The sequence below is a fragment of the Mobula hypostoma genome, chromosome X1 (assembly GCF_963921235.1).
Source record: "Mobula hypostoma chromosome X1, sMobHyp1.1, whole genome shotgun sequence".
NCBI lineage: Eukaryota > Metazoa > Chordata > Chondrichthyes > Myliobatiformes > Myliobatidae > Mobula > Mobula hypostoma.
This window is the reverse complement of record NC_086128.1, coordinates 60,826,879-60,898,967: the sequence shown is the minus strand read 5'-3', so window position 1 is coordinate 60,898,967 and position 72,089 is coordinate 60,826,879. Positions and strand designations below refer to the sequence as shown.

General features: G+C 43.1%; 1 protein-coding gene across 1 annotated transcript; it reads left to right on the top strand.

The window, feature by feature from the left end:
* Positions 1-11,940: 11,940 nt before the first annotated feature.
* Positions 11,941-46,676, top strand: LOC134340610 (transformer-2 protein homolog alpha-like). Its single transcript, XM_063038052.1, has 8 exons — positions 11,941-12,098; positions 27,679-27,830; positions 32,750-32,921; positions 35,087-35,275; positions 41,820-41,935; positions 42,033-42,098; positions 44,346-44,407; positions 44,488-46,676. Exons 1-8 carry the CDS (start codon positions 12,063-12,065, stop codon positions 44,496-44,498), a joined length of 804 nt encoding a protein of 267 aa, XP_062894122.1. The 5' UTR covers positions 11,941-12,062; the 3' UTR covers positions 44,499-46,676.
* Positions 46,677-72,089: the final 25,413 nt, after the last annotated feature.

Sequence of the window (72,089 nt, the reverse complement as noted above, 5' to 3'; positions counted from 1 at the left end):
AGTGAGAAGGAGTTGGTTGAGAATTGTAGCCAACCATGGATTCGCACTCTGCCACTAGGCCAGACACTCCATTCCCAATCCCATTCTCAGCCACGCCGGACTCCCCCAGACACAGCAAAACCGCCAGATCACTCAGTCGGCCCAAAAGCACATGACCAAAATGTAAACGACAGGCTCCAGTCACACACAGATTAGTGGAAGTAGTTTATTTAAAAGAAGAAGAAGAAGTAGTTTTGTGAACTGTCTGCAGGACGTCGCTGGGGCCATCTTGACAGCGACCAACTTGTGCTTCCTGCCTTTTATCTTCCTAATCTCCTGATGTACCTGCAATATTAACTTACAGTGATCCATGTACAAGGACACCCAGTACCCTCCAAACACTAACACTTGTCAATCTCCCAGCAACTCCACTTTCCCATTTTTTCTGTGAAAGAGGATGATCTCACATTTTTCCACATTATGTTTGATCTAATGGGTCTTTCTCCACTCATTTAACATGTCAATAAACCTCGAAGTCTCCTTGTATCCTCTGCACAGTTCTCAACGTCACTCACCTTTGCCCCATCAGAAACTTGGAAATACTAGTATTGATCATTGAGAGAGATAGTGAACAGCTAGACCCCAGTAACAATCCCTATGGCTTCCCACTAATCATAGCCTCAAAGCTGAAAGCAATCTTTATTTTTACATACTCTCAATTTTCAATCCACTGCTCTATATAACCTCTCTCCACGTGGTCTAATTTTTTCAAGGTCAAGTTCAGGTTTGATTGTCATTCAACCATACATGAGTACAGCCAAACAAAACAGATCACTCTGGGGCCAAGGTGCGAAGGTGGTTGCCACGGTATCGTTGCAGTTAGCACAACGCAGTTCCAGCTCGGGACCTTCCAGAGTTCGCCGTTCAACTCTGGCGCCATTCTGTAAGGTGTCTCTGTACATCGTCCCCGTGGAATGTGTGGGTTTTCCCCGGGTCCTCCCGTTTCCTCCCACAGTCGAAAGATGTACCAGGTAGGTTAATTGGTGATTGTAAATTGTCCCATTATTACTAAGGTAGGGTTAATAGGGTTTGTTGAGGGTTACTGGGACGGTGCAGCTCGAAAGACCCAATGAAGGAGGAGGTAAATAACTAAATAAATAAATCACTGTCCCATTGGTTATACACAGCACAATGCACATATAGCACATACAAGAAAACAAACACATATAAGATATCAGTAAAATACAGTCACACACAAAAATATATAGTCCACGTCCCTGAGTCCATGAACGTTGCAGCAGTCTGCAGTCAAACACGATACAGCTTGTCTTCTGCTGAGCAAACACCTGGGGGCAGCAGTGAGTCCAGCATGGATTCCATGCCACACCAGCTCCTGCGCTCTGGTGGAGCACCAGACTCCGACATCTCCCCCTGGGCTGCTACAAACAGGCAACACTGCAGTTTAGGGCCTGGCCCTCACTACGACCAAGTCCACACCACTCCCCCGCCCCCGCCGTCCACCAATAAATCAGTGAATCAGACTTGCAGCATTCACATTAACAATGTCCAACAGGGTCTTGTGATCACAAGAAAAGCAACTAAGATGATCACTCACTGGTAGATGGCACACCTCCTTTGCACACTGACTTCCCCACCATAGGGTTCCTCTTGTCCTCACCTACCACCCCACCAGCCTCCATGTCCAGCACATAATTCTCCAAAACTTCCGTCACCTCCAACGGGATCCCACCACCAAGCACATCTTTCCTCCTCCCCCCCCCCCGCCACACTTTCTGCTTTCCGCAGGGATCGCTCCCTATGAGACTGCCTTGTCCATTCGTCCCACCCCACTGATCCTTGCAAGCGGAACAAGTGCTACACCTGCCCCTACACCTCCTCCATCACTACCATCCAGGGCCCCAAACAGTCCTTCCAGCTGAGGGGACACTTCACCAGTGAGTCCGTTGGGGTCACCTACTGGATCCAGTGCTCCCAGTGCTGACTCCTGAATATTGGTGAGACCTGATGTAGATTTGGAGACAACTCCGCTGAACACCTATGCTCCAAGCAGAATCTCCCAGTGGCCACCCATTTCAATTACACTTCCCATTCCCACTCTGATCAATCTATGGCATCCTCCACTGTCGCAATGAGGCCACACTCAGGTTGGAGGAACAACACCTTATATTCCGTCCGGGTAGCCTCCAACCTGATGGCATGAACATTGACTTCTCCATCTTATAGTGATTGCTCCTCTCCTTCACCATTCCCCATTCCCATTTCCCTCTTTCACCTTATCTCCTTACCTGCCCATCACCTCCCTCTGGTGCTCCTCCCCCTTCTCTTTCTTCCATGGCCTTCGGTCCTCTCCTATCAGATTCCCCCTTCTCTGGCCCTTTCTCTCTTTCATCAATCAACTTCTCAGCTCTTTACTTCACCCCCACCCCCTCTTACGGTTTCACTTATCACCTACCATGGGGCATATGGGGTGTCAGGGAGGGGTAGCACCTTTGGTGGGGGAACATGTCACGTCCTTTTCAAGGCGGTTAGTCCACCTTTGGTCCCCACCTGGCACTCAGCTCTCACCTGTGGCTCCCCGTAGCTGTTTGCATGCGACAGCGGCCACACCCCGGGCAACGGCTTCGACAAGCCGGCTAAACCAGGTGAGGGTAGCCGACGGGTCTCAAACCCTCATTATGATAGGGAGTTGTCTATCTCAGCATGTGAAGACAGACTCCGGCGGATTGAGCGGATGAGTCCTATGGAAGGTCCAACGGTCAAGAAGGCGGTCTCTGCAAGCGTCGTGGAACGTGTAGAGCAGGACAAGACACAGAAGACGTCCTGGTCATCCACTGTGCCTACTCCCATCTCCAGCCGTCTCAATTCTGTCTTGCCACTGGATCCAGATGGGAATTGGGAAGAGAGAGTGAGGCTGACGCTGTGCAACTCTCCCTCACTTAAATCCAAACCACGCGCTAGTCTCGACACCATCATTATGGTGTCGAGGTCCTCATCGACGTCAACGATGGACGAACAACAACCATCTTGTACTTCTTCCTCCCTCCCCCCGCCCCCAACCTTCTTACTGTGACTTTACATCTTTTTTTCTCCAGTCTTGATGGGTCTCAGGCCGAAATGTCGACCATTTACTCTTTCCCACTGATGCTGCCTGGCCTACTGAGTTCTTCCAGCATTTTGAGTGTGTTGCTAGGAATTCCAGCATCTGCAGATTTTCTCTTGCTTGGTTATATATTGTTTGATTAAGCATTCTAGTTCGTTTAAATAATTCATTACGGGTTATATGTAAAAATAAGTGAGTTGCATACGTCATCACACTACAGTGTGATAGGTGTGCGCCTGGCTTAAAGTAAACTAAAAGTTCAAAGTTCAAAGTGAATGTTATTCTCAAAGTACATATATGTCACTACATACAATCCTACGATTCATTTTCTTGTGGGCGTTCAACCAGACTGCAGAAGACAGCAAACAGTGCAAAAGCAAAAAGAAGAAACAATAATATAAATAAATAAGCAATAAATATCTGGGCAAGTAAGGTTGAGTGAAGTTAAGCCCTTGAATGGAAAATCCCACAAAATGTAATGGATACAGTCCAGTCCATCACAGGTAAAGCCCTCCCCACAAATGAGTACATCTACACAAATTGTCGTCATAAGGAAGCACCTTCCATCATAAGGGACCCCCACCACCCAGGCCATGCTCTCTTCTCACTGCTGCCCTCAGGAAGAAAGTACAGGAGCCTCAGGACTCACACCACCAGGTTCAGGAACAGTTATTACCTCTCAACCATCAGGAAGGAGGTACAGGAGCCTCAGGTCCCACACCACCAGGTTCAGGAACAGTTATTACCCCTCAACCATCAGGAAGGAGGTACAGGAGCCTCAGGACTCACACCACCAGGTTCAGGAACAGTTATTACCCCTCAACCATCAGGAAGGAGGTACAGGAGCCTCAGGACTCACACCACCAGGTTCAGGAACAGTTATTACCCCTCAACCATCAGGAAGGAGACACAGGAGCCTCAAGACTCACACCACCAGGTTCAGGAACAGTTATTACCCCTCAACCATAAGGAAAGAGGTACAGGAGCCTCAGGACCCACACCACCAGGTTCAGGGACAGATATTACCCCCTCAAACATCAGGAAGGAGGTACAGGAGCCTCAGGACCCACACCACCAGGTTCAGGAACAGTTATTACCCCCTCAACCATCAGGAAGGAGGTACAGGAGCCTCAGGACCCACAACACCAGGTTCAGGGACAGATATTACCCCCTCAACCATCAGGAAGGAGGTACAGGAGCCTCAGGACCCACACCACCAGGTTCGGGAACAGTTATTACCCTTCAACCATCAGGAAGGAGGTACTGGAGCCTCAGGACCCACACCACCAGGTTCGGGAACAGTTATTACCCCTCAACCATCAGGAAGGAGGTACAGGAGCCTCAGGTCCCACACCATCAGGTTCAGGGACAGTTATTACCCCTCAACCATCAGGAAGGAGGTACAGGAGCCTCAGGTCCCACACCACCAGGTTCAGGAATAGTTATTACCCCTCAACCATCAGCAAGGAGGTACAGGAGCCTCAGGACCCACACCACCAGGTTCAGGAACAGTTATTGCTCCTCATCCAGAGGGGATAACTTCACTTGCCCCATCATTGAAATGTTCCCACAACCAAGGGACTCCCTTCCAAGGACTCTTCATCTCATGTTCTCAATATTTCTTGCTTGTTTATTATTACTATTATTTCATTATTTTTGTCCTTGCACAATTTGTTGTCTTCTGCATTCTGGTTCAACAGTCAAGTTGGTGCGGTCTTTTATTGACTGTCTTATGGTTATTATTCTATAGATTTATTAAGTATGCCCATAAGAAAATGAATCGTTTTTGGTGATATATATGTACTTTGATAATAAATATACTGAAACATTAAATACACAACACAGTGGTATGAAGAAGCATCACAAACTGGAGTCTTCCTTGGTCGCAGTGGATGACCATGACGTCTTCTGTGCCTCGTCACGCCCTTTGCTCTCCAAGGAGCGTTACAGAACCACCTTCCTGGCCATTGGATCTCACTGTAGATCTCATCCGCCCAGTCCATGGGAGCTGACTTCACATGCTAGGCCAAGTGTCACTGGGGTGTAAGGCCCACCAGCTACCCTCACCTGGTTCAGCCCACCTGTCGAAGCGGTGTACTGGGGTGTGGCCCCTGTCGCGTGCAGACAGCTACTTGGAGCCACAGGTGAGAACAGAGTGTCCGGTGGGGACCAAAGGTGAGTGAGCTGCCCCAGAATGGACATGACAAGCCCCTTCTCCAGAGGTGCTACCCCTCCCTGGACACTATGGTAGAATCAATGAAAGACTGCACCAACTATTTCACCCCCCCCCCATCATCTTCCTGCTTACTGCCCTTTTTAGCAACATGCAAAGCCCCTTTCTTTTAATTAATACTGTCTTCCGTTTCTTCTGGTCACGACAGGACTGCTTTTCCCACTGGGGTTTTATAGAATGTATAGAATATACACTCTGTGGCCACTTTATGAAGCACCTCCTGTCCCTATTAAAGTGGCAACTGAGTGCATGTTTGTAGTCTTCTGCTGCTGTATCCCATTAACTTCAAGGTTTGATGTGTTGTGCATTCAGAGATGCTCTCCTGCATAACACTGTTGTAACGCGTGGTTATTCGAGTTTCTGTCAACTTTCTGTTATCTTGAACCAATCTGGCCATTCCCCTCTGACCTCGCTCATTAACAAGGTGTTTTCACCCACAGAACTGTCGCTCACTGGATTTGTTTTTTTTGTTTTTGCATCATTTGCTGTAAACTCTAGAGGCTGTGTGAAAATCCCAGGAGGTCATCAGTTTCTGAGATACTCAAACCACCCTGTCTGGCACCAACAATCATTCTACGGTCAAAGTCAATTAGATCACATTTCTTCCCCCATTCTGATGTTTGATCTGAACAACAACTGAACCTTTTGACCTTGTCTGCATACTTTACGCATTGAGTTGCTGCCACATGATTGGCTGATTAGATATTTACATTAACAAGCAGGTGTAAGCGGCATCTGCGAAAGGAGAGCATGAAAAACCGGAAGACCCAACACTAACCACAGCGCCACTTACCTGTTCCCACACTGCTACAGAACATGTGGATCCCAGAACAGCTTCAAAAGTCATCTGAGGACCCACCAATAGACAACCCCTTAGGAGAACATCATACTTAACTCCAAGTGATCGCTCTACTCCTACTGCAGGTGTAACTAATAAAATGGCCACTCAATGCATAATTGTGGAATGAATAATTGCTGGGGGGTGTATGGGGTGTCCAGGAAGTGTAGCATCTTTGGTGAAGGGGCTTGCTGTCTCTATTCTGGGACAGCTCCTTCACCTTTGGTCCCCACTGTACACTCAGCTCTCACCTGTGGCTCCAAGTAGCTGTTTGCATGTGACAGTGGCCACACTCTGGTACAATACTTCAACAGGTGGGCAACACCAGATGAGGGTAGCAGGTGGGCCTCGTACCCCGGTGAGACAGGGACGTGCCTGTCCTGGCTTGTGAAGTCAGCTCCGGTGGACTGTGCGGAGGAGATCTGGAGTGAGATCCAACGGCCAGGAAGGTGGCACTGTAACGCTCCGTGGAGAGCAAAGGGCATGACAAGGCACTGACAACATCATGGTCATCCACTGCAACCAAGAAAGATTCCAGTTTGTAATGCTTGTTCGTACCAGTGGATCCAGACTTCTGAAGTTGAGAGAGTGGAACTGTCCCAGTGCAACAGCTTTTCCACTTTAAAAACTCTCACACACAAGTTTCCTGTCGTTGTTGGACAGAACAGACAACCACCATAGTTGCTGTAAAATATGTATTAATTATTCAAATTTTAATTAATGCTTCTGTGCTATCATACTTTTTAATATAGTTTCCTAATTTATTGTAGACAACTCACAGTTCCAACTATATACTGAAAGATTAGCAAGATTAGCTTTATCTGTCACGTGTATTGAAACTTACAGTGAAATGCATCATTTACGTCAATGACCAATACATTCCGAGGATGTGCTGTGGGGGCAGCCCACAAGTGTTTTCTCCTTCTGGTTAAGAAAAATTCCCTCCCTCTCCCCTCTTCTATAACCCACTTTGGCCTCTTACCTCTTCTCACCTGCCTATTACCTCCCCTTGGGTCCCCCCCTCCTTCTCTCTCTCCTACGGTTCATTCTCCACTCCTATCAAATTCCATCCTCTCTAGCCCTTTACCTTTTCCACTCCACCCGCCTTCACTTATCACCTTCCAGCCTGTCCTCCTTCCCTTCCCCCACCTTTTTATTCCCACATCTCCCCCCTTCCTTTCCAATCCTGAAGAAGGGTCTCAGTCCAAAAGGTTGACTGTTTACTTATTTCCACAGATGCTGCCTGATCTGCTGAGTTCCTCCAGCATTTTGTGTGCGTTGTTTAAAATAGCCTGCAGTCCTAGTTGGTTCATTAGTGCACTGATCTAGGAAATTACCTCTCACGATCTAGGAAATTATCTCTCATGATCTAGGAGTGTTCTTCTCCATATTATTGCTAATTTGACCACTCTGCCATGGGTCAAAGCCCTCCATAGCTGTTGTATTACCCTTATTACATGCACCTCTCACCCTGCTGGATCACCTTCAGAGGAGATAAGCCGTAAATTCCCTGAGATTAATGGGATACAATAGTGCAGTGTTGACATAAGAGGAGCAATATTCTAAAGCACTAGATTAATGATCTACCCAATGTGAGTTCTAATGCAACCAAGGAAACTGGGTCATTTGTCCAGTCCAGATGAAGTGTTTTGGCCAAAAATGTTGACTGTTTATTCCCCTCCATAGATGCTGCCTGACTTGTTGAGTTCCTCCAGCATTTGGTGTATGTTGCTCTGGATTTCCAGCATCCTCAGAACCTCATATTTTTGATAATTTGTTCGTTATGCGCCGTGTTGTAGGACATGGGCAATCACGGTCTTTCCATGACCATGATGGTTCTTGGCAAATTTTTCTACAGAAGTGGTTTGTCATCGCCTTCTTCTGGGGCAGTGTCTTTACAAGATGGGTGACCCCAGCCATTATCAATACTCTTCACAGATTGTCTGCCTGGCGTCAGTGGTCACATAACCAGGACTTGTGATCTGCACCGACTGCTCGTACGACCATCCACCACCTGCTCCCACGGCTTCATGTGACCCTGATCGGTTGCGGGGGGGGGGGGAAGCAGGTGCTACACCTTGCCCAAGGGTGACCCACAGGCTAGTGGAGGGAAGGAGCACCTCACACCTCCTTTGGTAGAGACGCATCTCCACCCCACCACCCACAATAATTTGTATTTGGTTTAAAAATAACTGAATTTTAAATATTGGTAACAATGACCACGATTTTGTTAAAAATAATCCGGATATGAACTATCAGTAAATGACCATGACACTGAAAATTTTATTGATGCTGTCTGAAAAATAGGATCTGTTCTTGTTATAACATATTCCATTTGAAGGACACAATGATTTAAAATAATGTGGATGCTGGAAATTTGAAATAAAAACACAAAAAGTACTAAAAATAATTAATAAGCCATGCAACATCTTTGAAGATGAAAATATTTAATGTCATTGGCCTGATGGACATACAATAAGATCCTCGGTATAAAACAAGGTGGCCATTTTATTAGGTATACCTGTACACCAGCTCGTTAATGCAAACATCTAATCAACTAATCATATGTCAGCAACTCAATGTATAAAAGCATGTAGAAGTGGTCAAGAGGTTCAGTTGTTGTTCAGACCAAACATCAGAATGGGGAAGAAATGTGATCTAAGTGACTTTGACTGTGGAATGATTGTTGGTGACAGATGGGGTGATTTGAGTATCTCAGAAACGGCTGAATTCTTGGGATTTTCATGCAACACAGTCTCTAGAGTTTACAGACAATGGCGTAAAAAACAAAAAAAGAAAAATCTGGTAAGTAAGTGGCAATTCTGTGGGTGAAAATGCCTTGTTAATGAGAGGGGTCAGAGGAAAATGACCAGACTGGTTCAAACTGACATAAGCTGATAGTATCTGAAATAGCCACACATTACAACAGTGGTGTGCAGACGAGCATCTCTGAACGCACAACATGTCGAATCTTGAAGTGGATAGGCCACAGCAGCGGAAGACCACCTACAGAAATATGCTCAGTGGCTGTTTTATTGGGTACCTAATAAAGTGGCACTGAGTGTGTATCTCCTAATAGATTCTTCCTACTGCCTGTAAGGAGTTTGTACGTTCTCCCTGTGACCGTGTGGGTTTCCTCCGGGTGCTCCGGTTTCCTCCCACATTCTGGAGACGTACCGGTTAGTAGGTTAATTAGTCATTGTGAAGTGGTCCCATAATTTGGCTAAGGTTAGATTGGGGATTGGTGGGTGGCACGTCTCGAAGGGCCGGAGGGGCCTGTTCTCTGTTGTATCTAAATAAGTAAATGATGGTTGTGAATCTTTGCAATTTGCACTACCCTGGACCCGCATCAATTTGCCTACCACACCAACAGGTCAACAGAGGACGCCATCTCCATGGCACTTCACTCTGCCGTGGACAGCCCACCTGGACACCTGGACCCCACCTGGACAGCCCCAACTCTCACGTCAGAATGCTGTTCACTGACTTTAGTTCGGCATTCAATACTGTGATCCCCTCCAAGCTGATCGCCAAACTTCGCCAGCTTGGTATCAGTTCATCCCTCTGCAATTGGACCTTGGACTTTCTGACTAACAGACCCCAATCAGTTAAGTTAGACAACCTCTCCTCCTCCACTCTCACCCTGAACACCGGCGTGTCTCAAGGCTGTGTGCTGAGCCCTCTTCTGTACTCCCTTTTCACCTATGACTGCGTTCCTGTACATGGTTCTAACTCCATAATCGAGTTTGCAGACAACACCATGGTGGTTGGTCTGATCAGAGGGGACGACGAGACGGCCTACAGGGACGAGGTCCAGCACCTGGCCACATGGTGTGCCAACAACAATCTGGCCCTTAACACCCAGAAGACCAAGGAGATCATTATGGACTTCAGGCATGCTAGGAGCCACACTCACGTCCCCATCTCCATCAATGGAACTGTAGTGGAGCGGGTATCAAGCTTCAAATTCCTTGGTGTCCACATTTCCGAGGATCTCACCTGGCCCCTGAACTCCTCCATCCTGGTCAAAAAGGCACAACAGAGCCTTTATTTCCCGTGGAGCATGAAGAAAGCTCACCTCTGTCTCAGGATACCGACGGACTTTTACCACTGTACCATTGAGAGCATACTCACCAACTGCATCTCAGTGTGAAATGGCAATTGTCCTGTATTGGACCGCAAAGCACTCCAGCGTGTGGTGAAAACTGCCCAGTGGATTATCGGCACCCAATTGCCCACCATTGAGAACATCTACCATAAACGCTGCCTGGGCAGGGTGAAAAGCATTATCAAGGATGCATCTCACCCTAACCATGGACTTTTTACTCTCCTCCCATCCGGTAGGCGCTACAGGAGCCTCCGCTCCCGCACCAGCAGGCACAGGAAGAGCTTCTTCCCTGAGGCTGTGACCCTGCTGAACCTCACATCACAGGGCTAAGCAGTATTGCACCCATATTGTACTGTCTCAGTACTTTTATATTTGTGTGCTGTGGCACTTACTTTTTATTCGCAGTTATTTTGTAAATAACACTATTCTTTGCATTTCTGGTCAGATGCTAAATGCATTTCATTGGCTTTGTATCTGTACTCGGCACAATGACAATAAAGTTGAATCTAATCTAATTTGATAACAAAGAGGCCATTAGAGGCTGAATCATGAAATTTGTCGTTATGCTGCAGCAGGTACATTGCTGTAAATTACAGTAACTATGTGTGTATATATATTATTGTTTTTGATGGTGATGCAGCCAGTTACAATGCTCTCCACAGTACATCTGTAGAGGTTTGCTGAAGTCTTTGGTGACATAGCAAATCTCCTCAAACTCCGAATGAAATATAGCCACTGTCATGCCTTCTTTGTAACTACATCGATATGTTGGGCTCAGAGATATTGACACTCAGGAACTTGAAATTGCTCACCCTTTCCATTTCTGATCCCTTGATGAGGACTGGTGTGTGTGCCCTTGTTTCACCCTTTCTGAAGTCCACAATCAATTCTTTGGTCTGACTGTCGTTAAGTGCAAGGTTGTTGTTGCTGCGACACCACTCATCTAGCTGATCTATCTTTGCTTCTGTATGCCTTCTTGTCACCATCAGAAACTATGCCAACAATAGTTGTTAGCAGACAGGGTTTGTCCTGATGAAGGATCAGGGCCTGAAACAATGACTGTTCCTCTGCAGATGCTGCCTGACTTGCTGAGTTTCTCCAGCGTTTTGTGTGTGTAGTGTGACTATTTTTATGTGGAACCTTGTTTTAAAAAGAAAACTGCGAGTGTCATGCTTAAAACAATCCTTTTACATCTCATCTCCACAACATAAGCTTCAGTGCTTTCCTGCCGACCTGCTGAGCTCCTCCAGCATTTTGTGTGTGTGTTGCTCTGGATTTTCGGCATCTGCAGGATCTCGTGTTTTTGCTTTCATACTCATTGTTTATCTAATTTTCCTTCAAATTCCATGAGATAATCCGTTTCCTTTACAGCTGCCAACAACATCCTCCTAATTGGATGTTTTGACCTGAAGTTACCACTCTTGTCATTGAAATCAGAACATTCGGGATTCCTACCGGTCTCCCTAACTTGACACTGAGGTAAGTCCTCCCTCTTCCAAATAGGGACGGGATCACAGGGAGACGTTGAGAGAATTCCAAAAGCCCATTGGTCACCGCTCACGTCAATCGGCGTCGTTGCCTCTCGTCACTGCTACTAGCAGGAGCGGTTGACAAAACGTATAAAAGGGACCCCGGTTGTTAGGGCGCCATTTTGTCAGCTGTCGGCTGCGGGGAGTTGTGCGTTAAAGTTTAATTTTATTTCCGTTGCACATATATATTTAAAAGTCAATATTTTATTTAATCCCGTTTTTGATTTCCGTTGTGTTTGTTTTATTTTGTTAAAATGAGTGACACGGAGGACTTGACTGACGAGGAAAAGGTGAGTAGAAATTCCGCACAGAGGAACCTGAGGGTCGCAGAGGCACCGGGGCCTGACAACTTCTGGCTTTTACTTATTCCTTGGGAATCAATAAATACTTCATTTGCTCCATCTGATTAGTGCCAGGGAGAGCATGGGTTGATAGGGGCAACCCAGAAGCGTGAACAAATACTACTTCCCTCGTGTTCCCTTGATTTGGATTTGTTTAGTAATCCATTTTTCAAATATGTAAATAAAGCTTTGCCCAGTCCCTTCCCCGCAAATGTTTTGTTTGTAGCCTCTGGTAAAAGTTAAACGGTAGGTTTGTTTATTACGGGCAGCCATCTTTGCATAGTGTCTTAAAATTTCATTTCACCCGCTAGCATTTGCATTTGTTTCACATTTTTTTAAAGAGCGGTCTTTTGCAATAGACTGTTTTTGGATAATATAAATTTCGTTGCAGCTCAGCATTAGAATTGCCAATGTATAGCGAGAATCTGTTTTGCACTTCAAAACTAGTTTATTATTTGCTGGAGATTGCTTGTAATAGTCGCAGGTCATATGCAAATAGAATTAAAAAATAGTTAAGCATTAGATATTTTTTCAGCATTTCATGCATTTTAAAAGAAAAAGTGGAGGTGACAATGGAAATACAAACGTATATACTTCAGTGTATTTGAAAACAAAATCTCTTTCATGGGCAAAGCTTGACAAATGCCATTCATTTTAGGTGGATAGATGAGGGAAACGTTTTTGGTGCGAAAGGTCCCGAGTGTTACTCATTGGCATTTGTTTGTTGGTCTCAATTGGAGTGGTTGTTCAAGTTTTGTGTACCTCATGGCTCATTGTGAGCTATGCGGATTTTAAACAAGGGTATTTAGCCACTGCCCTTTCTGTGCGTTTTGCAAAAGAATTTGGCAGAACAAGATTGAGTTTTGTTAATAAGGTCTTTGTCTTGTAGCTGCGGAGTCCTTGCTTGATTGAGATCTTTGGTCTTGTCAGTATGTTCTCTAACTGAATGACTTCCTCTAGCTTTCTTCTGTATCTTGTCCGAAATCAGGGGTTCCCAACCTGGGGTCCACGGACCCCTGAGAACATAGAGTACAGCACAGGAACAGGCCATTCGGCCCACAACGTTGTGCTGAGCCAGTTTAAAAAGTAAAAAAAACACCCAAACACTAATCCCACCTCCTACACCTTGCCCATATCCCTCCATCTTCCTCACATCCATATGCCTATCCAAATGTCTCTTAAAGATCTCTAATGAATTGCCTAACACAGTACCAGGCAGCACATTCCAGGCATGCACAACTCAGTTTAAAAAAAACTTACCCCTCACATCCCCCTTGAACCTACCCCCTCTCACCTTCAATGCATGCCCTCTGGTATTAGACGTTTCTACCCTGGGAAACAGATACTCTCTGTCCACTCTATCTATGCCTCTCATAATCTTATTGTAAACGTAAATTTGCTGGATCAAATAACTACAGCACAAAAAGATTGTTACCTATCTTTTCACCAGTTTATTTCTTCTATCTCAGCTGGTGAGTGAACTTGGTCCCGACATCAGGGGAGAAGCGTTCTCATCTCTTCGGTGGTTCAACAAGTTCACTGCCTGATGTCAGAATTGCTACAAGTTATAAGGCCACCGATACAAAAGAACACTCAGGTTGATGCAAAAGAACAATAAGTTCAATAGACATCCCAGCTACTCAAATAGAGCAAAGCTTAATAACTTAGATAAAAGACTCCACTGAAATTTAAATTTTAATTGATGAAGGAATATCCTGTCTTGAGCTCCATCAGCAACCGCCTTTTGTCAAAACCAGAAGGTGTGAAAAGTCAGGGGACGTCTTTTGTGGAAAACTTAACAACTTTATCATTATAACCTTATCATATCTCCCTTCAGCCTCCAAAGAAAGCAACCCAAGTTTGTCCAGCTTGTTATGACAGCACATGCCCTTTAAACCAGGCAGCATCCTGGTAACTCTCTTCTCCACCTTCTTCAAAGCCACAACATCCTTCCTATAGTGGGGTGACCAGAACTGTTTGCAATACTCCGGATGTGGCCGAACCAGAGTTTTATAAAGTTGTAATGTACCTCCTGACTTTTCAACTCAATGCCTTGACTAATAAAAGCAAGGATCCCATAAGCTGCCTTAACCACCCAATCAACTTGTGTAGCCACTTTCAAGGAGCTGTGAACTTGGACCCCCCACCCCCCAAGATCTCTGCTCAGCAACACTGTTAAGGATTTTGCCCTCAACGGTGTACCGTCTCCTTGTATTTGCCATGGTGCAGCACCTCACATTTATCTTAATGGTATTGGTTCATGGCATAGAAAAGATTGGGAACCCCTGTTCTAAATGCTTTATTGCGAAGACTAGTCAATTGTTAGGGAAATTTTTACTGGAAAATTGCTAGTGTAGGCAGGTGATAGATTGGGGGCTGGGTATTAGTTGGCTCATATGTGGGGAAAAAAATTAAAGGAAAGTGAACAGAGAAGTAAAATTAACCCATCACTCAGTAGGTGAGGTGGTATCCAATGTTAAAAGGCCCCAACACTGTTATTTTTTAATCTGGATTATTAGAAAGATTTTATCAATCCACCAGTAGCGTGCTTTACAGGCGACCCAGGTTCATTTCCTGCTGCCTATAAGGAGTTTTTGTATGTTTTCTTTGTGACTGCATAGGTTTCCTCCGGGTGCTCTGGTTTCTTCCCACGGTCCACCGGTTTGTAGAATTGTAAAGTTGTCCTGTGATTAGGCCAGGGTTAAATTGGAGGGTGGGGGTTTGCTGGGCAGCGTGTCTTGGACAGCCTGTTCTGCGCTGTATCTCATTTTAAAAAAAACACTTTGTTAGTGATTGCAGGAATGACTCATGCTTCCTTTTCGCAATTTAAGTTGTTGAGTTGTGTGAGGAATTGCGCAGCCAAATTTTCGTTGATGGAATAGCTGGAGCTGTGGTTTTGTAAGCTGTTTATATCCAGAATCAAAGTATTGATTCTTCAAGAGATCAACTAATCTTTCGCTTGGGTGTGGGAGTGAGGGAATTAAAATTTGTCCAGTGGTTCATAAACTAGGCAAAATATTCCATTGTTATTTCAATATGACAGATATTTCCTACTGCTAAGATACCAACAAGAATATTATGCACCTTGCATCTACTTGCAAAATGATAACTAGTGTCCATTTAAAAAGTTTGGAAGAAAGCTACTGACAGCTTTTTGATACTTCGCTGTAAGTATCAAGCATCTGGTGTGGGTTGAATAGAAATTTCCTCCCATTGGGAAGATAGAAGCCACAGTTTAGTTCCTTTGTATCAATAAATTCCCATCGCTCTCCCTGGAACCAGGCTGCTTGTAGTTTCAATGTTATCTTTCCACCAAATTTGAGTTCACATTTATATCATCTGTTTCCACTTTGAGTTTGTATACAATTCTGATCTTCTGAAACTATCTACCATGTCTTTGAATTTCCTTGGGAGTTGCCTATTCCTATTAATTCATGGCTGCGTTCCATCGTTCTTTTTTCTGTAAACTGATACAATAGTCTGCTGTTTTTGTCCTAGCCTACTGTCTTGTTTATTCATCCATCCCTGCACTTGCCGACCTATACTTGCTTATTGTCAAGCAGTGCCTTGGTTTTAAAGTTCTTGCACTTAGTTTCAGGTGTGGCACCTCTAGATCTTGATTACTGTGAGCTTTATCTGTCTCCCAATTTTGACTCCATGCTTGCTTGTGGCTTATATAGGCTTTGGAATTTCCTCTTTTTATCTCTCTAACTTTCTCTTATTATGGAGTCATAGAAAATTATAGCACAGAAACAGGCCCTGTTAACGCTGAATCATTTATCTGCCTAGTCCCATCGACCTGTACCTGGATCATAGCCCTCCATACCGCTGCCATCCATGTTCCAATCTAAACTTCTCTTAAACGTTGGAATCAAGCTCGCATGCGCACTTGCACTGGCAGCTCGTTCCACACTGAGTGAAGAGGTTTCCTGGCATGTTCCCCTTAAACATTTCACCTTTTGCCCTTAACCCATGACCTCTAGTTGTACTCTCGCCCTACCTCAATGGAAAAAGCATGTTTGCATTTACCCTATCTAAACCCCTTATAATCTTGTATACCTCTATCAAGTCTCTCTTCAACCTTCTACGTTCCAAATAATAGTCATAACCTTTTCAATCTTTCCTTAAACTCAGGTCCTCCAGGCCCGGCAACATCTGTATAAATTTTCTATGTACTCTTTCAACCTCATTTACATCTTTCCTCTAGATCAGTGACTAAAACCGCAAACAATATTCCAAATTAGGCCTCACCAATGTCTCGTATGACTTCAGCATTACATCCCATCTCCTGTACTCAATACTTTCATTTATATGCCAAAAGTTTTCTTTCTCTGACTATCTACCGGTTATTGGCATTCTCTAAAATTGTTTTACCAATTTTTGTCTTCTGTCTTAATATCTTTGTCACTGTAAGATTTTATCTGTATATATTCCTGTGAAATACTTTGTTCTTTTTACTGCATAAGTACATTAAAAATGCAAGTTGAAATCTTGTGTTACAGCTCCCTTTGTCTCCTTTAGATATAACGTATGTTATCATTTACTTTAAACATGTACTATCCCTTTCTGATCAGATTTCTGTATCCTATTGCCCTTAATTCAGTCACACCACTCTCGGCCAAGTCAGAAGACTGTTTCAAATAACACGCAAAGTGCTGGAGGAACTCAGCAGGTCAGACAGGAATAAAGGGTTGACATTTTGGGCCGAGACCCTTCATCAGGATTGTTTCCAAGACCTTCTTGAAACTTGTGCAAAATTAGTGCCGAGGCAGTTTCTGTCTTAATATTGTGACTTTCAGAAGTGAAGTTATTGTCTTTGCTGTTATGTCTTTCACCTAAAGTCACTAAAAAAGAAATTGTCAGCAATTGATTGTGGGGTCATGTTCACAGATTGACTACCAGTGTTTCCCATCATTACAGATGATGGGTGGTAAAGGTTGTCTAAAGTTAGAACAGGATATTAATCAACTGAAAACCTGACCAATGGCAGATGGAATTTAGAAGTTAAACCAGGGCTGTACCTAGTGAAAGGCAGGATCTTGGAGGTGTTGAATAGAGATCTTGGGGGTCCAGCTTCATAAGACAATAAGATATAGGAGCAGAATGAGGCCATTCAGCCCTTTGAGTGCTCCATCAGTCCATCATGGCTGATTTATTTTCCTTGTCAACCCCATTCTTATGCCTTCTCCCTGTGGCCTTTGGTGCCCTGTCTAATCAAGAGCCTATCAACTTTAGCTTTAAATATACCCAGTGATTTGGCCTCCACAACCATCCATGGCAATGAATTCCACAGACTCACCATCCTCTGGATAAAGACATTCTTCCTCATCTGATTTCTAAAGATATACTTGTATTCAGAAGCAGTGCTCTCTGGTCTTAGAATCCCCCACTATAGGGAACATTCTTGCCACATCCACTGTATCTAGGCCTTTCGACATTCAAAATTCAAAGTACATTTATTATCAAAGCATGTATGCAGTATACAATTCTGAGATTTGTCTTCTCACAGACAGCCACGAAACAAAGAAACACCATGGAACCTGTTCAAAGAAAACATCAAACACCCAACGTGGAAAAAAAGAACAAATCGAGCAACAGCAAAAAACGAGCGAAATACAATTTCAACATCAAACCACAAAGTCATTAAAACTGTTTAGGTCAGTTCAATTTAGCGCTGTGTCATTCATTGACTGCAGGTTACAGAAGCAGTCCGCCCTGATCAAAAGTGAAAAAAGGAATACCCAAAAACCAAGAACACATCATAACATGAACTACAGACTCTAATCGACAAACCGCATCGATGAAACCTTACCCAAGATTCCAGCACCCTCTTTCAGCAGTATGGAGTGAATGGAGAGAGAGAGAGACCAGCCAAACATGGGTCCAATCCTCTGTGAGGTTTGAGGTTTCACTGAGGTGAAATCCTCTTCCCCCCCCCCCATTCTTCTAAAATCCAGCGGGTACAAGCCCAGAGCAATCAAACGTTCCTCATTTATTAAACCTTTCATTTCTGGGATCTTGTGAACCTCTGGAATTTCCCCAATGCCGGTGCATCCTTTCTTAGATAAGGAATTCAAAAGTATTGACAATGGTACATAGTTCCATTAAGTGGCAGCACAGGTAGACAGTGCCGAAGAAGGTTTGACTTTGGCTGAAGTCAAGAATTGGAATGCCATGTTGCATTTTGTATAAAACATTATCTGGGCTGTACTTGGAATATTGTGTGCAGTTTTGGTGCTATACCACAGGAAAAATGTGATTAATCTAAAGGGGGTGCAGAAAAGATTCACAAGGATGTTGCCAGGATTGGGGGGCTTGAGTTGTAAGCAGAGATTCAATGGATTGTTTCTCCTAGAGCAAAGTAGGCTGAGAGGTAACAAATAAAATCATGAGAGGCACTGGTATGGTAGGTTGTAAGTGTGTGTTCCCATGATGAGGGGGGTATAAAACTAGAGGGCACAGATTTAAGCTGAGAGGAAGGTTTATAGAGATCTGAGGTGTCACTTTTTCTCGCAGTGGTTGGTATCTGGAATAGAGTGCCAGAAGCGGTGGAAGCAGCAATGTTGTAAGAGGCATTTGGAAGCTATAGGAATGAACAAGGTAGAGACGGATGTGAAATTAATACAGGCAAGTGGGATTAGTATAGATTCACATGAAGGTTGGTAATAGTCATCAATAGTGACTTGTTGTTTAAAGTATTTATTTGGCTGTGAAGCACTAAGGGTTGCCCAAAAATAAGGAAAATGCTACGTTAAATCGCACACTTATCCTGTCCAAATGCTCCTTTGTAAGCAAGATAGGCTGATTTGCTATTCAGGCTGTAGAAATTATTCTATAATGACTTGGTTCATCAAATATAGCTGTGCATTTGTAGATTGGTTATTTCATAAATGAAGATTGAGAACCCCTCTAATTCTACTGGCACCCCCCAGTCTAACCTAGAAGCTAATTATAGAACTCAATCTAGGATTGGTAAGGAGAGCAAAGATGTTGGATTAAACTATTTTGCCTGTTTAGCTCAGAACTGGGTTAACTAAGTAAAGGATTGGGAAGCCAGGTTTAAAGCAGTTGTTGCCTAAGCATAAATTGACAACTTCTCGCCATCTGAAAATGAAATACATTTTCTTTTTAAAAGTTCAGCTTTACATCTTGTCCATGTGGAATTATATTTGAAGATGCAATGGATTCTGATTAATTGGGAAACATTGGAACTAGTACATTTTGGTTCAAATAAGTGGCTGCTCTAATTAGCTGAAGTTTCATGGAAATGGTTAAAAAGGTATACAAAAAAGACAAATTATTTAACTGAGTAACAGATTATGTATTGAAATGAAATGCAGAACAAATTAATCCTAACCTTCTTATTAAACCCGCCGATAAGGGGGGTGCTGTTGTAGTCTGGCGTACTGACCTCTACCTTGCCGAGGCACAGCGACAACTCGCGGATACCTCCTCTTATTTACCCCTCAATCGTGACCCCACTAAGGAGCACCAGGCCATTGTCTCCCACACCATCACCGACTTTATCCGCTCAGGGGATCTCCCATCCACTGCTACCAACCTTATAGTTCCCACACCCCGCACTTCCCGTTTCTGCCTCCTACCTAAGATCCACAAACCTGCCTGTCCTGGCCGACCTATTGTCTCAGCTTGCTCCTGCCCCACTGAACTCATTTCTGCATACCTCGACACTGTTTTATCGCCCCTTGTTCAATCCCTTCCGACCTATGTTCGTGACACTTCTCACGCTCTTAAACTTCTCGATGATTTTAAGTTCCCTGGCCCCCACCGCTTTATTTTCACCATGGATGTCCAGTCCTTATATACTTCCATCCCCCATCAGGAAGATCTCAAAGCTCTCCACTTCTTTTTGGATTCCAGACCTAATCAGTTCCCCTCTACCACCACTCTGCTCCGTCTAGCGGAATTAGTCCTTACTCTTAATAATTTCTCCTTTGGCTCCTCCCACTTCCTCCAAACTAAAGGTGTAGCCATGGGCACCTGTATGGGTCCTAGCTATGCCTGCCTTTTTGTTGGGTTTGTGGAACAATCTACGTTCCGTGCCTATTCTGGTATCTGTCCCCCACTTTTCCTTCGCTACATCGATGACTGCATTGGCGCTGCTTCCTGCACACATGCAGAACTTGTTGACTTTATTAACTTTGCCTCCAACTTTCACCCTGCCCTCAAGTTTACCTGGTCCATTTCCGACACCTCCCTCCCCTTTCTAGATCTTTCTGTCTCTATCTCTGGAGACAGCTTATCCACTGATGTCTACTATAAGCCTACTGACTCTCACAGCTATCTGGACTATTCCTCTTCTCACCCTGTCTCTTGCAAAAACCCCATCCCCTTCTCGCAATTCCTCCGTCTCCGCCGCATCTGCTCTCAGGATGAGGCTTTTCATTCTAGGACGAGGGAGATGTCTTCCTTTTTTAAAGAAAGGGGCTTCCCTTCCTCCACTATCAACTCTGCTCTTAAATGCATCTCCCCCATTTCACGTACATCTGCTCTCACTCCATCCTCCCGCCACCCCACTAGGAATAGGGTTCCCCTGGTCCTCACCTACCACCCCACCAGCCTCCGGGTCCACCATATTATTCTCCGTAACTTCCGCCACCTCCAGTGGGATCCCACCACTAAGCACATCTTTCCCTCCCCCCATCTCTCTGCATTCCGCAGGGATTGCTCCCTACACAACTCCCTTGTCCATTCGTCCCCCCCATCCCTCCCCACTGATCTCCCTCCTGGCACTTATCCGTGTAAGCAGAACAAGTGCTACACATGCCCTTACACTTCCTCCCTTACCACCATTCAGGGCCCCAAACAGTCCTTCCAGGTGAGGCATCACTTCACCTGTGAGTCGACTGGGGTGATGTACTGCGTCCGGTGCTCCCGATGTGGCCTTTTATATATTGGCGAGACCCGACGCAGACTGGGAGACCGCTTTGCTGAACATCTACGCTCTGTCCGCCAGAGAAAGCAGGATCTCCCAGTGGCCACACATTTTAATTCCACATCCCATTCCCATTCTGACATGTCTATCCACGGCCTCCTCTACTGTAAAGATGAAGCCACACTCAGGTTGGAGGAACAACACCTTATATTCCGTCTGGGTAGCCTCCAACCTGATGGCATGAACATCGACTTCTCTAACTTCCGCTAAGGCCCCACCTCCCCCTCGTACCCCATCTATTACTCATTTTTATGCACACATTCTTTCTCTCACTCTCCTTTTTCTCCCTCTGTCCCTCTGAATATACCTCTTACCCATCCTCTGGGTCCCCCCCCCCCGCCGTCTTTCTTCCCGGACCTCCTGTCCCATGATCCTCTCGTATCCCCTTTTGCCTATCACCTGTCCAGCTCTTGGCTCCATCCCTCCCCCTCCTGTCTTCTCCTATCATTTTGGATCTCCCCCTCCCCCTCCAACTTTCAAATCCCTTACTCACTCTTCCTTCAGTTAGTCCTGACGAAGGGTCTTGGCCTGAAACGTCGACTGCACCTCTTCCTACAGATGCTGCTTGGCCTGCTGCATTCACCAGCAACTTTGATGTGTGTTGCTTGAATTTCCAGCATCTGCAGAATTCCTGTTTGCAGAATAAATTAGAACACTAGCAATACTACTACATACTAAAAATGTAGTTTCTAATAGTTATTGACAGAGGAATGCACGGTGTACTACTGTGTTCTTTTGATTGTAAATGAACAAAATTAGCAGCAGACTCCTAATATGATTGCCTTCATATAATTGTATCCTCCAAATCTCCATTTTCATTGTAACCTTCAAGATCATTGTTGATATGTTCAAACTCTTTGTAGTTTCTAACTTGTTGAAGTAGTGAAATAGTTTTATTTTCACTCCTGGCCATTTCTAGCATCTCCAAGCCTGAACACTTGAAGCCACAGTGAGCAAAACAGTTCTGAATTGTCCTGCTGCTTATTTCTCATCTCAGTGACAAAAATCACTGCTTTTTGAACACAGACACGTGCAACTGAGGCTATTTAAAAGCTGGTCACTCTAAGCAAGGTGTAGTGTTTAGCGGCCACATGTGACTGATGCTTGTTAGAAACCGGCAACGATCTCCTGTCTAATTAAGCGGCCTGGTGTCCTAAATAAATGAAGGGAATCCCAGCTATTTTCTCGATTAGTTTTTGTTCTTTAAGAGCTGTCTCAAATAAGTGGCTGCCCTGATTAACCGATGGCCCAATTAACTGAAATCCACCATTTTGTTGGGTAAGGTGTTCTGACATTTTCTTCTTGGAAGTACTAGAATCCCAGGTTTATTGCCTATTGCCCATTCTTTAGATCAGGGGTTCCCAACCTGGGGTCCACAGACTCCTTGGTTAATGGTAGAGGTCCATGGCATAAAAAAGGTTGGCAACTCCTGCTTAGATGCTTAATGATTAGATGGAGTGGTGTGTGTGGTAAAAATGAGCTTTCTTCAAGTCTTTCTTTTGAATCCAGTTATGGCTCATCTACCTCCCATACCTGTTCAGCGGGAAGATTTTTTTTACTGCTGAGTAAGGAAATTACTCCTTGGTTATAAATGATGAAGTGACCCCTTCTGCAGAGACTGCTTGACCCTACAGCCAAAGGAAACAGCAAGTATCCTATCAGCCCCTCTCAGAATTTTGTATATTTGAATGAGACCTCTTGTCTAAATCCTGGTTAATATAGACCAATCTTGTCTCTTCATTGATTCCTGAGACTTGTCCAATCTGGTGAAGCTGCACATGGTAAGTATATCTTTTGAGTCTGCAAACCAGAACTTCTCCCATTGTTCCAGGTCTGGCCTTGCCAATATCTGTACAGCTACAGCAAGACTTTGGGCTTTATAGGAAAGAAGATCAGAGTACAATGTTTTTTTTTGTCTTCGTAATTACTGCTTGTCCCTGTATATTAACTTTGTGTTTCATAAATCAGGACATCAAGATTCATCTGTATGCCTTGTACTTCTGAGTTGTCAATGTTCAAAGTACATTCTTTTTAAAGATTGACCATCTGAAAATGAGATTTAATTGAAATGCTATTCATTACTTTCAGAACTATTTTAAACATGGCTTACATAAATATTTTAACATGATTCTAACTTTTTAAGTGAAATTGATTGAAATGTATTAATCATCACAGATTACCATTATCCTCAAGTTAATAACCTCATGTATTTCACTAAAATGTAGTAGTCATTTCCACAAAGGCTGATGTGAGGTACTGGAAAATAAACAATGAAAACTGGACCAGTTAAAATAATCACCTTGCTTTGGTACAGATAATTTCAAAGCCCCTGGATTTTCTTATGTATTCAATTTAATACAGGCATATTATTTTAGATTTTACTTCTGGGTTGAATAATTGAAACAATCAAAAAGTATCAGTACAGTGGAATTGGAAGAGCTGCTGCTGCCTCTGCTCCAGCGATCTGGGTTTGATCCTGACCTAAGGTGGTGTCTGTGTGGAGTTTGCATATTTTGTGTGTGTGGGGCTTTATCCAGGTGTTCTAGATTCTTTTGATGTGCCAAAGTGCGGGTTAGTAGATTGATTAGCTGTTGTAAAATTAAGTAGAATCTGAGGGTTGTCAAGGGGGTGGTTGGAAAATAAAATGGAATTAGTATTGGATTAATGGAAATGTGTGTTTGATGCTTAGTACAGGCACAGTAGGCTGAAGGTCCTGTTTCAGTGCTGTATGACACTGCAGAAAATGTTGGATGCTGCAACTGTGAAGAAAATGGAAGCATGCAGCAGGTCAAGAAGCATCCAAGTGCAAAGTTTTCCAGTTTTGACAGTTTTAAACCTGAAGTATTAACTCTTTTTCTCTTTTCACAAATGCCGTGCGACTTGCCGAGTTTTTCTGGCATTTTGTTTCAGAGAATACAAGTTTCCAAGAGATAATCTAACTGTTGATACCAATTTTCTGAAGCCCACATTGAATATTAAGAATTTATATAATGTTGAGATACACTGATATGTTCTCTAATGGTGGGAAATCTTCAAAGAAAATCTTCCTAAAATAAACTCCGTATTTTTGACGGAACAATCTGGTATTTGCTACCCTAGATGTTAAATCACCAAATTATCGTTTTGAAATGCATTCTACCAATGTTCTGATTGCTTTATATAATTTCTTGTCACTTATGATAGAAGTTAGACTTTATACTTGATCATTAAATTTAAAATCACTCCATGTATGTATTTAGTAAGTGAGGTTAAAGGCAGTTCTTTATTACACTAACATGTTAACTGCTTGCTGATTATAAAGCTAATGTCCAAGACTGCCATAAGTTATTAGAAAGTTGGCATTGTAATATATTTTTTGAATTGATGCTTATCAGCTGGTATATATTACCTTTTCCTCTAGGAATGGGGCTCCCAATCTTTATTTATTCCATGGACTAATACCATTAAACATGGAGTCTGTGGACCCTGGTTGGGAACCGCTGCTCTAAGATGATGTCATTGGCTTCCTCAGCGATGATGAACCCTCTTCTTTAGAGCATTCTGTAATTCGCTCTAGCTGAGGGGTTCCCAACCTGGGATCCATGGGATAAAAAAGGGCTAGAAACCCCCGCTCTAGATGAACAATTTCATTGGTACTTGTGGCGGGAGCTGGTCAAGTTAAATATCACCTTGAGTCTGAAAATCTATTTGGCTAAATGCATTTATCTGCTTGTAACTAAATGAGACGGTCCATAGACCTAACTTCTGTAATGACTCTTCAGAAAATCAATTTGATTTTGGAGATACAATAATGCATAAATAGGCAGACAGTGGGGTAGGGATCAAGTAAAATTGAACTTCATTGCTGAAGCTCTAACTTAGCAGCCCTTGTTTTGTAAAGGACTTTCTATCATGAGTGATCAGTGGTATTTTTAGAATTTAGTCCTTCTGGTGTGACATCACCTTTACATTTAACCTCAGAGTCAGATTTATTACCACTGGCGTTTGTTGTGAAATTTGTTTGCGACAGCAGTACTCCCCAGACATAATAAAAAGACTATTACAATAAGGTTAATTAATTAAATAAGTAGTACAAAAAAGCAAAATAAAATAATGAAATAATGTTCTCTGGTTCAATGTCCAATCAGAAATCTGGTGGCACAGGGGAAGAAGTTGTTTCTGAATTGCTGAGTGTGCCTTCAGGTTCCTGTACCTCCTTCCTGTTGGTAAAAATAAGAGGGCATGTCCCAAGTGATGGGGTCCTTTATAGTAGATGCTTAATTATTGAGGCTGTGCCTCTTGAAAGTATCCTTGATGTGGGAAGAGCTCATGCCCATGATGTAGCTGGCAGAGATTACAACTTTCTGCAGCTTTTTCCAATCCTGTGCAGTATCCCACATGTATTCATTTAGCCAACTGGCAACTTTACGAATAAAAGATGGTATGGGTTTAGATAGGTCAATTAAGAAATGCAAAAATACCTTACCTGTATGCCAAGAGGTATGGTAATTACCATCCTGATGAGTTATTATTTATTTAGTCAAACCTATTAAGTTTTATTAGTAATGGCTGTTTTGTTTAATTCAGTCTGATCATGGATTCCATTCTGAACATGGATTTAAAATAATTGTTGGAGCATTTCTCTACCAGGTGTATATTTTTGGTGAAGCCTTTTTCTCCCAACTAATTAATTCAGAATTGCTTTCATAATATTTTTTAAATTTTATTGCAGATCTGGTGAAAAGGCCCTTTCAGCCCTTCGAGCCATACTGCCCAGCAACCCCCATTGACCCCAATTTAACCCCAACCTACTCATGGGACAATTTGCAATGACCAGTTAACCTACCCGGTAGGTCTTTGGGCCATGGGAGAGAGCCGGAGCACCCAGAGAAAACTCATGCATTCCACGGGAGGATGTGCAGAGGCTCCTTATAGAAGAAGCCAGGATTGAACTCCAAACTCCAATGTCCCAAGCTGTAATAGTGTCACACAAGCCGTGTATTATTAATAGTGCTTGGTCATGTTTTATTTTCTGTAAGAAAGTTTGTATGTTCTCCCTGTGACTGTGGGATTGCTCTGGGTGCTCTGGATTCCTCCCACAATCCAAAGATGTACTGGTTAGTAGGTTAATTGGTCACTGTAAATTTTCCTGTGTTTAAGCTAGGGTTAAATAGGTAGGTTGCTGGGCAGTGTGGCTTCTTGGGCCGGAAAGAGCTCTAAATAAAATAAATCAAAATTGAACCTTAGTGTTATGAGGAATTGCTGCAAGATCAAGAATTATGTGACTACAGTAAAGTCAAATATTCTGTAAAGATGAGTCCTCAACTTGTACTATAATGTTAAGCTAAAGAACATTGCTGTTAATCATAGTCCTCCACCCTGCCTGTTTTATATTGCAAGGGAAATGAGGCAATTCATTTGTTCCTTTTTGTGATTGATTTTTCTGTTCATCAAAAAATGAAGTCACAGGATTTTATCACAGAATCCAATAACACATCCAGTCAAATATGACTCAGGTGAAATGGAATTACAATCTTCATATTAATCATCAGAATTAAGTGATGAAAGTAACTTTATGAAGATCCTTTAAATCAGTGAGAGTAAAACTGTTAACCTGACTTTCTGACACTGAACTTTTAAAATATATAACGAGTGAAGGATCGTATCATCATTTAAGTGTCTTTCCCTGTCTAATAAATTGCTATTGGGTATTAGAATTCATGCAGAAATAATTTCATTAGGATCATCCATAAGGGCAAAATTTTGGTAGCGGTGCATTTTTTTTTAAAGCAAAGCCTTTACCAAGTAATATTTTATTAAAGTATTTCACTGTAGCGCTTGATTTTGCCATCTCAAACCTTAGAGTAACTGGAATACTGTCTGATTTTTTATAAAACAAGGATAATTGGCTTGTCCCTGGTCCAGTAGACATTTCAAAATTTCTTAAATGGGTGAATAAATTTTAATGGGAAATTAAGATTTACAACAAGTTTTAATCTGATCCCATATACCTCATCATGCTGAATATTCTTTTTCCATTAAGGTTAATGTACATGAAGAAGGTGGAATAATGGAAGATAATCAAGATAATGACTATACACACAAGTATTACAGATCAGTCAAATAAATTTGAAGCTGAAATGAGAGCGAAGAATGGTCAGATAGAAGAGCATGCATGGTGTAAGGCATTAAGTGGTTTGGAAGGTGAAGAATTCTCGGTGTAAGAAAACTGAAAAATGAAGAATGAAGAAAAGAAAAAGTAAAAACGAGTGAAGTAAATTTAAAAGAAGGTGTCTGGAGGAAAGATACCTAGGCCAAGTAATGTATATAGTCTATTTGTGTCTGTATGCTTCAGTTCTAGTATAAATTGCATGCTAAGCTTTATAATCAGACCTATTATTACAAAAAAAATTGGACAAATGATATCAGGGACTATTTAATATTCTGGCTAGGTTAATGGGGTTTTCTATATTAGGGAAATGGTTGAGGTGAAATAAAGTGCTATAGTTGAGAACAAGGCATTTTGCCTGGTTAGGTTGTTACTGCAGTCTCATCTCACTACTTGCTTGGTAATAAAATGTCCTGATGTACTAGGATGGGAGGCCGACATCGAGATCACGGAGTAGGACACCAGCTAAACTGAACAAGTCGAAAAGCCGATCTGCTTCCCGTTCATTGTCAAGGGCATCAAACTTATCACGATCTCGGACATCGTTCTCACGATCTCGATCATGTTCCAAGTCACGGTGAGTAGAAATATTGCAGGAGAGCTAATGTGTGCTTATGTTTTTTACAGTTATAATTCTGTGGAGTTTGCAGTCTTATGGGATGTGCAAGTTCTTTAATTCCCTTTGCCCTTGTTTCATTTCCTTTTGGGGGCCATGGTAGTGTAGCGGTTGCCATGACGCTATTACAGTTCAGAACATTCGGATATTGGAATTTAATTCAGACACTGTCTATAAGGAGTTTGTGTGTTCTACCCGTGGCTGTGTTGTTTTCATCCCACAGTCCAAAGATGTACTGCTTAGTAAGTTTATTGGTCATTGTAAATTGTCCTGTGATGAGGTTAGTGGTAAATAGGGGATGGGTTGCTGGGCAGTTGGATCGGAAGGGTCTGTTCTGTGCTGTATCTCTAAATAAATCAGTGTCCATTTATAATATTAAAACCATTCTTTTTAACTACATAATGTATTTGAAGTACTAAAAGATCTTTGTGCTACATACTGCATTATGATTTGAGAAGGCAGGTTAGTAACGAAATTGTAGAGCACTGCACTACAGTAACGGGTCCTTTAACCCATCTAGTCCATGCTAAATTATTAATCTGCTTCATCCCATCACTGTCCATACCCCTCCCATCCATGGACTCATCCAAGTTTCCTCTTAAATATTGAAATCACCACTTCTGTTGAAATGAATATCAAAATGAGGGCAAAACAAAGTAGGAAGCGATTTGACATTTACCCAAACTACCAAAAGGTGTGAAATTGTGTTCTGCCAGAATATGTGATGTGACAAATGTTCTCGCTGTTGAAGTGAATTACTTGACCTTGGAAATTGGAAATGAAATTTCAAAGAGTTTTTCAAACAACACTTGTTTAATTACTTGCTGAATCAGTGTGTAGATAAATGTAGATTGCACATCTTATAGGAAGCAGCAGACTCCTTGAAAACTGCTTCTAGAGCAGAGGAATCTGATGTACAGAAACATCATTTGCAAAGTACCAATGTTGATGCTTTTTCAAAACAAAAAAAAATGCAGGTTCAGAGGACTGGGTCAGTTTCCAGAAGAACATAATTGAAAGACAAGACAGTTGGATTAAAAACTTAGAACCTGGGTTAATACAAACAATTTTAGATTTTCATATTTTGAAAGGGTTACGGGCACAAAGGAAAATAATGCAAAGAATATATATAGTTGGGACCTTTACTCAAGATTTAGAAGAACGAGGGCTCAAGAATGCAAGACATCCATGTAATAGAGGTAGGTTATTTGCCTTGTAAGGATAGAATCAGATCTTATGGAGGAGGGAAAATTATGACAGGATATGTAGGATCTAAGTGGCATCGGTTTGGAGCAGCTGCTGTTGGATAAGTCCAATTTGACCAGCTGATCAGAGTTCAGGATCAGCAGTTTCTAGCAAGGATGGTAAACTAAGGGAATTATGAATGACCTGAGGGGTCCTAAAATATCTGGGGAAGAGAAAGGAAGTATATGTAAGTCTTGGGAAGCTAAAATCAGACTGGGCTCTTACACGATATAAAGATAGGCGATTAGGAAGGCCAAAAAGGAGCCATGAAATGTTCTTGGCGAGCAGGATCAAGGCCAATCCCAAGGCATTCTATACTTAAAGGATAACTCAGGAGAGGGTAGGCCCACTCGAGTATAAAGGAGGGAATTTGTGCCTGGAGTCCACAAGTGTCAGTATTTACCAAGGAGAAGGATTCGGAAGATAGTGAAGGCAGAGTAAAGCATGCTAATCTGCTGGGACATTCAGATTGAAGAGGTAGTGCTAGTCTTCCGGAAAAACATTAAGGTGATTAGTCTCCAGTGCTTGATGGCACATAATCCCAGAATATTGATTAAAAGAACAAGCCAGAGATTCCTAGGACTTTGACAAAGATCTTTGTTTTCTCACTAGCAACGGGTGAGGACTGGAGCATGACAAATGTGCAAGAAATGTTGTTCAAGAAAGGAAATGGGGATAATCCAGGTAATTAATAAGACAGTGAGCCTGGTCGATAATAAGAGCTGTTGAAGAGGATATTGAGGAATAGAGACAGTAGGGCTTCGTGCAGGGTCATGCTTTACAAACTTGATCAAATTTTTTGAGGAGGTGATAAAGGAGCTTACTGCTGTAAAAATGAACAATTTCAGTTCATTTATGGAATTTAGGTTTTTTGTTGACACTAAATGCAAAACAAAAGCTGAGCGTTCTCTGAATATTACTTCAAGAATCACTATTTCCCCCCCTCCCACCCATGTTCACTTTTCAAATACTTGTTAATGTCGTAATTGTAATTTCGTTAGTAGTCAGTTATTTCACAGCCAGATCCAGTGGGCATTAGCTCTCCAATCTCTGGAATGGCTCTAGTCCAACCTCAAAATTAAATGAAGCATTGCTTTACCAGGTTGTCATCTTTCATTTATAACTGCTTGTAGATAGACTAACTATTTCTTTTGAATAAAAAAAAAACGGCTTTGTATAATTGTCTATGACTTAGGAAATCAAATAGAATAACTTTTAATATGTGAACTGAAACAGTCCTTGTGATCTACTGAATAGTCCTCGGCAACACTTAACTGCTCTACTAAAGCCTCTATCCACCTAATTCCATCGGTACATCCTTGATGCTTAGTCAGCTTCTCTTTAAAATGCAATTTACTGAAAGAGGTAGCTGAAGAGATTGTGGAGACATTAGTAATGATCTTTCAAGAATTACTAGATTCTGGAATGGTTCTGGAAGACTGCAAAACTACAAATGTCACTCTCCTCAAGAAGGGAGAGAGGCAGAAGAAAGGAAACTATAAGCCAGTTAGTCTGATCTCAGTGGCTAGGAAGGTGCTGAAGTCGATTATCAAGAATGAGTTCTCAGGGTGCTTGGAGGCACATGATAAAATATTCTGCAGTCAGCATGCTTTCCTTAAGGAAAATCTTGCCTGACAAATCTGTTAGAATTCTTTGAAGAAATAAGCAGGATAGACAAAGAAGAATTGGTTGATGTTGTGTACTTTGGATTTTCAGAAGGCCTTTGACAAGGTGCCACACATGAGGCTGCTACAAGCCCATGGTATTTACAAGAAAGATTCTAGCACGGATAATGCATTGGCTGATTGTCAGGAGGCATAGAATGGGAGTAAAGATAGCCTTTTCTAGTTGACTGCCAGTGACTAGTGTTCCACAGTGGTCTGTGTTCGGACCGATTTGTTTTACATTGTATGTCAATGATTTGGATGATGGAATTGATAGCTTTCTTGCAAAGGTTGCAGATGATACAAGGATGGGTAGAGGAACAGGTAGTTTTGAGGAACTGGGCTACAGAAGGACTTGGACAGATAAGGAGAATGGGCAAAGAAGTGGCAGATGGAAAACAGTGTCGGGAAGTGTCTAGTCATGCACTTTAGTAGAAGAAATGAAAGGGCTGACTTTTTTTAAATGGGGAGAAAATATAAAAATCAGAGGTGCAAGGGGATTTGGGAGTCCTTGTGTAAGATTTCCTAATGGTTAGTTTGCAGGTTGAATCTGTGGTGAGGAAGGCGAATGAGATGTTAGCATTCATTGCAAGAGAACTTGTATGTAAAAACAAAGATGTAATGTTGAGACCTTATAAAGCACTGGTGAGGCCTCACTTGGAGTATTGTGAGCAGGTTTGGGCCCCTTATCTCGGAAAGGATGTGCTGAAACTGGAGAGGGCTCAAAGGAGGTTCCCGAAAATGATTCCAGGGTCAAACAGCCTGTCATATGAAGAGCATTTGATGGTTTTGGGTCTGTATTCACTGGAATTCAGAAGAACGGGTGACCTAATTGAAATCTATCAAATGGTGAAAGGCCTCGATAGAGTGGATGTGGAGAAGATGTTTCCTATGGTGGCAGTAAGACCAGAGGGGACAGCCTCAGAATAGAGGGACGTCCTTTTAGAATGGAGATGATGATTTTTTGTTTTAGCCAGAAGATGATTTTTTGTTTTAGCCAGAAGATGGTGAATCTGAAATTCTCTGCCATAGTCGGCTGTGGAAGCCAAGTCTGTATGTATACTTAAGGCAGAGATTGATAGATTCTTGATTGGTCAGGGCATGAAGGGATACGGGGCAAAGGCAGGAGACTGGAGCTGAGAGGAAAATTGGATCAGCCATGGCGAAATGGCAGAAAAGACTTGATGGGCCAAATGGCCTAATTCTGCTCTTGTATTTTGTGGTCTCATGGTCTTGTAGTTTACCTTGTCTCCTGATGGTGAGGAATTCTACTTACTAAACTTGTCCATGATTGTGCAGCTTATGTACATTTATTCAGTCAGTTATTCTCAAGATTTCAATGCAGTTTTTCTCTTTAAAGGGTTTTGTAAGCTTAGGCTGAACATGAAAATGTTTTAATTTGAATATTACTCTATCAAACTTCTCAAAATTATTTTTTCAAACCTTTCAGAATCTCAATGTCCTACTGCACTTAAGTAGCCAATGAAGGACTCATCATTACTGTTGTGTGCCGTGTTGTATTACGTGGGCAAGCATGGTCTTTCATGACTGTGATTGTTCTTGTGATTTCATTGCCTTCTGGGCAGCGTCTTTACAAGACAGGTGACCCCCCAGCCATTATCAATACTCTTCAGAGATTGCCTGGCGTCAGCAGTCGCATAACCAGAACTCAGCTACTCATATGACCATCCACCAGCTGCTCCCATGGCTTCATGTGACACTGATGTTGGGCGTGGGGAGGGGGGGCTAAGCAGGTGCTACACCTTGCCCAAGGATGACCTGCAGGCTAGAGGAGGGAAGGAGCACCTTTCAAATCCTCCACCCTGCCCATAATGAAGGTCTATTGAAACATAATCACAGTAGTGACACGTGAAAATGTAGTTTTGATGTAGAGTGCTTTTCAAAATCACAGTCAGGAATATTTGTCTTCTCTAATTGAAGTGTTCATCAGTTACATTCCTGTCTCCAAAGGTCACGTTCCCGTCGTCATCGCCGTCGCTCAAAGTATTATTCACGATCGAGATCTCACACTAGGTCATATAGGAGAAGATCCAGGAGCCGATCTTACTCACCTGTCTACAGGCGTAGAAGAAGCAGCAGCCATTCTCCCATATCCAGCAGGCGACGTCACATTGGAAGCAGGGTCAGTATCATTTGTCTTTTTATGATGGTGTGACTATTTTTTATAAATCAATATGCCAAGAAATTTGGTCTTCTGTTGCTAATATTCTATCAAACTACAGTAACAATATGCTGCAGAATATTTTAAATTCTGTGCCAACTGATCTGAATGATGTAATTTGAGTGTATTGAGCAAAGAAAGTTGAGTTCATAAGATTTCATTGAAAATTGTATTGAATTAACTAAAATTTGTAATCCAAATCTAGCAGCTTTATACCACCTCTTTCCTCTAAACAAAAGGTACTTGGCACTTCATTGTCATGGTCCGATGACAGACTACAGTCAGTGAAAAGGTAGCAGGAAGCAACATATTTCAACAATTTGAGCATCTTTCATCAATTATAGTGGCTAAACTGATGTAGGTGATCTACGGTAACATGGTTGGGTACATGTTCCAGACTGTCTGGATTTCTGTTTTTGCTTCCTTTTGGCAGTTAAACTGGTCACACACTACACATCATTTCCTAGCTACTATGAGTAGAATAGCTTTTCTTTTAGAGTCTGCTAATTTAACATCTCCCTATCAACTTAGCTGAGATTTGTCACTGCTGCTAGTCACCTTATATGTTTTGATTTGTTAGTTTGCATTCAAACCTGATTCCAATATTAGGGACATGATTGGACCTAGTTCCTCTCCATATTAACACACAAAATGCTGGAGGAGCTCAGCAGGTCAGGCAGCATTCATGGGATAAACAGTCGATGTTTTGAGAGTGCTGTCAGCAGTCCAGGTTAGCCAGTAACCTGCCATGTATTTACAATTGTCCAAACCTAGGACACAATATAACGTGAGGTTCAGAGTTCTGAGACAATGAGGTGGTTATAAAACTATTTGTCACATTCCTTATACTCTGCAGCCTTTATTTTGTCATCAGCCTAACACATGGACCTTTGGAAAACTTAAAGCAGCACACACAAAAAATGCTGGAGGAACTCAACAGGTCAGGCAGCATCTATGGAAATGAATAAACAGTTGACGTTTCGGGCCAAGGCCCTTCATCAGGACTGGAAAGGAAGAGGGCAGATGCCAGAATAGAAAGTTGTGGGGAAAGGAAGGAGGTTAGCTGGAAGGTGATAGGTGAAACCAGGTGGGTGAAAAAGATGAGGGCTGGAGAGGAAGGAATCTGATAGGAGAGGAGAGTGCACACGGGGAGGTGATGGGCAGTTGAGATGTCTGATCCCAGAGTGGGGAATAGAAGGTGGGGGGGAGGTTTTACCGAAAGGAGAGATGGATATTCATGCCATCAGGTTGGAGGCTATCCAGATGTAATAGCAAGTGTTACTCATTCACCCTGAGTGTGGCCTCATCTTAGCACAAGAGGGAGGCCATGGCCTGACATGTTGGAATGGGAATTGGAATTCAAATGGTTGGAGGTTAAAGTTTTAAAAACTTGAATTCTATTTTGACACTGCCCTCATTAACCCTTTTAAAAACTAAAAATCAATTAGTGAGGCACAACCCTAATTCCATGCTGATTGTTCTTAATTCATCTGTATCTTTGTAAATTACATTTTTAATCTTGTATTTATGCTTATCCCATTGCTGAAAATGTGTGCAATTTTTTGATCTGAAAGCAAAGTCATCCTTTGTTGTTTGAAAGGCCTTTATCATCTATAGTTCTCCACAGTGTGTTGGGAGCCATGTGACTTGGAACAGGGCAAGGGTATCATGTCGATGTGGGGTGAAGAGTGGCTCAGAAGTGGTGACCATTCAACTCAATTTTTTCTTCACTCAGAATCCATAAATCCATTTACAGAAGTTGCCCCCAGTTAAATAAAAATTCTCTACTGATTTGGTGAACTTAACTGGAGGATATGTTGGAATAATATGAAGCATTAAGATGATAAGCTTTAACCACATGATCAACATATATTGACTTCTGTGGTTTGGCCATCTGACTGGCATCCAGAACCAAACTGATCTGTGAAATGATACAGTTGTGGAACCAGTGGGGCTTCTTTATATGATGATTGTGTAAATGACAGGTATAGCTGAATATCTCTGACCAAGATTCAGTTTTCTGTAATACTGGGAAGGAAATGTATATTTCAATAAATTGTCAATATTTCCTTTTGATGCAAAAAAAGTGAAATATTATTGAGCTGCTGTTTTGATTTCTTATTTAGACCAACCCAAATCCTAATAATTGTCTGGGAGTGTTTGGCCTGAGCCTGTACACCACTGACCGGGAACTACGTGAAGTGTTTTCTCGATATGGACCTCTCGCAGGGATCAATGTGGTTTATGACCAGCGAACAGGAAGATCAAGAGGATTTGCATTTGTCTACTTTGAGAATGTTGAAGACTCTAAAGAAGTATGTGTTCCAACTTCCAGTATGGCAACAGACTTGATGTTTTCCTCTGCTAAAATAGTCCATAAGAGCACCACACACTTCAGTATGAGAAATATGAAATATTTAACTTTAAACTGTCAAACATCTAATTCTCTTTCTATTGATATTTCTTTATCTTGCTATGAATAGGATAACTCCATATGGTGCCACAGTAGTGTAGCAGTTAGCGCAACGTCTCCCATAGCCTCTCCTTTCCAGGTGTAGTGATCACCACAGGACCACTGTTTGGCTTGCCATGCAGGTGGTCGCATGTATATGGCCTCTCCTACACTGCTGTGCCTATAGCAACACCTTCACGTGGCGTTCCTGTTCTTATTCAGTCTATGTCATGGCACGGCTGAGTGGCCAGCAGTATAACTGGGCGAGTAGTCTGGGCTCATCAGCCTAGGCTGGCAGCCAGCCAAGGAGAAACATAGAAACATAGAAAATAGGTGCAGGAGTAGGCCATTCGGCCCTTCGAGCCTGCCCCGCCATTTATTATGATCATGGCCGATCATCCAACTCAGAACCCCGCCCCAGCCTTCCCTCCATACCCCCTGACCCCCGTGGCCACAAGGGCCATATCTAACTCCCTCTTAAATATAGCCAATGAACTGGCCTCAACTGTTTCCTGTGGCAGAGAATTCCACAGATTCACCACTCTCTGTGTGAAGAAGTTTTTCCTAATCTCGGTCCTAAAAGGCTTCCCCTCTATCCTCAAACTGTGGCCCCTCGTTTTGGACTTCCCCAACATCGGGAACAATCTTCCTGCATCTAGCCTGTCCAATCCCTTCAGGATCTTATACGTTTCAATCAGATCCCCCCCTCAATCTTCTAAATTCCAACGAGTACAAGCCCAGTTCATCCAGTCTTTCTTCATATGAAAGTCCTGCCATCCCAGGAATCAATCTGGTGAACCTTCTTTGTACTCCCTCTATGGCAAAGATGTCTTTCCTCAGATTAGGGGACCAAAACTGCACACAATACTCCAGGTGTGGTCTCACCAAGGCCTTGTACAACTGCAGTAGTACCTCCCTGCTCCTGTACTCGAATCCTCTCGCTATAAATGCCAGCATACCATTCGCCTTTTTCACCGCCTGCTGTACCTGCATGCCCACTTTCAATGACTGGTGTATAATGACACCCAGGTCTCGTTGCACCTCCCCTTTTCCTAATCGGCCACCATTCAGATAATAATCTGTTTTCCTATTTTTGCCACCAAAGTGGATAACTTCACATTTATCCACATTAAATTGCATCTGCCATGAATTTGCCCACTCACCCAACCTATCCAAGTCACCCTGCATCCTCTTAGCATCCTCCTCACAGCTAACACTGCCACCCAGCTTCGTGTCATCCGCAAACTTGGAGATGCTGCATTTAATTCCCTCATCCAAGTCATTAATATATATTGTAAACAACTGGGGTCCCAGCACTGAGCCTTGCGGTACCCCACTAGTCACCGCCTGCCATTCTGAAAAGGTCCCGTTTATTCCCACTCTTTGCTTCCTGTCTGCTAACCAATTCTCCACCCACAGCAATACCTTACCCCCAATACCGTGTGCTTTAAGTTTGCACACTAATCTCCTGTGTGGGACCTTGTCAAAAGCCTTTTGAAAATCCAAATATACCACATCCACTAGTTCTCCCCTATCCACTCTACTAGTTACATCCTCAAAAAATTCTATGAGATTCGTCAGACATGATTTTCCTCTCACAAATCCATGCTGACTTTGTCCGATCATTTCACCGCTTTCCAAATGTGCTGTTATCACATCTTTGATAACTGACTCCAGCAGTTTCCCTACCACCGACGTTAGGCTAACCAGTCTATAATTCCCCGGTTTCTCTCTCCCTCCTTTTTTAAAAAGTGGAGTTACATTAGCCACCCTCCAATCCTCAGGAACTCGTCCAGAATCTAACGAGAAGGACAACTCCAATTCCAAACCCGGGTAGATGGGACTCATTAGCCTTGCCAGGCAGTCTGTCAAGGAGAAAGAAAACATCAATACTTAACCTACAGCCTTGCAGTTGTCGTAGCTCGTTGTGGGTCGTACCCCGGCCTAAAGCGTTGTATCAGTCCGTGTGCACCAATCATCAGTATAAACCTATACAGCGCAGGCGGGAAGATCTTCCCTCTTGATCTTCGAATGAAGAATCAGCCACCATCATTACAACTTGTGGGCTCCAGAGTTCAACTCCACCATCAGTAAGGAGTTCACACGTTCTCCCTGTTACTGCGTAGGTTTCCAGGTGCTCCAGTTTCCTCCCATAGTCCAAAGTTTTGTGGGTAAGATTAATTGGTCATTGTAAATTGTCCTGTAATTTGACTGGGGTTAAATATGGTGGAATTGCTGGGTGACATGGTTCATTGGGCTGGAAGGACCTATGTTGTATCTCAGTAAATAAATAGACGTGCCACACAATTTGGTGACTTTGCAAAAATTGAAAGCTAGCAATAAACCTCCCATCCTATTGCACGGCTGTGAGCTAACCAATTTGTATATTTAATTTGGTGAAAACTTTCTTGTTCTACATCAAAATTACATTTTCAGACATTTTTTGAGGTCTGCCTGAACGAACGGACCCTCAAGTTCTGGGAATCGGTTACATCAGAGTAATGGGCAGCCAGACCAAGTATTATCCCACTTTTGCCCACCCTTTCAAGATCCCAGTTGTTGCCTGAGTTGCAGTTCCTTGAGATATTCTGGAATGACTTGACCATTTAGTATGTAGCTTATAATTCCAGCATTGCATTGTCTGTGCAAGCAAAGTGAAACCTCAGGAAGATTGTTTAATATTGGTTTTACTGCTGTGAAAGTTGTTAAGTGCAGTATTCCTGTTTGCAAATAGGATAAAAGCAATTTATGGGTTTGCCACTGTAATGAAAGCAAGCTGGGTTTACTGTTTTTTGCAAGGTGAGTACCCCAGCTGGGGGGAAAACACAAAACAGGATGTACGCCTTTCCTCAAAGAAAGTAAAACTCAGGAATGATACAGATTTCCCCCGCCATCCGAAGGTAGAGCGTTCCTATGAAACGGTTCGTAAGCCAGAATGTCGTAAAGTGAAGAAGCAATTACCATTTATTTATATAGGAAAATTTTGTGAGCGTTCGCAGACCCAAAAATAACCCACCAAATCATGCCAAGTAACACATAAAACCTAAAGTAACAGTAACATATAGTAAAAGCAGGAATGATATGATAAGTACACAGCCTATATAAAGTAGAAATACTTTTCCACAATCATTGCCTGAACTGTTCTCCGTAGCGAAAATCTCACGCGAGCGCTCTTGGCAAAAACACGGCGCAAACGCTCTCCAGTAAGCTTTAAGCTATGAAGCCGCCAAATCATACCAAATAACACGTAAAAATACACAGCCTATATAAAGTAGAAATATTGTATGTACAGTGTAGTATCACGGGAACCGTGAAGACATTGAGCACACTGATGATGGTGTGTTACGCTGAGTCGTCGGAGATTGGGGTGGTGCAGTGGCCCCCACCCTCCGGGCAGCGACCCAATACATTACTGCGAAGCATGCAGGGGTACAGCGGTAGCTGGGAGGCACACAGCACATCTTTAAGAAAAAAGCCGAAATAAACATGCTAATTAATTAGGTGCCACCCAGGGTGTAATTAATTAGCATGTTTATTTCGGCTTTTTTCTTAAAGATGTGCTGTGTGCCTCCTGGCTACTGCTGCATTCTCCGCGAATCGGTATCTGTCCGTGGCCTGGGGGTTGGGGTGGTGGGACACTGGGGTGTCATCTCATCGTCGTCTGTTTCCATTAGGGCAGGCATTTCATCTTCTATCTCTGCCTGCCTCGATGTCGAAGGTCGAGGTTGGTCGTCTGCTGTGGCTGATGTGGAAGGCTTGCTTGACTGCTTAGCCTCGTGCATTTTTAGATCATGCAGTTCTTTGTAAGGACTCAAACCATCTTGCAAATATGCCCTAAACCGACGTACCCTTTCAAAATTAAAGTCGTACTTTTATCATTACTCATTCGGTTTCGATTGTTATCCTTTTTTCTTCCAATTGCATCAGCTCTTCATCTACCAGTTCTTGGTCATGGGATGCCAAAACCTCTTCAACATCATCTTCGTCAACTTCCCCAAGCCAAACTCACGTTGTCCTTACTTTGTTCACCACGATCAAAACGCTTAATTATGTCTGGATTTTCCGTAAGTGTAACAACCCTACGAGCTCTTTCAGGCTTTTCTGATACCATAGAACTCAACTTGCAAACGGCTGCTCACAGGCTCGTGTTTAAGCAATGCCGGCGAGAAACCGGGGGAGAGCGGCTGCTCAGGGCGCGCTGCCTTTTATAGCGCGCTGATATTTTATTGCGCGCTGAATTTTTTCGTAACAGTGAAAACACCTTCTGAAAGTGAAAATAGAGTACTAACGTAGGTCTTTCATAACAGTGAGGTTTCGTAAAGCGAGCGTTCGAAAAGCGGGGGACACCTGTATGTGTCTAGGACTTTTTACATAGTACTGTATTTGTCGATGTGGAATGGAGAGTGAGTTTGTAAATTTGGTGGGAGGAAAGGATGTTGGAAATGACAAGCGTGGAGTGCCACAGGAGGGGTGTGGAACAGGTGGCAGAGAAGGAGCTTATCATCATTCAAATATGTCATGTTTTGCTAGAGCAGTACAGTGCAATACATAAAATTACTGCATATAGTACTGTGCAAAAGTCTTAGGCACTTTAGCTAAATACAGTTGCAAGAAAAAGGTTGTGAACCCTTTGCAATTACCTGGTTTTCTACATTACTCATAAAATGTGGTCTAATCTTCATCAAAGTCATAATAATAGATAGACAAACATAATCCCCCTAAACTAATAACACACAACTGTACTTTTCATGTCTTTATTGACCACGTTTAATCATTCACAGTCCAGGCTGGAAAAAGTATTTAACCTTTGTATTTAATAACTGGGTGAACCACCTTTAGCAGCGATAACCTCCATCAGACTTGCACAGTGGCAAGGAGGAATTTTAGACCATTCCTCCATACAAAACTCTCAGTTCATCAATATTTCTGGGATACCTTGCATGAAAAGTCCTCCAGGTCATACCACAGCATCTCAATTGGGTTAAAGTCTGGACTCCGACTTAGCCATTTCAAAACTCGAATTTTCTTCTTTGTAAACGATTCTGTTGTTGATTTACTCTTGTGTTTCGGATCATTGTCTTGTTTCAACATCTAACTTCTACTAAGCTTCGGGTAATGGACTGCTGCGCTGACATTCTTCTGTAAATTTCTTGATATAATTTTTCAATTTGTTTTTTCCTCAACAATTGCAAGATGCCCAAGCCCTGAGGCAGCAAAGCAGCCCCAAACCATGATGCCCCTTCTACCATGCTTCACAGTTGGCATGAAGTTTTGATGCTGGTGTGCAGTGCCCTATTTCTTCCAAACATAGTGGTGTGAATTTCTGCCAAAAAAGTTCAACTTTTGTCTCATCTGTCCACAGAACATTGTCCCAGAAGTGTTGTAGAACATCCAGGTGGTCTTTTACGAGCTTGAGACATGCAGCAGTTTTTTCTTTGGAGAGCCGTGGTTTCCTTCATGGTGTTCTTCCATGAACATCATTCTTATTCAGTGTTTTTCTTAAAGTGGGCACATGAACAGAGACTTTAGCAAGCTCCAGAGATTTCTGCAGGTTTTGCTATTACTCTTGGGATCTTTTTCATCTTCTTCAGCATTGCACATATTGCTCGGTGTGATCTTTGCAGGATACCCACTCCTAGGGAGAGTAGCAACAGTACTGAATTTCTTTCATTTGTAGACCATTTTTCTTACTGTGGACTGATGAACACTCGGGTCTTCGGAAATGCTTTTGTAGCCTTTTCCAGCTTCATGCATCTCTACAATTCTTAGGTCCTCTGAAAGTTGTTTTGATCAAGGCATGGCACACACATAAACATCTTTCTTAAGAAGAACAGGCTCTGTTAGTAACCTGACCTGTGTGTTTTTTATAGGGCGGGGCACCTCTGCAACCCACACCTCCAATCTCATCTTATTGATCGGAGCACCTGACTTCAAATAGCTTTTGTAGAAGGCATTACCTCAGAGGTTCACATACTTTTTTTTGTGATTGTTTAAATGGTGTACTCAGTATTGATGATAAATACATGGGGAAGTGACAACAATAAAGTTAGTCTAATATAGCATCATAACCAGATAGTGTAAGAGCACTAATCAGAATCAGATTTATCACTGTTAAAGGTTGTGAAATTTGTGAATGTGTATATATATTTAAATTAAATAAGTAGTACAAAAAGAGCCAAAAAAGAATGAGGTTGGGTTTCTTGGTTTGGTTCATTGCCCATTCATATCTGATGGCAGATGGGAAGAAGCTGTTCCTCAAAAGTTGAGGAACTTTTGTAAATTATTTTCAGCAGCAACATAACCATGCCTAAAATTTGTTCAGGTTTTGCAACTTAAAAAAAAAGTTCAGTTTTGAGAAAGTGCTACATTGCATACAGCAGCATTGAGGTAATACTTTTTCTCAACAGGCAAAAGAACGTGCTAATGGGATGGAACTTGATGGCCGGCGCATTAGAGTAGATTATTCCATTACAAAACGACCCCACACTCCAACTCCAGGAATTTACATGGGCAGACCAACAACGTGAGCTCTCTTTAGAAGCCTATTTCCCATTGATACACTGCTTTAGTAATTTCTAATATGGATAGATGTTCTTAATACTTTTTTTGGCATTTTACAGTGTTCGTTCCTCTCATTACCATGACTCTTACAGTGATAGATACACCGATCGGGATTTCAACTACAGGTAATGCTGAATTTGAACTGTATTTATTGTGGACAGTGTTGTCACCAATATTTAACGTAAATGAGCAACCCTTCTACCACTGTGTATCCAAAAAGAGACTAAAATTTTTGTTACTACATTTGGTGACTTCTCACATTTTGGTGCATAATATATGCACCTTGGCCAAGCACTTTGAAGTATTGAAATCACAAGGAAGAGAAAATCTGCAGATGCTGGAAATCCGAGCAACACACACAAAATGCTGGAGGAATTCAGTAGGCCAGGCAACATCTATGGAAAAAAGTCTTTCTGTAATGGCTAGAAGATCCATTTTGCTGAATTGGAAAGAGATAACCCTCCTACTGTATTTCACTGGTTTTCACAAACTATGTTGTGTTTGAATTTGGAAAAAATTAGAAGTGTGGTTTATGACCCTTCCATTAAATTTGAAAAAGACTTGGAGGCCATTTATTCAGCATTTTCATATGATGTAATTTGACCATTTCCAAACTTATTTTACTTCTCTGTAGTGTTGGTTGAGAGGAATGGAGTCATCGACACGAAGGTTTTCTTCTCTTCCATTTTTACGTTGTTAGAATTGCCCTAGTCTTTTAGTTTAGTTGACTAATTCTGTTTAGTTTTTTTTTGGGGTGGGGTTTGTTTTTTTTTCTATTTTTATTTCTTTTTCATGATTTTTCTCCAGTTTTTTTTGTCCTGTATTATTCATTGTTATCCTACATGTTTGGGAGTTCTGTCAATTTATACTATTTGGTTTTATAATTACTCATTTTAGGTATAACAATGTATTTCCAACAATTTTGTATTATTGCTATGTTATGTTTGTATTTTATGAAACTAATAAAAAGATTGAAAAAGAAAGAAAGGAAAAAAGTACAGTCGATGTTTCGGCCTGAAATATATAGCCTTTTTTCTATAGATGCTACCTGGCCTACTGAGTTCCTCCAGCATTTTGTGTGTGTGACTTTGAAGTATTGAATCAGTCTGTGCTTGGTAATTTAAGATATCAAATGTTTAATTGAAGGCAAATTAATTGGATCATTGTTTTAGATGTATTTTGCCCATTGTCAAGCCTTCCAGTCTCTTACATATGCTCTTAACTTTATTCTTTGTCTTTAATATTTGACTGAGCCAATTTAATTAATTTGGGTGGTGGGATGAAGATTTTTCTCCATCAAAGGAGCTATAAGGTGCTGCAGGTCACTTTTGGGCAAGGTGTAGCACCTACTTTTCCTCCACCTCCACCCCCCCCCCCCCCCACCGCCCCAACCCAGATCATGGTCACATGAAGCCACGGGAGCAGCGTTGATAATGGCTGGGGGAGGGGGGGGTCACCTGTCTTGTAAAGACACTGCCCAGAAGAAGGCAATGGCAAACCACTTGTGTAGGGAAATTTGCCAAGAACAATCATGGTGATGGGAAGACCATGATCGCCCACATCTTATGCCATGGCACACAATGAATGTATGTTTAACTCATCATTTTGGTTACCTATCCTTGTATGTTATTGTCAACTTTTGAAAACCTGTGAAGTACCCTGGAATGTTTTGCCACTCTATAAATAGAATCTTCAACTGACTTCTGGGCCACAGTTTAGTCTATTATAAATTCCTGTTCTCGTCCCTCTGTACCTTGATCATTCTTGAACCTTGCAAACCTGTCCTTATGTTTTTACTTTTTTTTCCCCATCCCCTGCCTCCTTTTTGTTCCGCCACTGGCAGATAGATTTTCCACTAGTTATCTATGCCTTTTACTCCAGAATTTCCTTCTAAAGTTCACATGCAATTTACCTCATAGGTTTTGTGTTAGTGTTATTTAACCAATCTTCCTTTGTCTTAGTAAAAATTGAACTTGTTATGTTTCAACATAAATACCATACAATTGCATATGAATTGTTTTCCAAATGTACATCATACAGAATAAACTACAGAATATTAATTCCTCAGTTATGCGAATATCTGCTTTTAGACTGACATTATATACACACACATTGCTGAAACACTATTCTAACCTGCAATCTTGACCAAGCTGAATTGTATTCACAGTAGCTTGATTAGTTATGAATAGGATTGCCTCTCTTCTCCTTGTATGTTAAAAGTTCATTGTATTATAACTTACAGTAACTTAGAAATTTCAGTCAGATGATATGGAGAGATGATGTAGCCAGCCAGTCTGCTTGGTGTTTGCAAAATGAGGTTGTGTGCTTATGGTGAAATTCCTGGTTATATTCTGGATTTTTTTTCTTCCCAGACGAAGATCACCTTCACCCTATTATAGCAGATACAGATCTCGATCTCGTTCTTATACCCCACGTAAGTGTTGAGGCATGTAGCTTCCTTCAATTTTCAGAGTTTTTAAGCTGGTTCTGATGTGATGTGTTTTCTTTCTGCAGGTCGATACTGATCATACACACCAAGTACTTCCTGCCAGTTTCAATGGATGGAAAGTTTTTCAACCTACAGGAATTTTCTAAAAACTAAGCTGGGAATTGGGCATTGCAATGCTTTTTTTAAAAAAGTAAAAGCTTTTTTAATTATATTAAGCAAAAGCCCTATAATCATGTCTTTCATTTTGAGAGTTTTCTGGTGTCTCACTAGTGGTATTGCATATATATTACGAGAGGAAGTATGTCTTTTTAATGGGATTTGACATACTGTATGTGTTGCATTAAATTGTTATTGCAGAAATATTTCTGGTATACATGTTCCCAAACTATATTTGGATAATAAGCACGGTGTCTTTACTTTTTGTGCACAATGTTTGATTCTGCAGTACTTTATAAGAAAAGATTCATTTATAAAGTTACTTATTGGGAAATGGTGATCTGCAATAAATGTCTTGGATACGGTGTGGGACCCAATTTCTTTATGGAGAAAAGATCGTGAAAGCTAATAGTTGTAACCCAGTCAGCTTGTATTGTTGCTTGATAAGAGATCTAGTTATAGAACATTTTAAACTGTGGTAGTATAGTGTTTAAGTTACTAGAGTAGCAATACGTCTAGGACAAGGGTTTAAATCCCATAAGAGATGGGAGCAAGATTTTGCCATTCGGCCCATCGAATCCATAAGATGGCGTTGGTGAACCACAGCAATATTCTGTAGGCTTTGAGTCTTGATTCATCATTCCATCATGGATAATTTATTATCCCTCTTAAACCTATTCAGAATCAGATTTCATATCACTGGCATATATTGTGAAATTTGTAATGCAGTAGTACATTGCAATAAATAAAAACATTACTGTATGTATATTCAAAAAGTTAAATAGTGCAAAAAGGGAAAATAAAAATAGTGAAGTAGTGTTCATAGGTTTGATGTCCATTCAGAAATCTGATGGTGGAGGGGAAGAAACTTTCCGAATCACCGAGTGTGCCCTTTGAGTCTTCTGTACCTTTTCCCTGATGGTAGCAATGAGAAGAGGGCATGTCCTGGGTGATGGGGTCCTTAATGATGGATGCTGCCTTTCTGAGGCATCGCTCCTTAAAGATGTCCTGAATGCTGGGGAGGCTGGTGCTTGTGATGGAACTGACTGAGTTCACAATACTCTGCAGTTTATTTTAATCCTGTGCAGTGGCCTCCCATACCATGGTGGTGCAACCAGTTAGAATGTACAGCTGTAGAAATTTGTGAGTGTCCTCCTTTCTCCTCATAAGCTTTGAAACCCTTACTAATCAAGATCCTCTGCTATTAATATATCCAATGACTTGGACTCCACAACCATCTGTGGCAATGAATCCCACAGATTATCTCATTTTGGAATGGAGAGATTGAATCTCAGAAATAAATCTGGAATTAAAATAACTGCTACTCTCATTACTAGTAAACACATTGGATTGTTGTAAAACCTCTTCTGATTCACTATTGTCCTTCAGAGAAGGAAACACCATCTGCCACAGCTTGAGTGAGACTCTGGAGTCACCAGCTGCTCTCAGTTCGGGGATTAGTGCTGCCTCCTGCAGCCAAATAAAATCATTTCTATGTCTCCAAATTCCACATGTAAGACAGTGATAATAAACCGGATTCTGATTCCATTTGTCCATGGTGGAGAGAAGTAGTCTCACTTTTAACTATGTATGAAATATTTAGTTGGAATATTCCAGTGCCACCTGGAAATAATTGATTTATGACATGGTCAAAATACAGTAATTTCTCTTGATGTCTTGATGTGCTTCAAAACTTTGTTATTATTTAGTACTTCACCCAAATAGCCTACAAGTATTTTTTTTATTTTTATTTAGAAATGCTGTGCAGAACAGGCCCTTCCAGGCTAATGAGCTACTTGTTTAACATTAGTGTAATCATAGGACAGTTTATAGTGACCAGTTAACCTACATCTTCGGGTGGTGGGAGGAGACCCATGTGGTCACCAGGCAAAATTATAAATTCCTTACACATAGCACTGGAATGCCCCAAGCTGTAATAGTGCTGTGCTGCTGTGATGTCTGTTAAAGTAGGACAGAGTATTTCAGCGCAATTAAATGCTCTCTCCACTGATGTCCAAATGTCATAACTCTTGCACTTGCACCTGCTTAATTTGCAGCCCGCATTTTTCATCTACCTAAAGCAACTGTCAACAGAGTAGTTCAAAATTAGTGTCCTCACTGATGACCTGATGCATAAATGCTCTCAAAATATCTTGTGATTGGCAGTTTAGCTCTAAGTATGTCCTCCAGAATGTGTCCAGTTGTACAATACACAACTTGGTGAAGAATTTAACCTGAGATTTCCCAAGACATGCTTCTCAGCTACACGTTGTTACTTGCCAAACTGAAGATAGAGCAATGCAGAAACTTGATATGGAATGGCTACTTGCTTTTGGAGGAAACTGCCACCTGTATGGCAATCAGTGTCTTCAGGATGGTGAGCAAATTGGTAATAGTGAATTAAGGTTGTTAAAATTGGAGCTTTTACAAACTGGATTTTGCTGAGTAACTATGGCCAAGTACACCTGAACACTGTTAATGCTGCCACTGAGTTATGTAGTAGCACCTCAATTCATAAAAGCTTGCAGACATAGTCAAGAGGTTCAGTTGTTTGGACCAAACATCAAAATGTGTTAGGAATATGATTTAAGTGACTTTGACTATGGAATAATTGTTGGTGCCAGACTGGATGGTTTGAGTATCTCAGAAACTGCTGATCTTCTGGGGTTTCCATGCAAATCGATCTCTGGAGCTTACAGGGAATGGTGTGAAAAACAAAATTACATTCTGTGGGTGAAAATGACTTGTGGATGAGAGAGGTCAGAGGTGATTGGCCAGGCTAGTTCAGGCTGACAGGAAGGTGACAGTAACTCAAGTAATCTCTGAATGCACAACACGTTGAGCCTTGAAGTAGATGGGCTACAGCAGCAGAAGACCATGACCACTCACTGGCTGCTTGATTAGGTATCCCCTGTACCCTATAAAGTGGCCACTGAATATCTATTTTCTATTGGGATTGTGACAGATGTATTCACCTCAAGTTATGGTGCTGGTCTTCAAATCTTGTGTTCTGATTTTTTAAATGTTTAGATAGAAGGAAATGAAGATTAGTATTCTGAGAGTGGCATATTTCAGATCCAAGAACAACATCAGATGGGTTGTAACTTATGCAATTATGGGTAGATTAATACAGCTGCTGAAGTGAGCTAAAGATTTGATCTTTAAATAATTTGGTAGTCAACATCTTGATATTCTTAAGTACATTGTAGAACAAAAGCACATTATATCAAAACACAAGATTCTGCAGATGCTGGAAATCCAGAAAACATGCCCACAAAATGTTGGAGGAATTCAGTAGGTCAGGCACCATCAGGCCTGAATCGTTGACTGGTTATTCCTCTCCATAGACGTAGATAAGGGCTACAAATTACAATGGGAAAGGGATAATCCTGGGGGATTTCGATATGCAGATAGATTAGGAATTTCTGGTTGGTGCTGGATCCCAAGAGAAAGAATTTGCAGAATGCCTATGAGATGGCTTTTTTGAGCAGCTTGTGGTTGAGCTCACTAGGGGGAAAGGTGTTTATAAATTGGGTGTTGTGTAATGAAACATTTGATTAAGGAACTCGAGGTAAAAGAACCTTTGTGAGGCAGTGATCATAATATGATAGAATTCATCCTGCAGTTTGAGAGGGATAAGCTAAAATCAGGTGTATATGTATTAAAGAAGAGTAAAGGGAATTACAGAGGCATGAGAGAGGTGGCGGCCAACGTTGATCGGAAGGGACTCTTCCAATCAAGCATAGACGATGGCAGGACAGCAAAGGAAATTCAAAATGTGTGCAGCAAGAAACATCCCAAAGATGAAGAAGTATTACAAAGGGAGAATGAAGTGACCATAGCTGACAAGGGAAGTCAAAGACAGCATCAAAACTAAAGAAAGGGCATATAATACAATGAAATAGGAAAGCTTTTCAAATCAACAGGAGAGATACAAAAAGATTTTTCAGATATATAAAGAGTAAAATAGAGGAGACTGGATATAGACTGCTAGAAGATGATGTTGGAGAGGTGGTAATGGGAGGGGGACAAATAAATGGCAGACAAACTGAGTAAGTATGCTGTGTCAGTCTTAACTGTGGAAGACAAGTAAAATGTCATAAATGAGTGTCGATACTATTGCTAGGAAGAAGGTGCTTGCGATGCTGAAAGGTCTGAGGGTGGATGTCTCCTGGACCAGATGGACTTCACCCCAAAGTTCTGAAAGAGATAGCTGAAGAAATTGTGGAGGCACAACTAAGAATCTTTCAACAATCACTAGATCCTGGAATGGTTCCTTTGGACTGGAGGATTGCAAATGTCACTCCACCCTAACAGGGGAGGGAGGCAGAGGAAAGGAAATTATAGGCCAGTTAGCCTGACTTCAGTGGTTGGAAGGGTGTTAGGAGCCCATTATTAAGGATAAAGATTCTGAGTACTTGGAGGTGCATGATAATACATACCAAAATCAGTCCTGATGAAGGGTCTTGGCCCAAAGCATCGATTGTTTACTCTTTTCCATAGATGCTGCCTGGCCTGCTGAGTTCTCCAGCATTTTGTGTGTGTGTTGCTTGGATTTCCAGTATTTGCATATTTTCCCTTCCTTATGCCAAAGCCAGCATGGTTTGCATTTAAACCCATGGCCTAATTAGGGAGAGCCAGCTTAGCTTTGTGTAGGACGAATAGTGTCTTTCCAATTTGAGTTTTTTGACAAGGTGACAAGAGAGATTGATGAAGGTAGGGCAGTGGACGTTGTCTATGTGGATTTTAGTAAGCCGTTTGACAAGGTCTCATGGGATGATAATTCAGAAGATTAGGATGCATGGGGCCCACAGCGAATTGGCTGTTTGGGTTCAGAACTGGCTTGCACATAGAAGACAGAGAGTAGTGGTTGAAGGGACCTACTTGAACTGGAGGCCTATAATCAGTGGTGTTCCACAGGGATCTGGGCTAGGATCTCTGTTGTTTGTGATTGTATATAAATAACCTGGATGAAGATGTACAGTTGCAAGAAAAAGTTTGTGAACCCATTGCAATTACCTGGTTTTCTGCACTAATTACTCTTAAAATGTAGTCTGATCTTCATTTAAGTCACGATAATAGACAAACACAATCTGCCTAAACTAATATCACACAAACAATTGTACTTCTCGCCGATGCTGTTACACCATTTAAACAATCATAGTCTAGGTTCAAAAAAGTATGTGAGCCTCTGGGGCAATGCCTTCTACAAAAGCTATTTGAGGTCAGGTGTTCTAATCAATGAGATGAGATTGGAGGTGTGAGTTGTAGAGGTGCCCTGCCCTATAAAAAGACATACAAAGTCAGGTCACTGACAGAGCCTACTCTTCTCAAGAAAGATCTGTATATATGCGCCATGCCTTGATCAAAAGTACTTTCAGAGGACCTTTGAAGAAGGATTGTAGAGATGCATGAAGCTGGAAAAGGCTACAAAAGCATTTCTAAAGATCTGAGTGTTATATCAGTTTACAGAAAGAGAAGTTGTCTATAAATGGAGGGAATTCAGTACTGTTGCTGCTGTCCCTGCAATGATCACACCAAGGGCACAATGTGCAATGCTGAAGGGGGTGGAAAAAAACCCAGGGGTGACAGCAGAAGACCTGCAGGAATCTCTGGAATTTGCTAAAGTCTCTGTTTATGTGTCCACTAAGAAAATCACTGAATAAGTGGTGTTTGTGGAAGGACACCACAGAGGAAACCCACTGCTCTCCAAAATAAAACATTGCTGCACATCTCAGGTTTGCAAAAGACCACCTGGATGTTCCACGATGCTTTTGGGACAATGTTCTGTGGACAGGTGAGACAGAAGTTGATCTTTTTGGCAGAAATACACATCACCATGTTTAGAGGAAAAGGGACACTGCACACCAACACCCATAACCTCATCCCAACTCTGAAGCATGGTGGAAAGAGCATCATGGCTTGGGGCTGCTTTGATGCTATAGGACCTAGGCAGCTTGCAATTGTTGAGGGAACAATTAATTCAAAATTGTATCAAGACATGTTGCAGGAGAATGTCAGGGTAGCAGTCCATCACCTGAAGTTTAATAGAGGTTGGATGTTTCAACAAGACAATGCTCTGAAACACGAGTATGTCAACAACAGAATGGTCTAAAAAGAAGAAAATTCGAGTTTTGGAATGGCCATTTCCATGTCCAGACCTTAATCCAATTGAGATGCTGTGGCATGACCTGAAGAGGGCTGTTTATGCAAAGTATCTGAGAAATATTGATAGTTTTGTATGGAGGAATGGTTTAAAATTCAACTTGCCATTGCGCAAGTCTGATCAGTAGCTACAGGAAACCTTTGATGGAGATTTTTGCTGCTAAAGGAGGTACTACCAGTTATTAAATACAATGGTTCACGTACTTTTCCAGCCTGGACTGTGAGTGATTAAACAATGCGTTCAATAAAGACATGAAAAGTACAATTGTTTGTGTGTTACTGGTTTAGGCAGATTGTGTTTGTCTATTATTGTGACAGGTGAAGATCAGGCCACATTTTATGAGTAATTAATGCAGAAAACCAGGTTCACAAAGGGTTCACAAACCTTTTCATTCAACTGTAGGTGGGTGAGTAGGTAAGTTTGCGGATGATACCAAGGTTAGTGGAGTTGTGGATAGTGGCAAGGAATACAGCATGGTATAGATCAGTTGCAGGTGTGGGCAGAGAAATGCCAGGTAATGTGAGGTGTTGCACCTTGGTACGGCAAATGTAAAGATCCTTCACAGAGTTGCGCAGCTTGCAATTGTTGAGGGAACAATTAATTTAAAATTGTATCAAGACCTTTTGCAGGAGAATGTCAGGGTAGCAGTCCGTCAGTCTTGGGGTCCAAGTTTATAGCTTCATGAAAGTGATTACACAGATTGATAGGGTGGTTAAGAAGGCTTAGGGAATGCTTGTTTTTATTAGTCGAGGCTCTGAGTTCAAAGTCAAGAGGTTATGTTGCAACTTTATAGAATTCTGATTAGGCCACACCTGGAGTATTGCATACAGATCTGGTCGTCCCAATATAGGAAGGAAGTTGGGGCTTTGGAGGGGGTGCAGAAGAGGTTTACCAAGTTGCTGCCTGGTTCAGAGAGCATGCGAGACTGGACAAACTTGTGTTATTTTCTGTGGAGCAGCAGACGTTAAGCAGAGATCTGATAAAGGTTTATAAGATTATGAGAATCTTAGACAGAGTAGGCAGAGAGTGTCTTTTCCCCAGGGTAGAAACAGCTGATACAAGAAGGTATGCATTGAAGGTGAAAGGAAATGGGTTCAAGGGGGATATGAAGGGTAAGTTTTTTACTCAGGGAGTGGTGGATGCATGGAATGCACTGCCTGGTCTGGTGGTAGAGGCAAATACATTAGAGGCTTTTAACAGACATTTAGTTAGGCGCATAAATAAGTGGAAGATGGAGGAATGTGGACATTTTGGAGTTAGCAGGGATAAGGGGTCCTAAACTCACAATACTCCATGAGGCCTCACCAGTGCTTTATAAAGCCTCAGCATTACATCCCCTATGTTCCAGTCCTCATCTGTGGCACCTTGTCAAAGGCGTTCTGAACATCCAAATAAACAACATTGTGGGCCTGTTCCTCTGCTGTATTGATCCTTAAGGGAAAATCTTGCTGGACAAATCAGTGGGAATTCTTTGAGAAACTAACAGGCAGGATAGACAATGGAGAGTCAGGAATAAAGATGTGGGCTATTTTCTAAATGGGGAGAAATTCAGAAATCAGAGGTGCAAAGGAACTTGGGAGTCCTCGTGCAGGATTCCCTAAAGGTTATTTTGCAGGTTGAGTTGGTGGTGAGGAAGGCAAATGCAATGTTTGCATTCATTTTGAGAGGACGAGAATATAGAAGCAAGGATGTAATGCTGATGATTTATAAAGCACTGGAAAGACCTCACTTGGAGCATTGTGAGCAGTTATGGGTCCTTTATCAAAGAAAAGATGTACTGGCATTGGAGAGGGCCTGGAGGAAGTTATTTTGGGAATGAAAGGGTTAACGTATGAGGAGTATTTGATGGCTCTGGAAGTTCAGAAGACTGAGGGAGGATCTCATTGAAACCTACAGAATATTGAAAGGCCTAGGTAGAGTGGATGTGGATAGGATGTTTCCTATAGTGGGAGAGTCTAGGACCAGATGTCACAGCCTCAGAATTGAGGGATGTCCATCTAGAACAGAGATTAGGAACATTTTCTTTGGCCAGAGGGTTATGAATTTGTGGAATCCGTTGAAACAGGCGGCTGTGGCCAGGTCATTGAAGCAGAGGTTGATAGGTTCTTGATTAATCACGATGTCAAAGGTTACGGGGAGAAGGCAAGAGGATAGGGTTGAGAGAGATAAGTCAGCCATGACGAATAGCAGAGCAGAATTGATGGGTCGATTGGCCTAATTCTGCTCCTATGTCTTATGGACATTAGGGTTAGCCGAGGTGGGGGGGGGGGGTGGAGGGTGTGTGTATTGGGGATGCGCTCCCATTACTTATTAATTGCTCCCAAAGGTGTACGTTTCAAATATCCTCTGACGACCAAGTCCACCTCCTGGCCTTCAAGTGTGGCTTAGCTATCAAGCCCATTGGAACAATTTCTACACACAGGTGGTTACTGGTGCCTTAAAACCAAATGCTTTGGGCAGATAGGATTCATCAGCTGTGGTTGGTATCTCATCCAAGAGAAGGAAAACTCTGATCTCAAACCTCCGCTGCCTTGCTCATGGGGAAGGCTTCGGGAGTAAACCCCGAGGGAAAAATCCGGAGCTGGAGTCCCTAAGACAGTCCGACATTGAGTTCAACGCTGACTGGCAACTCCTGCAATGCCGCTGGTGCCAAACTGTATCGGTCTCTGCCGTTCCATCAGATGCATGGAGAGGGGGAGCTTGCTACATGGGCAATGGTTTGCTCTCCATATCATACTGCATTGGTTTGTGTATTGACTTAGACAGGTAGGAAGCACATTAATAGTCGACCCTGACCAATGCGGGCCAGCTCAATGGTGACAATATTATCTTATTTTAAAATGATTTCCTTTATGTAAATATATTTCAACATCTACATGAATAGCTAATCTCTCCACCATGTTCGGATCATCCCATGAGTTCTGCCTTAAAGGTAGAGCAGCGAAAAGTTTAGGGCTTCAGTGACACAGTCACTTGGATGAAACCTCAAAATGATTAGAATTAGAATTAGAATATCTTTATTGTCATTGTTGTGGAGCAATGAAACACAGTTTAGCAGCTCAACGTTTTGCAGCATGACAAACAATATATACATAAAATAAACTCTAAAACCTCAGGAGTGCGTCCAAAATTAATAATATATGGATGGGGGGGGCGGGGGGTGGGGTAGGGCTATTGCACACCTGCCATTCCTGGAAGTGTGATGCATTTAGCTGCCGCCGTCTTAGGAGGGGGGCAGGAGAAGGGAAGGGAGTGTTATACATTTCACTGCTTGTGGGTAGAAACTGTTAAGGAGTCTCTGTTTTCGTCCTTAATGGTTGGGGGGTGGGAATCAAATTAAAGAGGCTAGGCGTGAGGAGGTTAGTTCACAACAGACGGATGGGAACCAGTGCAGAGAGACAGAGGGGTGTAAAGTGAGGGTAGAAGCAAAAAGTACAAAGGAGAAAAGTAAAAGTGGCAGGCCGACAAATCCAGGGCAAGCATTAAAAAGGGCCACTTTTCAACATAATTGTATAAGGGCTAAGAGAGTTGTAAAAGAGCGCCTGAAGGCTTTGCGTGTCAATGCAAGGAGCATTCGTAACAAGGTGGATGAATTGAAAATGCAGATTGTTATTAATGATTATGATATAGTTGGGATCACAGAGACATGGCTCCAGGGTGACCAAGGATGGGAGCTCAACGTTCAGGAATATTCAATATTCAGGAGGGATAGACATGAAGGAAGGGGAGGTGGGGTGGCATTGCTGGTTAAAGAAGAGATTAACGCAATAGAAAGGAAGGACATAAGCCGGGAAGATGTGGAATCGATATGGGTAGAGCTGCGTAACACTAAGGGGCAGAAGACGCTGGTGGGAGTTGTGTACAGGCCACCTAACAGTAGTAGTGAGGTCGGAGATGGTATTAAACAGGAAATTAGAAATGTGTGCAATAAAGGAACAGCAGTTATAATGGGTGACTTCAATCTACATGTAGATTGGGTGAACCAAATTGGTAAAGGTGCTGAGGAAGAGGATTTCTTGGAATATATGCGGGATGGTTTTTTGAACCAACATGTCGAGGAACCAACTAGAGAGCAGGTTATTCTGGACTGGGTTTTGAGCAATGAGGAAGGGTTAATTAGCGATCTTGTCGTGAGAGGCCCCTTGGGTAAGAGTGACCATAATATGGTGGAATTCTTCATTAAGATGGAGAGTGACATAGTTAATTCAGAAACAAAGGTTCTGAACTTAAAGAGGGGTAACTTTGAAGGTATGAGACGTGAATTAGCTAAGATAGACTGGCAAATGACACTTAAAGGATTGACGGTGGATATGCAATGGCAAGCATTTAAAGGTTGCATGGATGAACTACAACAATTGTTCATCCCAGTTTGGCAAAAGAATAAATCAAGGAAGGTAGTGCACCCGTGGCTGACAAGAGAAATTAGGGATAGTATCAATTCCAAAGAAGAAGCATACAAATTAGCCAGAGAAAGTGGCTCACCTGAGGACTGGGAGAAATTCAGAGTTCAGCAGAGGAGGACAAAGGGCTTAATTAGGAAGGGGAAAAAAGATTATGAGAGAAAACTGGCAGGGAACATAAAAACTGACTGTAAAAGCTTTTATAGATATGTAAAAAGAAAAAAAGACTGGCAAAGACAAATGTAGGTCCCCTACAGAGAAACAGGTGAATTGATTATGGGGAGCAAGGACATGGCAGACCAATTGAATAATTACTTTGGTTCTGTCTTCACTAAGGAGGACATAAATAATCTTCCAGAAATAGTAGGGGACAGAGGGTCCAGTGAGATGGAGGAACTGAGCAAAATACTTGTTAGTAGGGAAGTGGTGTTAGGTAAATTGAAGGGATTGAAGGCAGATAAATCCCCAGGGCCAGATGGTCTGCATCCTAGAGTGCTTAAGGAAGTAGCCCAAGAAATAGTGGATGCATTAGTGATAATTTTTCAAAACTCGTTAGATTCTGGACTAGTTCCTGAGGATTGGAGGGTGGCTAATGTAACCCCACTTTTTAAAAAAGGAGGGAGAGAGAAACCGGGGAATTATAGACCGGTTAGCCTAACGTCGGTGGTGGGGAAGCTGCTGGAGTCAGTTATCAAAGATGCGATAACAGCACATTTGGAAAGCGGTGAAATCATTGGACAAAGTCAACATGGATTTGTGAAAGGAAAATCATGTCTGACGAATCTCATAGAATTTTTTGAGGATGTAACTAGTAGAGTGGATAGGGGAGAACCAGTGGATGTGGTATATTTGGATTTTCAAAAGGCTTTTGACAAGGTCCCACACAGGAGATTAGTGTGCAAACTTACAGCACATGGTATTGGGGGTAAGGTATTGATGTGGATGGAGAATTGGTTAGCAAAGCAGGAAGCAAAGAGTGGGAATAAACGGGACCTTTTCAGAATGGCAGGCAGTGACTAGTGGGGTACTGCAAGGCTCAGTGCTGGGACCCCAGTTGTTTACAATACATATTAATGACTTGGATGAGGGAATTAAATGCAGCATCTCCAAGTTTGCGGATGACACGAAGCTGGTTGGCAGTGTTAGCTGTGAGGAGGATGCTAAGAGGATGCAGGGTGACTTGGATAGGTTGGGTGAGTGGGCAAATTCATGGCAGATGCAATTTAATGTGGATAAATGTGAAGTTATCCACTTTGGTGGCAAAAATAGGAAAACAGATTATTATCTGAATGGTGGCCGATTAGGAAAAGGGGAGGTGCAACGAGATCTGGGTGTCATTATACACCAGTCATTGAAAGTGGGCATGCAGGTACAGCAGGCGGTGAAAAAGGCGAATGGTATGCTGGCATTTATAGCGAGAGGATTCGAGTACAGGAGCAGGGAGCTACTACTGCAGTTGTACAAGGCCTTGGTGAGACCACACCTGGAGTATTGTGTGCAGTTTTGGTCCCCTAATCTGAGGAAAGACATCCTTGCCATAGAGGGAGTACAAAGAAGGTTCACCAGATTGATTCCTGGGATGGTAGGACTTTCATATGAAGAAAGACTGGATGAACTGGACTTGTACTCGTTGGAATTTAGAAGATTGAGGGGAGATCTGATTGAAACATATAAAATCCTAAAGGGATTGGACAGGCTAGATGCAGGAAGATTGTTCCCAATGTTGGGGAAGTCCAGAAAGAGGGGTCACAGTTTGAGGATGAAGGGGAAGTCTTTTAGGACCGAGATTAGGAAAAACTTCTTCACACAGAGAGTGGTGAATCTGTGGAATTCTCTGCCGCAGGAAACAGTTGAGGCCAGTTCATTGGCTATATTTAAGAGGGAGTTAGATATGGCCCTTGTGGCTACGGGGGTCAGGGGGTATGGAGGGAAGGCTGGGGCGGGGTTCTGAGTTGGATGATCAGCCATGATCATAATAAATGGCGATGCAGGCTTGAAGGGCCGAATGGCCTACTCCTGCACCTATTTTCTATGTTTCTATGTTAATGCTCTGTATCTCTTCCCAGAAGGTAGAGGGGAAAACAGGTGATGTCCAGGATGTGTGGGATCCTTTGAAATACAAGTAGCCTTCTTTTGAAGTCTGCCAGTATAAATGTCTCTGAGGGAGGGTAATGTTGTGCCAATAACCCGCTCTGCTACCCTCACCACCCGCTGCAAGTGCAAATGATGTCCCGCCTGTGCTCTAAAGTGGAGGTAAAAAGTTTTCGTGAGTATCTTGGACCTAGTGAATATCATTCAGTCCATAACATTAAAACTGGTTATCATTTCGCTACCTCTGAAACCTCACCCCTCCACAAAGTCAACTTTGTTGGTGGTAAATCATTTTGTAATCTCCTGAGGAAGTGATACCCCTTCCAATTTGGAACATTATTAAAATTCAAAGTAAAATTATTATCAAAGTCTGTATATGTCACCAAATACTGCCCTAATGCCTCACCCTCTGCACGCCACCTTGGCTGAACAGAGGAACCCTTTCAGTAACAGACTAAGACAACTGCACTGCTCCAAAGAGCGCGATATGAGGTCATTCTTACCCTCGATTATTAGGCTCCATGATGAATCAATCTATAGTTCTATAGGAACTATACATTCTATAGGAAGTGATGACCACCTCATGTTGACTGTTTAAGGCAACTTATTTTTTATTCTTTCTTATTTCTCTTCTAATATTTGAATATTTGTTTATCTGTGTACTTGTAATGCAACTGCGACACTGTAATTTCCTCTGGGGTCAACAAAGTATCTATCTATATCTAATATTAATGACTTGCTGGCAAGAAAAACAACAAAATCAACGAAAAACTACACACGAAAACTGACCAGCAACCAATGTGCAAAAGATGGTAACTTGCAAATACAATAATAATAATAATAATAAATAAGTAAATAAAAATATTGAGAACATGAGTTGCAGAGTCCTTGAAAGTGGGTCCATAAGGTAAGTTCAATGTTGAGGGGAGTGAAGTTGTCCACGTTGGTTCAGGAGCCTGATGGTTGAGGGGTAATAACTGTTCCTGAACCTGGTGGTGTGGGACCTGAGGCTCCTGTACCTCCTTCCTGATGGTTGAAGGGTAATAACTGTTCCTGAACCTGGTGGTGTGGGACCTGAGTCTCCTGTACCTCCTTCCTGATGGTTGAGGGGTAATAACTGTTCCTGAACCTGGTGGTGTGGGTCCTGAGGCTCCTGTACCTTCGTCCTGACTGTTGAGGGGTAATAACTGTTCCTGAACTTGGTGGTGTGGGTCCTGAGGCTCCTGTACCTCCTTCCTGATGGTTGAGGGGTAATAACTGTTCCTGAACCTGGTGGTGTGGGTCCTGAGGCTCCTGTACCTCCTTCCTGATGGTAGAAGCGAGAAGGTGCGGCATTGTAGCATAGTGGGTAGCACAAAGCTTTACAGTACCAGCGATCCGGGTTCAATTGCAGCCACTGTCTGTAAACAGTTTGTACTTTCACCCCGGACCGCGTTGAGTCCAAAGACGTACCGGTTGAAAAAGTTAATTGGTGATTGTAATTGTGCTGTAGGGTTAAATCGGGGGTTGCTGGGCGGCGCGGCTCGAAGTACTGGCAGGGCGTAGGGGCCTATTCCGCGCTTTAAATAATAAGAGCAGATGGGTGCAGACGCCCCGTCCTTGGTGATGGATGCTGTTCCTTGTTGCAGCATCCATAGATGTACTCATTGGTGGGAAGGCTTTTCCTGTGATGGGTTGAACTGCATTAATTAGCAATTCGTCTGATAGTTTATTCATCTCCCTTGATTGTTTGAATAGTGAACTTATGGAACTGTCTTATTATTCCTTGAGGGTTTTTTTTGTATTTACGTGCCCGTCATCGAGCAATATTGAGAAAGTGTGTAATTTGGAAGTTCACACGGCGTAGAGGACCCTCTCGCGGAGTTGGATGGGATCAGGTAACAGGCGGTGGCTCTGCTTCAATAAATTCACGGAAAGGCAACGCGATCCCTGTTTTAGCTTTTAACAACAAATACAGCGCGTTTTTGGAAAGCGAAAAAAGTCTAGTAGGACGCATCCAATGCTTTACAGTCATCAGAGTATGTTTGTAATGGGAAAGGATCTTCAAGTCTATGAAAATGCCTTCGGCAAGGTGTGTCGCTGGAGCGCGAATTGTTCACAACACAGAAACTGGCCATTCGGCCCGAACAGCGTTGTTTCTGCTCCATGTCAGCTTTTGCCTCATTCGTGTCCGTGGGATGAAGCGACTTTCTCAAAGGGTTTCTTTAGGTCGTATGACTCCTGTCGTAAACCCCAGCCCTGCGGTCCTCTGCATGGGACAGCCTGGCCCAAGGGCACCTCCTTGCAGGGAAGCACCGGATAGCATCGCGAAAGTCTCCAATTCGCCAGGCAGAAAAGGTTGCTCTAGTCGTGATAAGTAAAGCAGCATATTTGAGAACTTGTGTGGATGCGAAAATCAAATATTGCGTCCACAGTGAAACATAATTAAACTCATCCAGAAGGAAAGATTTAGCCAACAAGTTGTGGATGCTGGAACCCTCCGGCCCGTGGTTATTCAGTTGACATACCTTAGCCTAATTTCCATTACAAGGCCCTCCTCAGAACTAACGCCTCGGTTTTAGCCTTGTAACGCAACGCGTGCACTAATCAGCAAGATTCCAGATCAAAACATTGGGTTGTGCGGATTTTTAAAAATTTAGAGATACGGTCTTTCCGGCTCAAAGAGTCCGCGCCGTCCAATTACACCCTGTCCCGTATGTCTATGGAATGTGAGTGCAAACCGGAGCAGCCGGAGGAAATCCGCGCGGTCACGGAGAGAGCGTACAAACTCACAGACAGAGGCGGGTATTGAACCCGGGTCGTTGGCGCTGTAATCGCGTTACACTAACCGATGTGTCTGATCGCTGCTGGCTTAGGGAAATAACCTTTTCCAGCTTTTACATTTCCACGTGCCCATCACCCACACACTGTCCACTCGGCGTTCTCCTATCGCCGTCTGGGTGTACCTGCCCATCAAAGCACCCTTATCTGGTTCTACCTGTCAACCTCTGTCTCAACCTTCCCGCTCCCCTCCCTGGTTCCACCTGGCCAGGTTTTCCTTATCACTCTGCGTCCGCTCTCCCACCGCCTGGCTCCACCTGCCCATCATCGCTCGCTCACCTGGTTTCCACCAATCACCTGCCGGCCCCTGCTCGCCACCCCTCCCTCTCATTTTCTACATAGCGAGTATCTTCCCTCCGCGCTCTCGGACGTGACGCGACGGTCGCGCAACGCCGATCTTCCCTCTGCCTCCACAGATGCTGATTGACCCGCTGAGGTCCTCCAGCAGATTCTTTTTGCTCCATATTCAAGCACATGCGGATTCTTGAGGGCTGTCATCTGTGGGCAGAGTTCTAGCTTTCAGGAGCCCTTAGGTTTTGCTGTCTTACACAAGCGGCACATTTCACTGTGTGCTTCGATGTGGTAATAGATGAATCTGACCTGATCTGAACTGTGGTCTTCAAACGAAACGCTGTATAGTTAACCCATCGAGTTGGTGCGATGTTTATAGTCGATTTACACCGCAAAGCCGGTTTGTTTAAAAATTATTTAAAGGAAAGCTTAACCTGTCAAATCTCATCCATTTCAGTGTAAAATATGTGGCCCATTTTGATATGTTAAAAAATAAACAGCGCTCCATGTGTTTGGCAGCGCTGGTGATTTCCCGTAGCGGCAAAAAAGAAATGATCCTAAATCTAACCGGTACAGCCTCCTGAGTGCTGAGATCTCCGTCCAATCGATGTCTTTATTTGGAGTTGGATTAGAGGTCGGAGTCCATATGACCATAAGACATAGGGTCAAATTAGGGAATTCGGCCAATTAAGTCTGTTCCGCCATTCCATCATGGCTGATTTATTATCCCTCTCAATCCCATTCTCCTGCCGTCACCCATAACCTTTGATACCCTTACTAATCAAAAACATATCTACCTCCAATTTAAATGCCCGATGACTTGGCCTCCACAGCCACCTGTGGCAATGAATTCCACAGTTTCACCACCCTCTGGCTAAAGAAATTCCTCCTCATCTGTGTTCTATAGCGACATCCTACTATTCTGAGTCCTAGGCTCTCCCACAACAGGAAGTATCCCCTCAACGTACCCTCTATCTAGGCTTTTAAATATTCGGCAGGTTTCGATCAGATCCCTCCTCATGCTTCTAAATTCCAGAGAGTACAAGCGCAGAACCATCACTTGATTTTGGCATGATCCCGGAGGACTGGAAGATTGCAAACGTCACTCTGCCCTTTAAGAAGTGAGGAGGGCAAAAGAAAGGAAATTAGACCATAACCATTCTCCTCCTCACCCCAGTTCCTGGCCTTCTCCCTGTAACCTTTGATGCCATATCCAATCAAGAACTGATCAATCTCTGCCTTAAATACACCCAACGACCTGGCCTCCACAGCTGCATATGGCAACAAATTCCACAGATTTACCACCCTTTGGCTAAAGAAATATTTCTGCATCTCTGTTTTGAAAGAGCTCTCCTCTATCCTGAGGCTGTGCCCTCTTGTCCTAGACTCTCCCACCATGGGAAACATCCTTTCGACATCTACTCTGTCTACACCATTCAACATTCGAAAAGTTTCAATGAAATTCCCTGCCTCCCCGTCCTTCTCAATTCCAGTGAGTACAGACCCAAAGCCATCAAACGTTCCTCGTATGATAACCCTTTCATTCCTGGAATCATCCTTGTGAACCTCCTCTGGACCCTCTCCAATGCCAGCACATCTTTTCTAAGACGATGGGCCCAAAACTGCTCACAATACTCAAGGCGAAGCCTTATAAAGCCTCAGCGTCACATCCTTGCTCTTGTATTCTAGACCTCTTGAAATGAATGCTAACATGGCATTTGCCTTCCTCACCACCGACTCGACCTGCAGGTTAACCTTCAGGGAATCCTGCAAAAGGACTCGCAAGTCAACGCTGTAAAATTAGGAGGTTGGGAAGGCGCGGCAAATACGCCACTGCCGTGGCGATAAGGTGTTACTGTCAAAACAGGGGACTCGAGGGTTGGAAAATGCATGATGATAACCCTGTGAAGATCCGATCCCAAAGATGGACGTTCTGCGATTCTGACGTGGCTAACGCGCTCTCAATAGCTCTCAAAGAGCTTTACAATGGCCAAGTAGTATCTGACAGGGAGAAACACGACACTCACGCATTGCAAGATCCCACAAAACGTAACAGGACAGTGCTTCAGTGCTCTTATATCTAATAGCGTCATACTGCCACAATCTCCAACAGGGAATATACTGTTAAATTCTCTTGGATTTTTTTTTCTTCCGTTACCAGGTTCAGGAATAGTTATTACCCCTCTCCCAATTTCACTTGTTCCACCCTTGAAATGTTCCCACAACCTATTGACTCACTTTCTCGATACTTATTGCTTGTTTATGTATTTATCAAAGCTACTTCTTGTGTTTTGAATTGGCATAGTTGTCTTTTGCATATCCAAGTTGGGCGGCCTTTCATTGATTCTGTTATCGTTATTATTCCATAGATTTATTGAGTATGCCCGCGAGAAGATGAATGTCAAGGTTGTATATGGTGACCTATATGTACTTTGATAATAAATTTACTTCGAACGATAAATATTAGCTTTATTTGCCACGTACATCGAAACATACAGTGAAACGCGTCGTTTGCATCAAATCACATCAGCGTGGATTGTGCTGGGAAGCCCGCAAGTGTCGTCATACCAACATACCATGTCCGCAACTCACTAATCCTTAGCGGTACCTCTTGGGAGTGTGGAGGGAAACCGGGGCACCCGGAGGAAATGCACGAGGCTACGGGGAGAACGTACAAACTCCTTACAGACAGTGGTGGGAATGGAAACGATCCTACAGCGGGCGCTGAAAAGCGATTGGGCTAACCGTTACGCTACCGGGCCGCATGTTGTTATTTCAAAGTTGAACTTAAAACGCTTTGAACATCTATTCAATTAGAATATCAGCTTCGATTTCTATTCAAAGTGAAATGGTGAATTCCCATAGAACACCCACCCATTCCCTTTCAGCACTGTAAAGTGTAAAGCACTGTAATCCTGCTCGGAGAAATCCGCTGTCTTTCATCCCCTAACACCGCCCCCCGCCCAAGAATTCGGCACATGGCTGCAGTTCCCAGTTAACCGAACGGGCTCTCACGTCCATCCGAACGGGGTCTCCCATGAAGGGTCTCGGCCCGAAACGTCGGCACTCAATTCCTCTCCATAGATACTGCCTGCCTGCTGAGTTCTCCCAGCAATTTTGTGTGTGTTTAATCAAGATTTCTGGCATCTGCAGAACCCCTTGTGTCTCTCGTAATGAAATGTCAGAAGATTAAATTTCGGCAGGGCAGGGAGGGATCATCCCTACTCGCCTGACCCTTCTGTAATCGAGTCCGATTCACTCACTGGAAGTTTATACCTTTATATATAAAGTTGTTCTTTAAAAAAAGAACTTTTTACCCAACAATCAAATGTCGCACATCTTCCCGTGTGCGTTCAGACGCTTGAATTGTGATTTGTTTTTTCTTAATAAGTGACACACTCAAATGTGCCTGCAAGTAGCGGTGAAATTACTGTACCGACGCAACTTCTATCTTTATTACTATTATTATTTGTTTTCTTTTTGATTTGCAGTTTGTCTTCTTTCGCGCGTTGCTTGGTTGTCAGTCCTTGTGTGTAGTTTTTTCATTGATTTTATTCTATTTCTTTGTTGTTCAACTATGAATGCCTGCAAGAAAATGAATATGGATTCAGAATCAGAATATATACCTCTATCGATCTATCTGTCTGCTGAGGCCTCTGTCGGTCAAAGTTGACCACGGATATTGTGTCCTAGATGTCTACATGATATGCAAGCCAGAGCAATATGATATGGAGAGCAAGCTGTTGCCCATGTAAGAGCATGAGATATAGGAGCGGAAGAAGGCCATTCAGCCCATCGAGTCTGCTCCGCCATTTAATTATGGGCTGATCCAATTCTTCCAGTCATCCCCACTCCCCTGCCTTCTCCCCATACCCTTTGATGCCCTGGCTAATCAAGAACCTATCTATCTCTGCCTTAAATGCACCCATCGACTTGGCCTCCACAGCCGCTCGTGGCAACAAATTCCACAGATTTGCCACCCTCTGACTAAAGTAATTTCTCCACATCTCTGTTCTAAATGGACGTCCTTCAATCCTGAAGTCGTGCCCTCTTGTCCTAGACTCCCCTACCATAGGAAATAACTCTGCCATATCTAATCTGTTCAGGCCTTTTAACGTTTGAAATGTTTCTATGAGATCCCCCCCTTCATTCTGCTGAACTGCAGGGAATACAGCCCAAGAGCTGCCAGACGTTCCTCATATGGTAACCCTTTCATTCCGGGGGTCATTCTTGTGAATCTTCTCTGAACCTTCTCCAGAGTCAGTATATCCTTTCTAAAATAAGGAGCCCCAAACTGCACACAATACCCCAAGTGTGGTCTCACGAGTGCCTTATAGAGCCTCAACATCACATCCCTGCTCTTGTATTCTATACCTCTAGAAATGAATGCCAACATTGCATTCACCTTCTTCACCACTGACTCAACCTGAAGGTTAACCTTTAGGGTATCTTGCACAAGGACTCCCAAGTCCCTTTGCATCTCTGCATTTTGAATTCTCTCCCCAACTAAATAATAGTCTGCCCGTTTATTTCTTCCACCAAAGTGCATGACCATCCACTTTCCAACATTGTATTTAAATTACCACTTCTTTGACAAACCACTAAGTCTAAGTCTAAGTCTCTCCGCAGGCTCTCTGTTTCCTCAAAACTACCTGCTCCTCCACCTATCTTTGTATCATCGGCAAATCTAGCCACAAATCCATTAATACCGTAGTCCAAATCATTGACATACATCGTAAAAAGCAGCGGTCCCAAAACTGACCCCTGTGGTAAAACTCCACTGGTAACCGGCAGCCAGCCAGAACAGGATCCCTTTATTCCCACTCTCTGTTTTCTGCTGACCAGCCAGTGCTCCACCCACGCTAGTAACTTCCCTGTAATTCCATGGGCTCTTGCTAAGCAACCTCATGTGCGGAACCTTGTCAAAGGCTTTCTGAAAATCCCAGTACACCACATCTACTACATCTCCTTTGTCTACCCTGCTTGCAATTTCCTCAAAAAAAAATTGCGGTAGGTTAGTCAGGCAGCATTTTCCTTTCAGGAAACCATGCTGGCTTTGGCCTGTCTTGTCATGTGCCAAACATGACAAGAAAGGACTGTAAGCTCCCCCTCTCCACGCAGCTGATGAACCCAAAGGGACGGCAGAGACCGATACAGCTTGGAACCAGGAGTTGCCAGTAGGCATTGAACTCAACATAGGACTGCGTTTGGGACTCCAGCTCCGGATTTTTCCCTCGGGGGTTTACTCCCGAAGCCTTCCCCATGAGCGGGTGTAGCCACGAGGCAGCGGAGGTTTGAGATCGGAGTTTTCCTTCTCCTAGACTAGCTGCCAACCACGGCTGACGAGCCCCATCTGCCTGAAGCGACTGGTTTTAAGGCGCCAGTGACCCGGCTTTGCCCCTTCTCCTGTCAGTAGAAACGGTTCTGCCGGAGTTAGCAGCTTAGCCACACCTGAAGGACAGGAACTGGACTTGGTTGTCAGAAGCTATTTGAGGCGCACACCATTTAATAGGTAGTGGGAGCTTGTCCTCATTACCTCCTCCGGTTACAACAACCTTAAGGAACCTATCTATCTATACTGTACATGGGGTGTCCAGGGAGGGGTAGCACCTCTGGTGAAGGGGCTTGACGTGTCCATTCTGGGGCAGCTCACTCACCTTTGGTCCCCACCGGACACTCTGCTCTCACCTGCGGCTCCATGTCGTTGTTTGCATGCCACAGGCAGGCTTAACCAGGTGAGGGTAGTCAGCGGCCTTATACCCCGGTGAGATAGTGACATGAGATAAAGAAGTCTTTTACCTTTTCCACTATCATCTCCCAGCTTCTCACTTCATTCCCCTCGCTCCTTCTAAATCTGGTTTCTCCCGCCTCCTTTCCAGTCCTGATCGATAAATTGATTGGTTGATCGATTTAGAGGTGCAACGCCCTTCTGGCCCAACGAGCTGCAACCCACCGAATTTAACCCTAGCCTAACCACAGGACAATTTACAATGACCAATTAACCTACTAACTGGTTCGTGGGAGGACCTACTAACTGTAGGAGGAAACCGGAGCACCCGGAGGAAATCCAAGCGCTCACGGGAAGAATGAAGATTCTCGGCCTGAAACGTCGAGCTGCCTGACTTGCTGAGTTTTTCCAGCATTTTCTGTGTGTTGATCTTAAAGTTTCATTGAAACAGTCCGAGGTGCACACTCCCAACATGTTTACATCTCCTCCCTGCCTACACCATCTTCCCTCTTCCGCCGGGAGGTTCCAATCAAAACTGTTGCAGGACAAAGACGTTACAATGATTTAAAACGCACCCTCCTCGTAAAATCAGAGTCGGGGGGCCGGAGAGGAGGGGTTGCGTGGAATTTATTCCCGAGTTTTTACCATCTTCAAAATCAAAGTCGAGTTTATTATCACATAAGTCCATAAGTTATACGATCAAAACCAGGCCATTTGGCCCATCGAGTCTGCTCCACCATACGATTATTCCTCTCAACACCCTCCTGCCTTCTCTTTGTAACCACACGGGTGCAATTAAAAACTTCCCCGCAGCAGCATCGCAAGCACATAGCATTATATAAGCAGCATTCGCCGTCGATCTGCACATTCTCAGATGCAGCCCATTCGGTCCATCATGGCCTCCTGTCGCCTTCCTGCGGTTTGAAAGAGGGCTTCCATATCAGAGCTTTGGATGGAGTGAGTGGGAAACTGCTGGTGAGAATTTTTAAATTATTGCGAAAGGATATTGAGGGGAAAGAGTTGATGTTCCAGGTCGGCTTATCTTCCAGCCGGTTCGACTTGACAGGTTGGAGGTCCGTGAAATAGTTCTTAATGAGATCGGACTGTACCCCGAGTACATGGAGCTTGCGGTGTTACAAGAACCTTGTGAAACTCGGTGCAATTCGTGTTCCAAAGACGCAAAACAATACGAAGGGTCAAACAGCCTCTTCCACGATTCTTGTCCGAATAAGAACGGGATAATTTGATTATAGACCATATCGACCGTTGTCCAGTTATTCCATGATGAGTGGATGTGGGAAAATCAAAGGTTCAAAGGTTTAACGGTCCAATTCAATGTTAGAGAAATGTATACAATATACATCCTGAAATGCTTTTTCTTCATAAACATCCACGAGAACAGAGGGGTGCCCCAAAGAATGAAGGACAGTTAAATATTTGAACCCTAAAGTCCTCCCTAGCTCCCCACTCCCGCGCGTAAGCGGCAGCGATCAACGATCCTCCCTCCCCCCACCGGCAAAAAACAGCATCGGCACTGCCACTGAGCACTCAAGTGTGAGCAAAGCATTAGCAAAGACACAGACTTGCAGTTACGCCAAAGACTTCGCCTTTCACCCGGTATACGACATACCACAGGCTCTCTCTCTCGCCCTAATAAGGGAGAGAGGGGTGTCTCCGTTCTCCCAGCGAGCAGGAGACATAACAAACAACTCGCTGGTTTACGATGTTAAAAATCCGTTACGTCGCTTTTTCGACCTCTGTGCCTGAAGATCTCAAAGATCTCGGGTCTTCGGGCGTACAGCAAATATCCCGACTCCCACGACGACACACGAGTCTCCTGCCGTGACACCGACCCTCAATCCGCCCGTCTCCAGAGCCCCGAGATCTTCGGCTTCCAAATCCGAGCTGGACTCTTAGGCCGAGCCCTTGGCGTCCCGAACAACAACGGCCGGCTATGAAACCCCGAGAGCGGGTCCCATTCCCACAAAGAACGAAGTCAGCTTGTAACTCCAGGTCAGGGTCTTCAAACCAACCCTGAAAGGGAAAAATAAAGATATTAAAGACGGAAATAGAGCTGTTTCTGAAGATACAAGCAAAGGAGTCACCGTTTAGCGCCTGACGAGAACGAAGCTTCCCCATGCACAGTAACGTAGCGGTTAGCGCAATCGCTTTACAGCTCCAGCGAGCAGCGTTCGTGGTTCGATTCCAACCGCTGTCTATAAGGAATTTGTACTTTCTTCCCGTGACCGTGTGGGTTTCACCCGGGTCCTCCGGTTTCCTCCTACTTTCAAAGACGTACGTGTTAGGGCTAATAAATTGTGGACTTGCCGTGTTGGCGCCGGAAGCATGGCGACGCTTGCGGGCTGTCCCCAGCACATCCTCGGACTGTGTTAGTCGTTGGCACAAAGCAATGCATTTCAACTGTTTCTTCAAAGATCAACGTACATTTAATGTCGAAGTACGGATATGTCATCAGTAACAACCCCGAGATTCATTTTCTTGCGAGCATTCCTAGTCGATACAAAGAAACACAATAGAAAAACTACACACAAACAGACAAACAACCAATGTACAAAAGAAGACGAATTGTGCAAAGACAAAAAAAAAAATCAACGAACAGACAAGTAACAAATATTATTGAGAACATGAGTTGTGGAGACCTTGAAAGCGAGTCCATAGGTTGTGGGATCAGTTCAGAGTTGGGGTGAGTGAAGCTATCCACGCTGGTTCAGGAGCCTGATGGTTGACGTACATGCAACAAATAAAGTTAATCTTTAATTTTTAAATCTTTACTCTTTCATCCACTTCCCTCTGAACCATGGAAAAACATCCAACGCCAGATTCCAAGACAGTGCGAGTCCGAAAAAAGCACTCAAAAGAAAACACCAAACATATACTGTAACTCCCAGTTAAATGCAGTGTGGTGAGACGAGTGAATGTTACTTAACAAAGTCCACCCTACCTTCCTCAACTGCCAAAATATTTGCATCTTCATGAAGCTTTCCAACAGCTCGGTACGGCCTGACGCTCACCGTAAGCAGTAGAACACCAGTCGATTTGCATTGTGTGGAGCTCGGCCAAGTCCCGCCATCATCGCTTACACCGCCCTTTTGTTTTGTTTTACTTCGAAGCGGTCGTTTGAGTTGGTAAATTATTGAACGATCTGATCAAAAACCCAACTCACCCTTTCACATCGAGGACGGCCACTATCCAGTTCACTCTCTCTTCTCGCTGCTAACATCAGGAATGAGGTACAGGAGCCTCAGGACCCACACCACCAGGTTCAGGAACAGTTATTACCCCCTCAACCATCAGGAAGGAGGTACAGGAGCCTCAGGACCCACACCACCAGGTTCAGGAACAGTTATTACCCCTCAACCATCAGGAAGGAGGTACAGGAGTCTCAGGTCCCACACCACCAGGTTCAGGAACAGTTATTACTCCTCAACCATCAGGAAGGAGGTACAGGAGCCTCAGGACCCACACCACCAGGTTCAGGAACAGTTATTATCCCTCAATCATCAGGAAGGAGGTACAGGAGCCCCAGGTCCCACACCACCAGGTTCAGGAACAGTTATTACCCCTCAATCATCAGGAAGGAGGTACAGGAGCCCCAGGTCCCACACCACCAGGTTCAGGAACGGTTATTACCCCTCAACCATCAGGAAGGAGGTACAGGAGCCTCAGGACCCACACCACCAGGTTCAGGAACAGTTATTACTCCTCAACCATCAGGAAGGAGGTACAGGAGTCTCGGGACCCACACCACCAGGTTCAGGAACAGTTATTACCCCTCAACCATCAGGAAGGAGGTACAGGAGCCCCAGGTCCCACACCACCAGGTTCAGGAACAGTTATTACTCCTCAACCGTCAGGAAGGAGATACAGGAGCCTCAGGACCCACACCACCAGGTTCAGGAACAGTTATTACCCCTCAACCGTCAGGAAGGAGGTACAGGAGCCTCAGGACCCACACCACCAGGTTCAGGAACAGTTATTACTCCTCAACCGTCAGGAAGGAGGTACAGGAGCCTCAGGACCCACACCACCAGGTTCAGGAACAGTTATTACACCTCAACCATCAGGAAGGAGATACAGGAGCCTCAGGACCCACACCACCAGGTTCAGGAACAGTTATTACCCCTCAACCGTCAGGAAGGAGGTACAGGAGCTTCAGGACCCACACCACTAAGTTCAGGGACAACCATCGGGCTCCTGAATCATGGTTATCCACTCTCATCTACTCTGAACTGATTCCACAAACTATGGACTCACTCTCAAAGACTCTACAACTCATGTTCTTCGTATTATTTATTATTTATCTATTTATTTACTATTATTTGCTTTTTTGTATTTGTACAGTTTATCATTCTTTTGGATGTTGGTTGTTTGCCAGTCTTTATAGTTTGATTCAATTTGTTCTACTGTGAATGCCTGCAATAAAATGAAACTCAGTGTTGTATTTGGTGACATTTACGTAATTTGATAATAAATTTACTTTGAACATTTATGGTCTCCCTCCTGAATAATCAACTAGGAATAAACATTTTTTTTTCTCATTGAAATGGCGATTAAGGCAGAGACTACTACTAGGGTGCCAAGCTGATGGGACTAAGCACTTTAAGTAGTTCAGCACGGAGCAGAAGGGCCGAAGGGCCCGTTTCTGTGCTGTGATTTTCTATGAGTCTATGACTACTTTTTAAAAAAGACGGATCGGATTGAGATGGCAGGGTTAAGATTTGAAGTCCGTGATCATTTGCAATGTAACGCTGGCCGGTTGCATCATGGTCTGGTATGGACGCTCGAACATGCAGGAACACAAGAAGCTGCAGAGAGTAGTAGATATACCAGGGGAACATCCCATCCCACCTCAAGAAGGCAACATCCATCATTAAGCATCCCCACCATCCGGGCCATCTTTTCACAGGAGGTACAGAAGCCTGAAGTCCCACAACACCATAACTCCAGAACAGCTACCTCCCTTCAACCATTCGGTTCTTGAACCAACCTGCACAACCCGTGTCACTTCAGTTTACCAACACTTTGACCACTTTGCACTAAAATGGACGTTACTTTTAATGAAGAGTTTTGCCGACCCCCATCACCCAGGACATGCCCTCTTCTCATTGCTACCATCAGGGAGGAGGTACAGGAGCCTGAAGACACACACTCAGTGATTCAGGAACAGCTTCTTCCCCTCTGCCATCAGGGAGGAGGTACAGGAGCCTGAAGACACACACTCAGCGATTCAGGAACAGCTTCTTCCCCTCTGCCATCAGGGAGGAGGTACAGGAGCCTGAAGACACACACTCAGCGATTCAGGAACAGCTTCTTCCCCTCTGCCATCAGATTTCTGAATGGACATTGAACCCATGGACACTACCTCACAACCTTTTTTGCTCTTTTTGCAGTACTTAACCACACACACACACACACACACACACACACACACACACACATACATAGTGTAATTTACAGTTGTTATTACTATGCATTAAAATATACTGCTGCTGCACAACAAATTTCACGATAAATGCGTGTGATAATAAACCTGATTTGGAAGCTGCCGAAATGTCCATAGGTGCTGCCTGACCTGCTGAGTCCGTTCAGCATTTTATGGATTTCCAGCATCTTCAAAGTCCCTTCAGTTTGTTTCCTCTTATGTAAAATTTTATTCATGTTTATTTGTTTTCTTTGCCAATGCTTCTGGTCTGATGTTCTGTGCCTTTGATGCTGTAAGTAAGTTTGTCATTGTATCCGTGCATACATGCACTTGTGCAGATCAGAATAAACTCGACTTTGACCTCGATATAGAATTAGGATTCATTCAGCAAGTTGGGAGTTAATTCGGTTTCTCTCTCTAGTTGCTGCCTGGTCCGCAGGTTTGCCCACCCTCCGCACGCACTCTGTTATTGAACATCCAGACAGCGGGCTAGGATCTCGAACGCTTTGCGGGTCCTGGAACCCTTTCCTCACCTTCCAGTGTTAAAGGTCAAAACCAGAAATCAGTTTATT

Excerpts from the sequence above, each read along its gene's own strand:
- LOC134340610 (XM_063038052.1), top strand. The coding sequence starts at position 12,063 with ATGAGTGACACGGAGGACTTGACTGACGAGGAAAAG. Across the intron at positions 41,936-42,032 it reads TACATGGGCAGACCAACAAC|TGTTCGTTCCTCTCATTACC; the intron begins GTGAGCTCTCTT and ends GGCATTTTACAG. Across the intron at positions 42,099-44,345 it reads GATCGGGATTTCAACTACAG|ACGAAGATCACCTTCACCCT; the intron begins GTAATGCTGAAT and ends TTTTCTTCCCAG.